Source organism: Sphaeramia orbicularis, chromosome 8 (assembly GCF_902148855.1).
Source record: "Sphaeramia orbicularis chromosome 8, fSphaOr1.1, whole genome shotgun sequence".
Classification (NCBI taxonomy): domain Eukaryota; kingdom Metazoa; phylum Chordata; class Actinopteri; order Kurtiformes; family Apogonidae; genus Sphaeramia; species Sphaeramia orbicularis.
The window spans coordinates 7,789,325-7,861,413 of record NC_043964.1 but is presented as its reverse complement, the minus strand read 5'-3'; the positions used below and the strand labels follow the sequence as shown (position 1 = coordinate 7,861,413).

Genomic DNA, 72,089 nt, shown 5'->3' with positions numbered 1-72,089 from the left:
TCACTGTGACGTGTCTGTGTATTTAAGGGGAAACCTCCAACCAAAAAGGCAAAAGTCCTGCAGAAACAGCCCCTGATGACCAAACTGGCAGCGTACGCCCAACACCAGGCCTCGCAGCAGAGCAGCACCAAGAAGAACCGTAAGTCCACCACCGAGGGGCATCTGGTTCAGATCTCAGTCTGATCACAGTTGTCGAAGGTCTGTTTATTGTGTGTTTCAGTTTCTGTGGAGGCCTTCGACTGGGGTCGGTACCTCGGAGATGGAGACGTGGCAGGAGCCCCCGTCAGCTGCTTCAAACATGTGAGACCACACCTTGTTTGGACATTAAATACAGACCAATGACACCTGAACGCAGATCCTGATGTTACGTCTGAGAGTTTGTGCTTGGAGTCCAGGTCCTGGTTTGATGTGTAGGATGAAGTTTTTTTTTTTTCTTTTACAAGAAATCTCAGGAAAGGTTTTAACTCATAAATCAGACGAAGCACAGGCAGGTCAGGTCTTCAGGTCAGGACATTTGATTCAGAAACAATACCAGACCGACCTTGATGACCACAACACACCTTAAAGTCCAAACATACAAAACACTGTGGTATTGATAATGATGTCGTTGTTGATGATGTTGTTGTTGTGGAGGTGCCAATGGGGAAGTCATGGGGCGACATCAGTGAAGGTGTCCGAGTCGAGGTCCCCAACACCGACTGCAGTCTACCCATTAAGGTCTACTGGATAGCTGGCGTCATCAAACTGGCCGGTAAAAACATCTGAACATTTCATAGACAAGATGTGTGTGATGTTCATGTCAGCCCTGATGGATTTGGTTCTGGGAACAGGTTTCAAGGCTCTTCTGAGGTACGAGGGCTTCGATGGCGACTCCGCCAGAGACTTCTGGTTAAACCTGTGCATCCCGGACATCCACCCGGTGGGGTGGTGTGCAGCCGGAGGAAAACCATTGGTCCCCCCACAGAGTAAGACACTTATGCCATGTTTCCACTATGTGGAACTGGTTCCACTCAACTCTGGTACCAGGTCCTATTCCTGGAGACCGTTTCCATTACAGGATACTACCGACTTTAGAGTACCTGGTTGTCATAGCGACACTGCACATAACTTCTGTGACAGCTGCTCAAAGAGTTGCTGATTAAGTCGTTTGTTGTGTGTTGTCCCGTCAAGCTCACGCTGAATTTTTTTCACCGTCCACCAAGGACAGAACTGTCTGAACCTCCTGGACCAACCACGGTGTGGTTCTGTAGGCGTTCATAATGGATGAACCTACTGATATGTTTACTGTCAACGTCAGAATCTGTTTTGTTTTAAAATGGCAGGCCAGGCATTGATGACACAATGATGCAGAGACAACTCTCTGACCAATTAGTGGTCTGCAGTGTTTACACGTCACATTTTAGTATCCCTTCCCCCATTTTGAAACCTCAGTGGAGCGGATACCAAAAACCTAGTACCAGGTACCAGATTCCAGGTTCTTTTACGTAATGGAAACGTTAACAGGTTGAGTCGAGTCGAGGTGGTACAACGTAGTGGAAACTTCAGCATTAGAACCTCCAGATTGTGGACTGTAGAGGTGCTGGGTCTTGTTCTCTGGTTGAACTTCTGTTTTCCATGAACCTGTGATGGTCTAACACAGATGAATGTGTGTCTTCAGCCATCCTGCACAGATTCACCAACTGGAAGAGTTTCCTGATTAAAAGACTGACTGGATCCAAGACGCTGCCGCCGGACTTCACCCTCAAGGTCCCCCCCCAAAACAGTAAAACTGTCAATCAGCCAGTAGGAACCAGTGGTGGAACCAGATGGAGGTAGAACCCAGGTTCTCTGGTCATCCTCCTTCTACATCCTCCTGTTTCCTACTGGACTGAAGTTTAAGGTTCACTATTTTCACGTGTTTAATCATCATCACATCACATTAATTTGACATGAGGTTTAGTTCAGAAATGTCCTTCCAACGCTGACCATCTGTAGAAGGTCGGTGCTGGTCCTCATCTCACAGTCTGCTATCTGTTCTTCCACTGGTCAACGCCAGACAACTCCTAACGTCCTCTGTCTTCGTCCCGGTCCAGGTTCAGGAGAGCATGCAGTTCCCGTTTAAGAAGCAGATGAGGGTGGAGGTGGTGGATAAGACTCACCTGTGTCGGACTCGTGTGGCGCTGGTTGAACAGGTCTCTGCCGCCGCCCCCCCTTTCCTGCGATGCGTTCGCTGTCGTTTAATGTGACTTCCTGATGGCGTTGCGTTTGCGTTTCCAGGTGATCGGCGGCCGGCTGCGACTCGTGTACGAGGAGTGCGAGGACGGGACGGATGACTTCTGGTGTCACATGTACAGCCCATTGATCCATAGCATCGGATGGTCCCGGTCCATCGGACACCGCTTCAAACGCTCAGGTGGGTCACCTCGGACCAGAACCAAGAGTACGACAACTTTAGAGTTCAGTGTAGAAGACGTGTCCATGTTAGGAACGGCAGAATCGGGTTTTTCAGGTTCCTTAAGTCTCACAATGACCCCGTTTACACTGATCCTCTGATCAATATCTGATTATTATTGTTCATGTAAACAGTCTAATCTGATCTGTTTGATCTGTAATCTGATTACAATCAATCAGGTGAACACCTCATGGGTTTGTCCCAGTCCTCCATGTCTTCACACATGTAAATAAGTTCATCTGAACATGTGGAAAAACTACTGAATCATAGAAAACACAAGTGACGTAGATGACAGGAACAGGAAGTTGGATTCTACATACAAACAAACTCTGACATAAATCCAATAATGGACTGAAACAATGGAACCAAGGTTTATGGATTATCCTATTTACAAAGTGACTGTAAATGCATCACATCTGATTATTCCAGTTATCAGGTTATTAACAGTTATTGAATTTATATCATCATGGAAACGGGTTCATTGATCCATGAGGGCGGAGCTGAAGACATTATGTCCGTGTGGATCTGAAGCTGCAGTGTTGATAATGCTCAGACCAATAAGTCGATCAGTTTTAATCACCTTCTGCTGATGAAGATGAAGATGATTGTCTTTGTTTCAGACGTGTCCAAGAAGATGGATGGACAAATGGACGCTCCAGGACAATTGTTCGCCAAGGTGAGAACATCAGTGCCGTCATGAGCGTCTCCTGCATCTGTAGAATTTAGGTGTCGCCACCAGATTTGGGGCGGGGGGGGTAGAAGCTTCTCCTTCTCCTCCTTCTTCCTCTTCTTCTCCTTCTTCTTCTCCTTCTTCTTCTTGGTCTCTTCTTCCTCTCCTTCTTCTCCTTCTTCCACGTCGTGTAACACCGTCGGTTTTGTTCTGTGTCCAGGTGAGGGAGGTGGACCAAACCGGGTCCTGGTTCCAGGATGGGATGAAACTGGAGGCCATCGACCCCCTCAACCTGTCAGCCATCTGCGTCGCCACGGTTCGAAAGGTGAGGGGTGGTGGGGGCGTGTCCTATGGGTCAGAGGTCGAAGGTTTACTGGGGAATCAATGTTGGAGAAGATGGCAGTGTTTCCGCGGTAACTACGGAGCCTCTGAATGTCCAAATATGGTCATATCTGATGACCATGAAAAGATGAAGAACTGTATTTGACACCAATTACTGACCTGTATTGACAGGATTAGTGGATCAGCCGGTATTAAACAGTTTAGATCAGTAGATGGTTTAGGTTAAAGGTGGACGTTTGGGTCTTTAAGGGTTAAAGGTGGACGTTTGGTTAACCCTGGTTAAAGCCTCGGTTCTCTCCGGTTCTGTCTGGTCCAGGTCCTGGCTGACGGGTACCTGATGATTGGCATTGACGGGTCGGAGGCAGCCGATGGGTCCGACTGGTTCTGTTACCACTCCACCTCCCCCTCCATCTTTCCCGCCGGCTTCTGTGAGATCAACCGCATCGAACTGACGCCACCTAGAGGTTTGACCTGGACCAGGATGAGTCCTATCCAAAACACATGTAGAAGGCTGGATATGGGATGTCTGAGTCTGACTGGTTCTGGTCGGGTTCTGTTTGTGTTCAGGTTACGTGAACCTTCCCTTCAGGTGGTTTGATTATCTGAAGGAGACCAGGTCTGTGGCAGCGCCGGTCCAGCTCTTCAACAAGGTGAAGGACAATAAAAAAACGAGAATTAGATGTTAAAAAAAAAAGGACAAAAAAACACATGATAAAACAAATAAAAACACATGATAAAACCTCCTCCTCCTCCTCCGCTTCAGGACGTCCCGAACCATGGGTTCCGTCCAGGTATGAAGCTGGAGGCCGTCGACCTCATGGAACCCAGGCTGGTCTGCGTTGCCACGGTAACCCGTGTCATCCATCGGTTGCTACGGATACATTTCGACGGCTGGGAGGACGAGTACGACCAGTGGGTGGACTGTGAGTCTCCAGACCTGTACCCGGTGGGATGGTGTCAGCTGACTGGGTACCAGCTGCAGCCGCCGGCCGTTGGAACAGGTTCAACTGCACCTGAACACCACCCCCCAGACCCAAACACAACCCCCCAGACCCAAACACCACCCACCAGACCCAAACACCACACCCCAGACCCAAACACCACCACCAGAACCAAACACCACCCATCAGACCCAAACACCACCCCCCAAACCCCACCCACCAGACCAAAACACCACCCACCAGAACCTTAACACCCACTAGATCCAATCACCAGAACCAAACCCCACCCACCAGATTGAAACACCACCCACAAGACCCAAACCCCACCCACCAGAAACAAACCCCACCCACCAGAACCTTAACACCACCCACCAGACCCTTAACACCACCCACCAGATTGTTTCTGGTCCAGATTGAACCGATCCAGTTGAATTGTGGACTTCAGTAACCTGTGATTGTCAGCGTTTGGAGTTTCATCACATGGTAGATGTTGTGTTTGTGTTCCAGGTTGCAGAGACCTGCAGGGGGCGGCGTCCAAACAGCGGAAGAAGTCTCAGCAGTACAAAGGCCAGAAGAAGAGTGAGTGTTGACATTTGATCAGATGTTCCTCAGATGTTCTTCAGATGTTCTTAAGATATTCCTCAGATGTTCTTCAGATATTCCTCAGATGTTCTTCAGATGTTTCTCAGAGGTTCTTAAGTTGTTCTTCAGGCTGGTCTCACCCTGATTCTAAACCTCTTTCCATCTGTCAGAGAGGAAGCTGCCCATCGCTAAGCGACCAGTCAGCCTGTCTGGCGCCATGGTAACCGGCGTACCCAGGAGTTTGTCAGGAGATGAGAATGAGACCCCGCCCGATTACCCATCACCCCCTCCTCCTGCATCAGCAGCCCAGCCCTCGTCTGCAGATCCAGGGAGTCCTGGACCGGAGCGGACAGCAGGTATTCAGGCCTCTTATTCCATACCATGGTCTCAGAGGTCACAGCGCCCTCCGGTGGTGTCGTCGTCATGAAGATAAATGAGTATTTGTACAGTTTTCATATGTGGTTCTGAAGTTTTCAGATACTTCTGAAGGTGTTGCTGGGTCCGTTCTGATGGGTTCTGTTTTCCTTCTAAGGCTTTTTCAGGTGTTTGGTTCTGATGGTTCTGATCTCTAGTCTGGACATTTAGAAGGTTTTTAGATGGTGTTGGTGTTGAACAAACCCAGCACAGTTCCACTCTTCCACCACCAGAGGGCAATGTTAACTCCTGAAACATCTGAGCATTTATGAAAGTCACAGAAAAATATTAAACACTGAACACAGACCAACCCGGATCCAAGATGAACGTCATATAGTCAGATATGTAGAACCTGGTGGAGATTAAAAAAAAAAAAACATCCAGAAACATTTGAGGGAAAATTTATCCCAAAACAATCAGAAAAACCCATGAAAGCTGAGCAGGTGAACTAATCCAACACGCCTCCGTCTGCTTCTGCAGCTTCAACCATCAAAGAGGAGACGAGCGAACAGACCGAGGCAACAACGGTAACCACGGAAACAGAAACCAACGGGTCCTCCTGAGGTCACGTGACCTTCAAAGCCTTCATTCATCAATGAACACGGACTGTTTCATCCAATGGAAAAAGAAAAAAAGACGATGGAGGAGGAGGACGACGACTCAAACGCTTCCTCTGAGGGGAAAAAAAAAAGCACTTTTTTTATGCTGATTATTTAAAGATGTTTGTTGTTTGTACGTGTTTGTGATGTGTTCAGGAGCTCAAACTGGACGTGAAAATATGGATTCTGATGCTGTATAATGTCATGTTGAGATTAACAGTCATTTAAAACCAGTGGTTCGGAAGAAAAACAGTCGACAAGAGCCACAAACGTTAATGCACTTACTTGTTTTTGTTTGTTTTGAGCCAAACTCGTTCCTTTCATTTGTTCAACACATCGGGAAGAAAAAAAAAAACAGCAAAATATAAAAGAAGTTTGGCGAAAGGTTTTATACAGTTTTTCTACGGAAAAGTCGTCTTCATCAAAAAGAAAAAAAAAAATTCTTTTTTTAGTTGCAGTTGTTAAAAAAAATATTGGAGCCACAGTTTATTATTAATTATTTTAACATCTTCACTTGAATTTAATAATTAAAAACTAAATAGATGATTAGAAAACAAGTGATATTTTAACAAAAACTCATATTTAGAGAGAAAAATCTGAATATTTCAAGGAAAAAGTAAAATATTGAGGCAATATTTTGGGATGAATAAAGTTGCGATATTTTGTGACAAATGAATTTGAAGGAAAAAAGTTGTAATGTTATGAAATAAATTAAATCGCAGTATTTCAAGATTAATGTATCTGCACGATTTTCAGGAAAAAAGTCACAGTATTTTGAAAAAACTACATCTGCAGTATTTCAAGGGAAAAAGTCTATGTTACAAGAAAATAAATTCCCAATATTTTGAGCAGAAGAGTCACAATATTACACGAAAAATCAAGTTTGGATGTTTCAAGAGAAAGTCGTAGTGTTTTCTCAAAACATGACACATTTCCTCTTAAATCCTCAGTTTGGCCTTAAAACGTCAAAGAAAAAGATTAAATTAGAATTTAAGAAAATGTTACAAGAACATTATTTTAAAAAAAAAACTTTAAGAAAAGTTTATTTAATGAATGTATTATCTAATAAATCTATCATCAACTATAGTTTAAAATAAAGGATCTTTTCTAAATTAAAACTATAGAGAAAAACTGGGAAATGAATGTTAAAAATAAACAGAAGTAAAATAAAAATGATAAAGTAAACATGAAATATCTATTTTAAGTTGGGGTTTAGACTTTGTTGAATATTTAGTTAATTTGTCGTGTTTTTCATCGGATGTTTCTTTAAACGCCGTCCGTTCCATGAGATTCTTGTTTTGTGGTCTAAATGAGCTTCCGTACATCTGATGACGGTTCCGACCTGTTGCTCATGCTGTAAATCGTAGTTTGTGTCGATGTTTCGTAGTGAATCTCGTGGTCGTTTTCTACGTCGACGCTGGTGTTTGCCGTCTTTTTGTATCTCAGTCGTCTTCTTCGTATCTGGTGCTATCAATCGGAGGAATCATCAGCTCGTTTATAGTGTTTTTACGGATCATTTTCACAAACTGTTGGTGACGAATGTCTTTCTAGTGTTTTCGTCGCAGTTGTTTGCGACGGGTTTGTACATGTTTACGTATGTTAAAAGGAGAAAACACCGGGTTTACCGACACAAAATGGGACATTAATGTGAATACGACCATTGTGTTTCCGTTAAATTCAGCGTTTTCTCCTTCAGTTTGCGATTAATGTTCAATATGTGAAACAAACGGACAGAAGTTTATCCTGTCGGGTTTTACTGAAAACGGAAATTAGACTCTGATGAATCCTGTAATTTGTAAAAACAGGACAACGCAGCTGTAATCATAGAACTGTTGGTCCAGGTGTCAGTCATTGTTGCATCACGTGAACATAAAAAATGTTGATAGTAAAATAGAACAAGTGGAAAAATAATCTAATCCGTTTTATATTTGTACAGTTTAGTTGGATTTGGATTCTCAAGGTCACATTAAAAACCTGAAAACAGCTAAAAATCATATTTGTCTTAATCAAATCAATTCAAATATTTCTTCGTTTATTTTAAGCCCCCATACAAACCCATTTTTCAAATTGTCAATAAATTCCATGCCATGTGACGTGACTGATGCTTCGACTCAAATTCTCTAATCATAACAAAGTGTCTAATTTCTTTTTTTTTTTTTTTAATTATATGTCTGTATTATGTGACCTGTTAATGGCAGAGTTTTAATTGACTACGACATGAGACACGGAGACGAAATAAAGTGTGAAAGTGTTTTTAACGAGTCGGGAATCAAACAGATGAGGTTATGAAGAAAACAAAGATGGTTTATTTAGGAATTAAACTAAGATCTAAGTTTGGTTTTCAGGGTAAATTTATTCTAAACTGTCAGAAAAAAGTTAATTTAGCACAAAATGTTCTATAATCCTGGGTCTAAATGTTGGATCATTTCTTTTCAAATGCTCCATTGTTTACACATAAACATTGAAAATCAGTGGAATCTGGAATCTGATGACACTTAAAATATGTGTGTGTCAGAAAGAATTCAGTTCAAGTCACTAAAACTGGACCAAAGCCTGGTCTAAACAAACGTCCCAGTGGATAGAAGCGTCTCTGCATCCTGATTGGTCGACGAACCTGCCCACCTCGTCCATGTCCGTTCATCCACATGTTTGTGTTGTGAACATGTTTAATGAGCTCTAAACCAGTCTATATATAGATACAGATCTACAAACTGTAGAAGTACAACACAGTAAATGTAGTTATGAACCCATGGACATTTCATGGAGCTTTTTTACTAAGTGCAGTTTCTGGCAGCATGATTGTACAGAAAAGAAGAAGGAAAAGGGTCCAATAAATGACTCCTTTTACACTTTTCATGCATTGTGTTTCCTGGTGTTATTTACTGGACTCTTAGAATTTGAGAATGTTTCAAACCTTTACTGGACTGGTCATCGGTGCCCCCCAGTGGCCCAGGAGGAAGGCGACCCCAGTGACCCTGGAGGAAGGCACCCCCCAAGTGGCCCTGGGGGAAGGTGCCCCCAAGTGGCCCAGCAGGAAGGCGCCCCCCCAGTGGTCCAGCAGGAAGGCGCCCCCCCAGTGGCCCTGGGGGAAGGCTGTACACTCCACAAATGATGTGAACTCATTTCATTAGAACTGGAGGGAAATTTGTCCTCGGCATCTGAATATACAAAGAGTACATAGCATTAGCATTGGCATTAGCATTGGTGTTAGCATGAGCATTGGTGTTAGCATTAGCATTAGCACACAGTAGTAGGTTCCAGTGATGGTGATGAAAGAAACGGAAAAGTCAACAAAAGACAGACTCCAGTCCAATGAGAACTATTGGTGCAACACGACTATAAGTACTCTAAATACTAGAAGTACTACAAGTACAATAAATACTATAAGTACTACAAGTACAGGGTGGGGAAGAAAAATTTACAATATTTTGAGGCAGGGATTGAAAGACAGTGTATGACCAATTAGTTTATTGAAAGTCATGAGAATTTATTTGCCACAAGAAAATTTACATAATAGAAAATGTTTTTATTCTATGTGTCCTCCTTCTTTCTCAATAACTGCCTTCACACGCTTCCTGAAACTTGCGCAAGTGTTCCTCAAATATTCGGGTGACAACTTCTCCCATTCTTCTTTAATAGTATCTTCCAGACTTTCTGGTAATAGTTTTGCTCATAGTCATTCTCTTCTTTCCATTCTAAACAGTCTTTATGGACACTCCAACTATTTTTGAAATCTCCTTTGGTGTGACGAGTGCATTCAGCAAATCACACACTCTTTGACATTTGCTTTCCTGATTACTCATATGGGCAAAAGTTTCTGAAAAGGTATGGATAATAGTGTTAGGTATGATTATGACATCAATATATGTTTGGTTTCAAAACAATTGACGTAGTGCCTGCTGAGAAAAAACAACTAAATGTTCATTGTAAATTTTGCTTCCCCACCCTGTTTTATAAATACTGTAAGTGCTATAAGTACTATAAATACTATAAGTAATATAAATACTGTAAGTACTATAAGTACTATACGTACTATAAATACTATAATTACTATAAATACTGTAAGTCCTATAAGTATTACAAATACTATAAATACGTCAGTCCAATAAGTTGATTTCTATTTGTAAAAGTCACATGTTCAGAATCATCACCAAAAGTAAAAGGCCGAAGGTAAAAACACTTAACTAATAAATACAAACATATCAACTCAAACATTCGGTCCAGCTGCACCGTTTGCTTGAACATGCTGCAGTTGTCATTTGATGGTGCATCTAAAACGGACCTTTTGGACATGTGTTCATCATTACTGTTCTAGAACTTGTTCCCTGACACATTCCAAACCATCTTCTATTGGTCTGGTTTGAAAACTGGACTAGTTTCACAGTGGTTCACCTGGTTTTTCGTCAGTCACCAGCACCCTCTAGTGGTGTCGTCAACAGGATAAATGTGGGTCAGTATTCGTGTACTTTAATCTAGTTTTCATATTCCATTGTGCAGTTTTTAGATCCTTGCGTCGGTTCTGATGGGCTCTGTTTTCCTTCTAAGGATTTTTCCGGTGTTTGATTCTGATGGTTCTGACCTGATCTGATGACATTTAGAACATTTTTAGAAAATGTTTGTCATTTGTTTGAAATGATCGTGCTGGTGTTGTACATAGTAGTTACACTCTTCCACCACCAGAGGGAGACATAATCGTCAGAAACAGCCTCAAACATCTGAGGATTTATGAACGTCACAGAAAAATATCAAACACTTAATACAGACCAACCCTGGTTTTAAATAATACACTTATTACTTTTTTACAGAAATAAGTTTAAATAAATAAATACATTTAATGTTGTGCATGATTATTCAGGTTATGAACATTTTTATAATGTAATTTTTATTTTTTTCTCACAAACTAAGAGAAAAAAACAACCACTAACTGAAGGTGATTGAGGTTTAAAGTCTGACGGCAAAGGTTTGATGGAGTTTTTGTAAACACATGATTTGTACCGAAATACGAAATATTATGTCAAATTCACTTGAATCTGTTCTCATTACCTCCGCCAAGGAGGTTATGTTTTTGCCAGGGTTTGTTTGTCTGTCTGTTTGTCTGTCCGTTAGTGTGCAACATAACTCAAAAAGTTATGGACAGATTTTGATGAAATTTTCAGGGTTTGTTGGAAATGGGATAAGGAAGAAATGATTAAATTTTGGTGGTGATCGGGGGGGGGGGGGGGGGCAGACCAGAAAATTTCATCAAAATCTGTCCATAACTTTTTGAGTTATGTTGCACACTAACGGACAGACAAACAAACAAACAGACAGACAGACAGACAGACAAACAAACCCTGGCAAAAACATAACCTCCTTGGCGTGGGGGGGCCCACGGGGGGGGGCCACTGATCAGCCTTGGCGGAGGTCTGCGCTCTCCGAGTGCTTCTAGTTCTATCTGTGTTCATTTTATCTGTTCTCATTCTTTTCCTAAAACTTCGGTGTTCTGGTACAAATAACGGTATCGTCCACGTTGTGAATCTGATCCAGATGTAGAAACCTGGAAAAACAATCTGAACCCCCCTCCAAGAACGCAGACCAGCACAGTCCCGGCCGGTGGCTCACAGCCCCTCAGACCTCGAATCCAGTTCTGAGTAAGGCTTTTCATCAGCTCTGTTATGTGTCTATATGTATCACTGTCTCTGTCTCTAATGTCACTCAGTACCATGTACAGCAGTACAGTGGTACAGTGGTACAACGGTACAGGGGTACAGCAGTACAGCAGTACAGTGGTACAGCGGTACAGGGGTACAGCAGTACAGCCGTACAGTGGTACAGCAGTACAGTGGTACAGCAGTACGGTGGTATGGTGGTACAGCAGTACAGTGGTACAGCAGTACAGCCGTACAGTGGTACAGCAGTACAGTGGTACAGCAGTACGGTGGTACAGTGGTACAGCAGTACGGTGGTACGGTGGTACAGCAGTATGGTGGTACAGTGGTACAGCAGTACGGTAGTACAGTGGTACAGCTAGGGCTGCTCAATTATAGAAAAAAATAACAATCACGATTATTTTAGCAATAATTGAAATCACGATTATTAAAAATGATTATTTGTTAACCTTAAAGTTGTTTGTTTTTTCTTGCAAAACAATGTAAAATATACTCTTTAAACATAAATAAAGCTTTTAAACACTAAAACAAAGTATGTTCACTTTTGTACAAAACAAAAAAATCTTTGAAATCAAATAAGTATACTGTAAATGCAAGTATGTTTCCTTTTGTAAACAAATAGTGCACTGGAATTAAACTGCTATAGACTTGCCATAGAACTGTAGCAATAAAAAAAAAAAACCTCACGTAAAGTGCAAATTATAAATTCAAGTATGTTCAGTGTAGTAGCAGCTCATGTAAAATGATATCTTGAAGGCAAAACCTAGCGTTTGTCCAGTGGATTCACCATTTGTCTGAAGCCCCAGTTGTCAGTGGTGTTAATGGAGCACATACCTTTAACCAGGTAATGGACAATGGAGTCTGTTTTCTTTTGGTGTCTCTCCAATGTTGATGTGTAGGGAATTGCTGCATAAAGAGATTCGGAGATTGAACATTGCATTGCGGATGAAGTTGTAGACGGAGTTGTTTTTTTTGTGTTTTGGTTTTCATCAGATTATCATAAAGGTGGCGGTGGTTCAACTTTAGATGGTTACAAAGGTTTGTTGTGTTAGCGGTCGACGCGGACACAACTACCAAACACTTTCTGCATGTGATGTGTTTTCGCTCTTCGTCTTCTTCATCAAACCCAAAGTGATTCCATACAATTGAATTTGACTTGTCTTTTTTGTTTACCAAGCGCTTCTGCTGTGATTCTCCTGCCATTTTTCCAGACCACTAGGTACAACTGTCCTGGTGGGGCGGACCTGCAGGCTAGCTGGCAGCTGGAGCTTAGAGGGGGGTGGGGCGGAGCAGTTCATGGTAGCTTGCGTGCGCATGAATTAAAACTCAAATTTAATAATCGTTTTTTCTCGATTACATAATTTTTGTAATCGTTGAGTGTAATAATCAAAATCATGATTGAATTTTGATTAATTGCACACCCCTAGGTACAGCAGTACAGTGGTACAGTGGTACAGCAGTACAGTAGTACAGTGGTACAGCAGTACGGTGGTACAGTGGTAAGGTGGTACAGCAGTACAGTGGTACAGCAGTATGGCGGTACAGTGGTACAGCAGTACGGTGGTACAGTGGTACGGTGGTACAGCAGTATGGTGGTATAGCAGTACGGTAGTACAGTGGTACAGTGGTACGGCAGTATGGTGGTATAGCAGTACGGTAGTACAATGGTACAGCAGTACAGTGGCACGGCATTATGCAGTACGGACGTTCAGCTGCAGGCGCCACTGACCTGGCGTTCACACTACACTGATAAACTGGACATTTCACACACTTTTGCGTGTCCATCTGTATGCAGATTTTCCCCCCAAAACACACGTCTAAAGGCGGAATTAGAAGTGAGAACACAACGCCACTTTAGTGTTTTCAGTTCAGATCGTTAAGGCCCCCACAGTCGGCTATACTTGACTCCGTGGACTCGGTGAACGCATACTCAGTGTCACACAACAGACTACTGGACGGGAAGTCTTTACATTGTGCGGGGTCTGCACTGCTCACAGTACACACACAGTACACACACAGTACACACACAGTACACACACAGTACGGCTGACTCTGTGGAGCCTTTACTATCTAAATGTAGCCTCAGTCATGTCACCTTCAGATGAACAGTTTAGATCCAGTTTGGCCGACAGAGGCCAAATACTGGCCCTGGTTAAACCAGACTGACCTGGGTAAGAAGGAAGACCCTAATCCTGGACCAACCAGACTGACCTGGGTAAGAAGGAAGAGGTAGAAAAGAAATACAGTAGACACAAACAGGCAGAGTCAGAGAGAGAACAGACAGATGGATGGAGACAACAGCTAGATAGCCAGCTGATAAATAAGAATGAATGAATGAATGAATGAATTAGTGGCCACATCACAACATAACCAAGCAACGCCCCCCCCCCCAAGGATGCAAGACTAGGGGAAACACTGATGTTGATCTGGTTTCATTTGAACTTTTGCTCCTTTTCCTCCATGCTCCTCCCGCTGTCTCCATCCTCCTGCTGAATGTCCTCCTCATGTCTTTGGGTCAGTGGGTCAAACCCAACAGAACCCACACTGTTCCTGTCATAGTCTGTAGATCAGTGTCAGTATTTCATATTTATTGTTAGTGTCATAGTCTGTAGATCAGTGTCAGTAGTTCATATTTATTGTTAGTGTCATAGTCTGTAGATCAGTGTCAGTAGTTCATATTTATTGTTAGTGTCATAGTCTGTAGATCAGTGTCAGTATTTCACACTCACTCTTTCAAAGGGCCTGATGTCTGTGTGTCCTTTCCTTTTCCTCGTAGTATCTCTGAGAATAAAATCAAATCTTAATTTCATTAAATAGTATCTGGACTCTCAGGTGAAGCCACAAATATCTAACTATAAATCAGACATTATGGGATGTAGAAACAATGCAAACTGATTTCCAATAATAGGTCTTACTGTTTAGCCTAGTCTACTAGCTGGTTATTTGAATGTTGGCCCAGAGGTTTCACTGATCGCTGTTGTACATGAACTAGTTCATTTATGGTTCTGTGAACTGAACTGAACATATGGGTCTGATCTGATGTAATCAGAGTAACTTATATGCATGTATTCTACATACTTGTGTAGGTATTTATAAGCACTTAAACATTATGTGTAACAAAATTTGGGGAGATTAAATTTTTAGCTGAAAATGAGAGGCACAGAAATACTGGGTTAAATGAACTGACCTTTGAACTGGTTCATGTTTAGTGTAAACTTCCACAACAGTGTCACTTACTGGACTTTATTATTCAGCATAAAATGAGAATCAAACAAATGGAGTTTGTGTCCTTGGACAATTATAATCGATTTGACCCCATTAACATGTACTAATCTGGGTTAAAATCCAGATTTAGCTTATCCTGCTAAGAAGTTAGCTAACGTTATCTTAGACTGGAGCAGCCTCAGTTGAACTATGATCAGTAACTGAACTGATAAAGTCGACAGTTTGGATCAATAAACCAACAAAACAGTCAAGTCAACTCCTCTTAGTGTAGGAACAGTTTACTGTAAACCATGTCAGATCCCCCTATTATGGACCGTACCATTTGGGCGGTGCCAAAACCAACTGAACCAACTGGAACTGGTTCATTTATTATGGACGGTAACTTCAGTGGGACTGTCCTGATCCAGATGGTTTTTACTGGTAAATGTTAGTATGGAACAGACTCAGTCTACCCTGCTGAACATGGATTCTTTTACCTCCTTATTTCAGTGTTTTGTTGGTTTATTGATCCAAACTGTCATCTTTATCACATTATATATATATATATATATATATATATATATATATATATATATATATATATATATATATATATATATATATATATATATATACACACACACACACAGGGTGGGGAAGCAAAATTTACAATGAACATTTAGTTGTTTTTTCTCAGCAGGCACTACGTCAATTGTTTTGAAACCAAACATATATTAATGTCATAATCATACCTAACACTATTATCCATACCTTTTCAGAAACTTTTGCCCATATGAGTAATCAGGAAAGCAAATGTCAAAGAGTGTGTGATTTGCTGAATGCACTCGTCACACCAAAGGAGATTTCAAAAATAGTTGGAGTGTCCATAAAGACTGTTTATAATGGAAAGAAGAGAATGACTATGAGCAAAACTATTACGAGAAAGTCTGGAAGATACTATTAAAGAAGAATGGGAGAAGTTGTCACCCAAATATTTGAGGAACACTTGCGCAAGTTTCAGGAAGCGTGTGAAGGCAGTTACTGAGAAAGAAGGAGGACACATACAATAAAAACATTTTCTATTATGTAAATTTTCTTGTGGCAAATAAATTCTCATGACTTTCAATAAACTAATTGGTCATACACTGTCTTTCAATCCCTGCCTCAAAATATTGTAAATTTTGCTTCCCCACCCTATATATATATATATATATATATATATATATATATAGTGGTGAAAAATGTGGACTTTATCTCCTGACACATGCTTAATGTTTGTCTTTAAGTGGTTGGTTGGTCTTAAAACAGTCCGGTCCGCCTGACACATGCTAATGTTGCTAATGTTTGTCTTTAAGTGGTGGTCTTAAAACACCTTTGCATCGTCAGCTCTGATTAAAAATACATAATGACATATTAGGTTCAGTTCAGCCGTGGATAAACATAGAGATGCTGCGTCTGTCTTCATGTTTCGCTGTCGTGGTGATGATGCGTTTTCCTCCTGGACGCCGCCCAGCAGATCCCAGGAGGTCAGGGGGGGGCACAGGCACATGAGCCATCAGCTGCTGGTGGGGGGGGTGGTGGATTGGCCTCTCTCTCCACCGTCTACATCTGTTACTTTTGGAAGATTTGATTTCTGATATTCAGCCCCACCCACTCATATATGGACATGTGACACCACCACCCCCTGACTGACCCAGCAGTAAACTGTGATACCCCCCCCCCCCCCCCCCCCCGACTCACAGGCTGATTAGGGTTGACTGAACGTTTATACCTGAAGCCAGAGATGAGCTTTAAATAGTGTGAACCTCTGACAGAACCACATATTGGATCAGAACAGCAGCAGAACTCTGTAGAACTCTGAACAACAGTAGAACATCAGCAGAACTCTGTAGAACTCTGAACAACAGTAGAACCACAGCAGAACTCTGTAGAACTCTGAACAACAGTAGAACATCAGCAGAACTCTGTAGAACTCTGAACAACAGTAGACCCACAGCAGAACTTTGTAGAACTCTGAACAACAGTAGAACAGCAGCAGAATTCTGAACAACAGTAGAACAGCAGCAGAACTCTGAACAACAGTAGAACATCAACGTGGACCATCATAGAACCCTTAAAGACAGAAACTATTTTTGGTGACTTTCAAATTTAACCTTGATCATGTGATTTATCTCCATTTCTCTGTATTTTTCATTTTTCAGTGTAAATCCTGTATTTTTACCTCCGCCAGGAGGTATTGGGATCACTTTGCTTTGTGTGTTTGCACGCTTGCATGTTTGCATGTTTGTTTGTTTGTTAGCAAGATAACTCAAAAAGTTATGGATGGATTTTCATGAACATTTCAGGAAATGTTGATACTGGCACAAGGAAGAAATGCTTAAATTTTGGTGATTGGGGGGGTGGCAGATCTGTCTTGGTGGAGGTCTGTGCTCTCCGAGTGTTTTTCTTGTTCTATATTTAATTCTCTGATCATGTAGATGTTCATTAAAGCTCAGATTAAAGTTGATGGTTACTTTATCACAAACAGATCCAACTGAATAAACAGTGTCTTTTTCTTTTCAGTCTGTCATTAACTGAACATAAACCCAGTGTGTCCATCCACTGTCATTGATCCAACTCCTCTGGTTTCACTGGGGAATCAGTGTTGGAGAAGATGGTGTTTCCACGGTAACTACGGAGCCTCTGAATGTCCAAATATGGTCATATCTGATGACCATGAAAAGATGAAGAACTGTATTTTATTATTGACATGGAATGATAGGATTAGTGGATCAACAGGTATTAAACAATTTAGATCAGTAAATGGCTCTGTATTTTTTTTTTTGGTCTTTGATGTTTTAACCCTTTCATCCCAATGTTGATCCAGTCGCCATTTTATATTAAATAAACAAAACCCATAAAACTTTAGTCAGTTTATTGATGTTAGACCTGGTTAGTCTAACAACCAGGATGGAACGGTCCGATGGACTATTAGGACCAGTTGGCCTCCGTCTGTCCATAAACAATTGTTTTAGAATCTTCTTCTCTGAAACCGTCAGAATGATTTGATATTTGTTGTGGAACATCTTTGGGGTAAGGTCTACCAAGTTTGTCCAAAGAACTGGGAAATATTGATTTTGAATTTTTATGAATTTTTGAACTTTTCCAAATCCCCACTGGTTTATAATGGGACACATTTCAAAGTGTTAGAACGTGAAAACAATTGAAGATATTGATATAGTAATTAGTATTGGTAATAGATAGGAAATCACATAAGGGCTATTCATTTGGTGCCATGACCTTTGACCTTAGGTGGCCTTGAAAGGTCAGACAAATGTCAATTAACGTCTTTAAATATGACGTTGGACTACAGGAGCCTTGGTCCTGTTTTATTAAAGTTTAGATTCTCCACAGTTGAGTTTCTACGTTTATTTTACAGAATTAATGAACAACAAAACATAGTCAGTGACAGAGTCCCCTGGATAATGATGGAGGATAATGGGACTTGTACCTGTTTGGTCACATGACCCGTTCATTCCATCAGTAATTATACTCAGATTAAAAATAAACAAATAAATAGAAAGATAAGAAGAAAAGACAACTGTTTCAGTTAAATGTCAGCTGAAGTAGATCAGGTTGTAAATGTTCTAAACCAGAGGTTTTTCCCTTTAAATGCGGAGTCATTGGTTCCTTTAGTCCTTGTGATTCTTCTGTTCTAAACTTTAGAACTTGGTAAATAAGAGAATATTAACACTATTTATGCAGAAGGAACAGGTTACATGAAATAATCTACCTCCTGTTCATATGCACATAGATGTAGATAAATATGTTTACGTATAAAATATACAGTTAAAGCTGATTTTATTCAACTTCATATGAACATGTGAAGTTTATCCATGAAGTTCATATCAGGAATATTTTTACCTGTTGAATTATGTACATCCAGTATCTATAAACTGGACCCATGTTGACCTGTTACCATGGAAACACTGGGATGACATGCCCCTTTTATTACAGTTTTAGCTCCATGTTTCCAGTATTTATAGAAACTTATATTTACCTATTGGTTACAGTGCCACCATGTGGTTAGTGATGGAATAAACCGAAGTCACATGACTGATGTTTTTTTTGTTTGTTTGTTTGTTTGTACGTCCGGATCCTAAAACTCAGAAATAATGGTTTTCAGTTACATAAAGTGGAATTTTAATGAGAAAGTCTGTGTTTTTACAAGGGGTGTGCAAAAAATCAATTCATATAAAAATCACTATTCTCATTTACTGCAATTCAGAATCAATTTAAAAGGTCCCAAAATGGATTTTAAAAAAATAACACGAATCCGCCGGCAGTCTGCCTCCGTTTTGTACACGGGACGTCCTGACGTCGTCACTCAGCCGGTTCTGGAACATACGCATGAGCAGTAAACACCAAAACAAAGAGGAAACTAATGGAAGAGGTAGAGTTAGCTATGGGGTTAGCAGTTAGCAATTAGTGGCTGGCGCAATTAGCGGTTAGTTCGATTAGTGGCTAGCGCACTGATATGCCATCAAATGGCATTAAATAACACGTGAAAGGATGAAAATGCGTACATATAGCACAGCAAATGCAATAAAGTGTGGTCTGATCCAACAGTATTTGATGAGCTCAGTCTGTCAGCTGCATTAGCCACAGTTTCAGGACACGGTGACACAGTCAGACACCAGAGGAAAACCAACACACACTACTGGACCTCAGCAAACGCCTGCCAAGCATGGATACATGTTTAAAACTGAATAAATGTGAAAAAGACATTTGAATGTGTGCATTTGTCATTCTGTCTTTAAAGCAGACTGGAGTAGATCATGAGGATCCTTTACACACCTATAGACTGAAGCACAAATCAGTAGGAATCAATTTGTTTTGAATCGAAAATTGATTTTGAATCAAACCGTAGCCCCGAAAATCGGACTTGAATCGAATCATGACGTAGTAAAAGATTCCCACCCCTAGTTTTTACAGATGCTGGATCAGTGTGTGGACTTAAATACTGGAGGTTTAAGTCTAGAGCTGATCTGTTTTTACTCTTCATGGACTTAAACGTTGTTGTTGTGTTTTATTTCTGACCTATTTCACCTGTTTCTGTGACACTTTATACTAATAGTTCATTATTTATGAAGTTTTATTTAAGGCAGTGAAACGTACGGAACCTCCACCCTAAGAGGAAACTCCTCAAACCCATGGACTTTACCTCATGAACATATTTTACACCATTTTATTCTATTTATTATTGCCTATTTATTGTATTTTCATAGCATTTTAGTGGATTATTTCGTTAATTATCACTGTTTACTGCGACTGCTGAAGAAAATGGATTTTCATTGTAAAATAACAAGAATAAAGTTCTATTCTATTCTGTTTTATTCTAGTCTATTTTGTTCTATTGTGTTCTATTCTATTCTAGATCTATCCACATCGTATAAATCCTCTCAAATGTAAAATGCGACCACAAAACTTCGTTAACATGACACTTTATTGATCAGTGCTGCATGTTTGTGATTGGACGATGAAAACCAAGTGGGTGGGTCAGCTGTAGAGAGTCGAGGTTTGTCGTAGGAGGGGATGGATGCGGGGACGGGTCCGGGGGCGGGTCGGGCGTGGTTTCTCGGTGTCTGATTGGGCGGTTTACTCGTAGAGGAAGGGCTGGTAGCAGGGGGTCCAGTTGACGAACTCCTCGGCCTTGAACCACAGGTCCACCTCTCTCTTGGCGTTCTCCAGGGTGTCGCTGCCGTGGATGATGTTCCTGAAGAACAAACGCCAGCAATCAGATTAGCAGTCTGACGTTTTCTAAAAGCACAAAGGACTAAATGATCCTAAATGACCAGGACGATCAGATGCTAATGAGGTTACAGGAGGCTGTGGACGATGCGTTCAAAGCTGTGGGATAAACCATGACTCCAGGGCTTGGTGTGTCTTTAACCTTTACCCACCTGCCGATGTTGATGCACAGGTCACCACGGATACTGCCGGGCTTGGAGTCAGCGGGGTTGGTCTCACCCAGCATCATCCTGACCAGCTTCACAATGTTCTGACCCTCCCACACCTAAAGGAAGGAGAGGAGGAAGAAGGAGAGGAAGGAGAGGAGGAAGGATGGAGAGGAAGAAGGAGAGGAGGAAGGAAGAATGAAGGATGGAGAGGAAGGAAGGAGATGAAGAAGGAAAGGAAGAAGGAGAGGAAATGACCAAATAGGAGTTGAAATGAGGACAAACTGCTCTGTAATTGGTCAGTTCTGGTCTGATCACATGACTGGTAAAAATAGCGAGGCCTTGAACATGAGAAGCTGAGGTGACAGCTGTGTGTTAGCGTGTTAGCGTGTTGTGGTGTGTCCGTTACCATGGCGAGGACGGGTCCAGAGGACATGTATTTGCAGAGACCAGCATAGAAGGGCATGTCCTTCAGGTCCAGGTAGTGGTTCTTCATGAAGTCCTCAGAGCCCTGAAGGACACAAGGACAAAGGTCAGGGACACGTCCAAGACCGGATGGACCAGTTAGCATCACACAGCCACAAACTGGACCATTGATTATGACCCGGTTCAACGTCTGGGACCCGGTCACGTGACCCGGTGAGCGTATACCTGCATGAACTTAGCGGCGCACAGCCTGAATCCTCTTGTCTCAAGACGCTTGATGATCTCACCACACAGTCCCCTCTGGACGCCATCGGGCTTCACGGCAATGAAGGTACGCTCCATGTCTACAGCACCAATGAAGAAGAACACACAGGTTAGGGTTCATTTCTACAGCACCAACAAAGAACAACACACGGGTTAGGATTCATGTCTACGGCACCAACGAAGAAGAACACAACCACAGATGCAGTTAATGACAGGAATGTCATCGCTTTCATATCAGAATGGGTCAGCACAGAACCTGGACCTGGACCAGAACCTGAACCAGAAACATATGTTCTCTTTTTCTACAGATGTTTGCTGTAAAGTCGTATCGTTTCATTGATGCGTTTCAGAACCAACAGTTTTTTAACGTCTTCGTCCAGTTTTAAACTTTCAGCCTCATGAGGTCGGACCGGGATGGACCAGAATCAGTAGAACCACGGATCAGGTCCTGAACCAGAATCAGTAGAACCGCGGATCAGGTCCTGAACCAGGGTCAGTAGAACCAGATCAGGTCCATGTTGGTTTGAAAATGAGATCATCGTCAATAAAAATAAACAGAAATGAGTCATTTTATGTCATTTTAACGTATCATGACTCTGTGTGAGGAGAAGAATTAGGAATCAAACATCAAATCTGTTTAACCTAAAAATAAATAAACACACGGAAATCAAACTCTGATTGATGTGACTGATCCAAAAACAAAAACACACATCTATTTGTATGAATCAAACAAATACTGGGACATAGAATTGGATCATTTGTTCTTCATTTCCAGCCAGTGGATTTAAGCCATTACATTTAACCTGGATCCAAATCCAGATCCAGATCTAATTTTACTGAATCCGTGATCTGAGGAGGAGCAGGTGTTTCTGGGACAAAACCCTTGACAGCGGTTGGACCTGCCCCCTGGATACGCCATCGATACGGTGTCAGGGTTAACTGAAGTCAGATGTTTGTGTTTGAAGCAGAAAAAAACTGAACTGAACTACAAAGACTGGATTTATAGGACCAGAACCAAGACTAAAACCAGGACCCATACTGGGACTAAGACCAGGACGAAGACCCGGACTAAGACAAAAAGCAGGACTAAAATTAGAACTAGAACCAGAACCAAAACAAAATCTAAGAAGAGAACCAAAACTAGAACCAAGACCGGAACTAAAACCAGAACTAGAATAAACCGACTCCATAAATAAAATCTAAGAGACAGGTTTAACCTTGGGTTTAATATCGGGTTTTAGATTAATTTGAGTTTAAGTTTTTATAAATTAAATATATTTAGGACTCGGTGTTTGTTCCTCATGTTCCATCAGATGCTTTCAGGTTCTCCTCGTTCTCCATCTACATATAAACGGTTCATTATCTCCAACAACAAACGGAGACAGTCTCGAACACGACACCAAATTCCTCCAGTGACCTTTGACCCCCCCCCTCCACTGCCTCGCCCCGCCCACCCTGGCCCCACCCCCAGAATGAAGGAGGTGTCCAAAACATACAGTCGATAAAAATAATACTCTTCGTGTTACTGTAGAAACAGATTCTGATCAGAAATTGTATTCATTCACAGGCGACCAATCAGGACTCAGCTCTGACCGGGGTGGGGGTGGGGGGACCAATCAGGACTCAGCTCTGACCGGGGGGGGAGGGAGGGGGGGGGGACCAATCAGGACTCAGCTCTGACCGGGGGGGGGGAGGTCTAACAGCTGTTATGGAGCACATGGTGAGTCTATGGTGTGTCAGATTCAACTGTTCAACAAAGTCAGAATGAAACACTGACGTTTTCAACAATCAGATTCATGACGAGTCGAGGACACAGCGGTGACGAGTTTTGAACGCGTTTTAATGTGTTTAACATGTTTAATGTGTTTTAAAGCTTTTTAACACGTTCTGTTTGACTTCAGACACAACTTTAATGAAGAACAGACACAGTTTGGTTCAGATTTACAGATTTTTGACTGTTACGGAATGATTTTACAATAAGGAAACAATTTTAAAAATACATATTAGTTAAAAATAAACCTATAAACTTTATGAAAATACACTTAATTAATTTATTTTCACAAAAATAAACCGTAATCATAGAAGTACAGTTATAATAAAATAAATAACATTACAAACATGTAATTAACTGTATAGTGCAGTGATATAAGGTTAAGTCACACAGTAATAAACATTAAGTAACATTAATTAACAGTTAATTACTGTGTTTAGGAGTGAACAAAGTTAAAACTGTTAATTAGCTCATTAATGTTAGCAATTGTTAGTAAGTCCTTATTAAAACATTAACTAAGATTAACTGTCGTATTCTTATGTAAAGTGTGTCTGTGTGTGTAGTTGTGTGTGTCTTTGTGTAGTTGTGTGTGTTTGTGTAGTTGTGTGTATCTATGTAGTTGTGTGTGTCTATTTGTAGTTGTGTGTGTCTGTGTGTGTGTATAGTTTTGTGTCCATGTGTAATTTTGTCTGTGTGTAGTTGTATGTGTGTGTATGTGTGTGTGTGTGTGTGTGTGTGTGTGTGCATGTATGAATAATTGTGTGTGTGTGTGTGTGTGTGTGTGTGTGTGTAGTTGTGTGTAGTATCTACCTTCAGTTCTGGGAGTTCCGTTGAACTTGTGAAGTTGGGTCCGGCGGTAGAATTTGCGATCACCGAGGCCGAGCAGACAGAGCCCAAAGTATTTAAAGGGTCTGGGGGGGTGTGGTCTGAGGGGGGTGGGTGTGGGGGGGGGTGTGGGGTGTGGGGTGGGCAAAGGGGGTGAGGGTGCATTTGTGTGCCGTGTTGCCAGTTGTCAGATCTTCTGCTGTTCCTCATATGAACCAGTTTCAGCCACAGAACAAAACCAACAGATTTAACAGGAAATGAAAACGTCCAGGTTACTTTGACCTCTGACCCCATGGGTTTGACCTCAGACCCCATGGGTTTAGTCTCATATCATGAGTCTATATTGATTTGACATTCACATTCAGATTGATGGCCAAGGTCGGGGACTACGGTAGCGGTTTTTGCTGGTTTTCGCCAGTTTTGGCTGGTTTTGGTCAGTATTGGCTGGTTTTGGCTAGTTTTGGTCGGTTTTGGCCCATGGGCCGAATATTTGACACCCCTGGGTTAAACAGAAAAGAAAAACTTCTGTTTCCAGTGAAATCATTATGCACTCACACAAGTTTGGGAGATTTTTCTTATCAACGCTGGACTTTATTGATGGATTCTTTTACAAACTGATGACGTTCAAGTAGAAAAAACTGCAGGACATGAAAATCAGATTGAATCTCTTTAAACAGTGATGATTCTGGATAAATGAGGGAAATGAGTCAGATTTATTTTTATGTGAGTTGACGTTTCAGCTGATGAACATTTACAGGTTGAAACAGTGGCTTTAAGTACATAAGAACAGGTTTACAGACATTATTATGAGTGTTACTATTATTATTGTGTTTTGTCCTTTTTACAGTCTTTCAAACCTCAAAATAACAAGATAGTTATTCTAAATAATGAAAAGTTACCTTAAAATAATGAGAAACTTCAAGAAAATAATGAAAAATGATCTACAATGAGAAATTTACTGAAAGTAATGAAAAATAATACGTTAAACGTGAGTTTTGAGACATATAATGTATATTCTGCTGAGTGAAACCAACTGAAGTTCATTAAAATGATGATTATATGAATGAAATAATAATAATAATAATAATAATAATAATAATAATAATGATAATGATAATAATAATAATAATAATAATAATAATGAAGTTAAACAGTGTCGTTCATGGTCTCAGTTCATTGTAGGGTTTTTTTTCTGATGTAAAACCAGGTGTTTTTATGTCATTTGATGACTTTTAAGGTGAATTTGAACTCAAATATCTGTGGTTTGTACTCGTCTCCTTTAGATTTAATTCATCTCTTAGTTTTATTTTGCATCGTCCATCTGTTGGTGAATGTTTCCTTACATCTACATTCTTTTTCTGACTCTACCTAGTGTTTTTTCTATGGTATAAATAACGTGGTGTTCTGGTGGGGGTTCTTCAGCGTGGGTTCTGCACCGGCTGAATCACCAGGTGTGATTTAAATTAAGCTGAAACGTCGACAGCTGATCCTGTTGTGACTGAGTGAAGCAGCAGGTGAATGGATGAGTGTTGGAGTCAGTGAGTCCAGAAGGTCTAAGTTTACCCGGAGCCTCGTCAGCCGCCCACATCTGTCTTATTCTGCTGCTCTTATATAACAAAGTCCTGGAAACAGTCGCCGTCGCCGTCGAATGCCTTTAATCGTCCAACCTTCACCCTTCGCCCAGATTTCAGCCTGAATATTTGACCTAAATATAAACCGTGTCCTAATCAGGGATGGAAAGCTCTGTCCTCGAGGTGACGCCGGCCTGGACTCTTCAGTCCTGGGGGGGAACCAGGGCCCTAAAGCACCCCCCCCACACACACCACTCACCACACTTTTAGACCTGGTACAGTGTGATGCACTTAGACCAGAACCCTGAAGTGCTACCACCATCGCCATCGAGCTGCGTCTGCAGTTACTTATCCTCTGGTCCTTGATGTCCATCACAGATCATCCTGTCCAACCATCAGACTTCCCACCTGGACTGGATAGAGGTTCAGGAGAACAACCTGTGACATTATTAAGGTTTGGTTAGGGTCGAGGTAAGACATATCACCATGGTTACGATGAAATCAACACAATAACTCTGTGGATGATAACTATGGCTGACACTCAGAGGCAACGTTAACGCACCTTCAACCTGGATCCAAACACTGGAAACATCAGATCCATCTGAATCCGAAACCCATGAATCCGACCTGGACCTTCAGGACACATGATGTTCCTCGTACTGTCCAAACCATGTCCCTGACAGACCCACAGCTGATGACTGTGAGGGCACAACGCTGTCAGGGGCCCCCCAGGGCCAACAAACACTACCCCCAAATAGTGGTAGTGATCAGAACCCCTTGAACAAACACAATTAGCATCCACATCCCAGTGGTAACCCCCCGAAAGGGGCCCCTCTGATAAGCATCGACATCCCAGTAGTAAACCCCCCTAAATCAGCCCCTTTGGCGTGTTTAATGTTTTCTGTCAGTTTGTGTAATTCAGTTTATTGTTCTTTATTTCTTTACTTGGTGAAAATTCTGGTAATTTGAACAATTTAAAAAAAATAATTTAAAAAAAGATTTCAATTTCTTCATGGCACCATGACATAATACATTTTTTTTTAAATTTTCTGTTAATTTTTAATTAAATTCTATTTAATTAAAATCTAAAATATTCAATATGATTTTGTTTTATTTTTTCTGAAGTTAAAACTTGACTCTTTTAAAAAGTCAGTAATTAAATGTTATTTCTTTGTATAATTGTACTTTTTATCCGACAGTAAAATCCTTTTATTTTGTTGTTTTCATGAGCGTCCAAACACGTTAATTTCACATGGATTAAAAGTTGAATTAAAATATCAAACAGACACAAACACATCGTTTGTCCAGAGAGTTTTATTTCAGCGTCAGATTGACAGACGGAGCAGAAAACCTGCAGGAGGCAACGATCCAGTCTGATCCAGATCCAGGACCCTGGATCCTCAGTTTTAGTCCAGTTTAAACTGATTTGTGTTTTTTTTTTTTATTGTTAAAACCTCGTCTCATTAAAGATCATGTTTTTTTTTCTAATCGACTGATTGATTTTACAGTAAATAAGTTTAATAAAGTGCATTAATGAGAAAGTTTCTTATATTTATGATGATTTTTAGGGAAAATAAATAATTGTAAAACTGAAGATTTTAACACAAAAAGAAAAAAATGTTTCATGATGGAAAAAAAAACCAAATATACTAAATTTCACTAATTTTTTGTAGGAAACAGAACTGAACTATTAGTAAAACTGCAAATTTAATACAACTGTTTCACTAATGTTTTAATTATGTCAAAAACTGATTAAAATGTAAACTTTAATCTCAAAAATTTTAGTTTTTGTCTTGAAAAGGAAAACTATTAAATCTTTCAGGAAAAATAACTATCTTTTTAACATTGCGGTTAAATCTAATACTGACTCTTGATAAAATCTAAATGATGTTTCATTACAACATTTGTAACTTCATGTAAATATTTAACTTTTGACTCATTTTATTACAGATATTTCTGTAAAGTTACACAAAGGCTTTTATAATTAGTATAATTCAGACATTTTTGCAGTTATTCCCCAAATATTTAAATATAATGAACCTTCTGATTTGATTTTTATTTCATCGGTTAAAGATAAAAGTATAAATATTAAGCCTTTTTTGCACATTTTTAGTTGATAATTTAAAAACTCACAGCTTTATACTGAAAGTAAACTCAAACATGATGTAACTTTATCTTTAGGGTCACTGCATTATATTACTTTTATGTTTTTCTGATTGTAAATTTTCTCACACTATTGCCGTTTACCCATAATCCCGTCTGTGTAAGCCCCGCCCCCTGCAGGCCTCTGCTCCAATCACAGAAGTCAGGACTTGTATTGATGTAAACAACCACTTCTGTACAAAAAAAACAAACAGAAACCGAAACAACCAAAGCTGCAGATAAAAAAGAACCAAAGCATCAACTGAAGTTTCACTGTACAATCACAAACTCGCCACCGCTGTACACGTTCTCGCACAAATTAAGAAACGAAAAACACCAAATCAAATATTTCTCCTTGAGTTGTCGTCGTTCTCTGCTCATACGTAAAATAGAGTCTCCATTAGTTTTTGTATTTACAGGTTGAATATGTACACGTCACTTTTTTTTTTTTAATGTTTTCGTGAAGGCGTCGTTTGACCACGTGGGCGGGGCCGGTTCCAGGCAGAGGCCACGATTGGCTGTTTCTGTTTGACCTTTAACCAGGTTTCGCTCCGGAATAAATGTGACCTCGGCCCGGAACGGCACCGGGATCCACGTGAACGCCGCCACCGCCGCCACCCAGGAAGTGGTCCTGAGAGATGGTGTCTTCGCTGGGCTTCACACGTTATACGACGAACTGCTGCTGCCTCCAACCAGACCCAGACCCTGGAGACACGCCTCCAACCAGACCCAGACCCTGGAGACACGCCTCCAACCAGACCCAGACCCTGGAGACACGCTTCCAACCAGACCCAGACCCAGACCCTGGAGACACGCCTCCACCCGACGGACAGAGGGAAGACCAGACGCAGACTGGACGTTTCTACGGATCCACAGATGAAGTCAAACATGTTTTTTTGGCTCAGATTCATGGTTTTCAACGAGTCTAAGTTTGGTGTTGTTCAAACTTCTGCCAAAGCTGTTGGAGTAGGGAGTGTTTTTAAGGATCAAGTGTCATTTTTGGGAGTTTAAACCTAAATTTGGGGGGATTTTAAGTGGGTTTTCTGAGTCTAAACTGGAGTTTGTGAGTTTTTTTTGCTTCAGACTCAGGTTTGTGTCAAGTTGGATTCCTCTTGCTGGACTGTGGCTCAACCGTTGGATTCTGGGACTCGGACTTGTTTTGAGTTCAGGCTGGTCTTTAGAGGGTTTGACCACCGCTGTTACAGTCCTGGATCTGGATTTTTGAAAACCTGACTTCATTTGATCAAACGTCTCCATTTTCTCCTGAAAACCTGAATCTCAGACCTGAGTTCTTGAACTTTTAAGTGTTTTTAAGGGTCTAAACTGGCATTTTTGGGAGTTTAAACCAAAGTTTGGGGGAGTTCAAGTGGGTTTTCTGAGTCTAAATTGGAGTTTGTGTTTTTTGCTTCAGACTCAGATTTGTGTTGAGTTGGATTCCTCTTGTTGGACTGTGACTCGACTGTTGGATTCTGGGACTTTTTGGGAGTTCAGACCTGTGTTTTTGGGAGTTTGGACTGACTTTAGAGCCTTTGATCTTCTGCTGTTACAGTTCTGCTTTGGATTCTTGGAAAACTTTATCTAACGTCTCCACCTTCTCCTGAAAACCTGAATCTTAGACCTGACTTTGTGGACTCTGAAGTGGTTTTAAGGTTTTGTTAAAAATTCTACAAAAGTTGTTGGCGTCTAGTGTTGTTAAGGATCTAAAGTTGTTGAAATTTAAACTTCAAGGTTTAAAATGTGTTTTCAGAGACAATTTCTTTGCTTCTGGCTTGGATTCCTCTTGTTGGACTGTGGCTCAACTGTTGGATTCTGGGACTTGGACTTGTTTTTAGTTCAGGCTGGTCTTTAGAGGGTTTGACCACCTGCTGTTACAGTCCTGGATCTGGATTCTTGGGAAAACCTGTCTTTATTTGATCTAACGTCTCCATTTTCTCCTGAAAACCTGAATCTCAGACCTGAGTTCTTGGACTTTGAAGTGGCTTTTAAGGGTCTAAAGATTCCGTTTTGAGGGTTTGAAGTTGAACCTGTGGTCCTCATAAGTGTTTTATGTTCAGAACTTTAACCTCTGACCTCAGGCGTGTAAATGACTGTTTTTCAGAGTTGGATGGAGTTTTTATGTTGGTTTCTAACAAACCAACCACAGCTCATTCTGGACTGTCCTATCCTGACCTTCGGGGGGTTTCAGGGGTTTTTGGGGTCTGGTTGAACTCCAGAGGTTTCGTAGTTTGCATTGTGTCCCGAGTCAAACTAATCGGATGATGTTTCGGATCCGAGTCATGCGACGAAGGAGGCGTTAAATGAAGTCCGTCCTCCGGGTGTTTCCAGTCTAAGGACGTGGACTTCGTCTCTGGACAGACTCGTCCTCACTGAGCTTTTACAAACAGGATGTTATGGTACAGATGGAGGATGAAGTCTCACTGACTGCCGGGTCTAAGCTCCGCCCACTGGACCACTGAACACCAACCCTGAAGGGTTTCATCAACACCTGAAGTTCAATCAAACCAGGACCATGAGTCCAACATGTCCAACAGTTCAACAAAATAAATCCCCTCGTTACAGTTTCAAACAAACCACAACTGAAACATAAAACACACTCTGAAACATCATGAAGAGAAGTGATGATCAAACACTTCAGAGCTAAAAAAAAAAAAAAAATCTCTATTTGTGTTCGTCTCCATTTGCTTTTTTGTCAATTCGATAAATAAACAGGATAACAACGGTTCATTTAGGAACATTTTGCTCTAATGGATCAAAAATGTCCTGTCTTCTGCCTCCGTTAAGGGACGCCTCAGTTTGTCCAGAGGTTCATTGGTTCAGGTTTTTTGGGTCAAACTATAGGAACTGGACCTTTAACGTGTTTATCTGAACCAAACAGAACCTGGGTTTAGATTCTAGTGACAAATCTGACATTAACTAGGAACATCTGGAAAAAAACCTCTGGAAACGATGAAAATGGAGCCAAAGTGTCTGATTGAACCCAATATGGATGACTTCCTTTTGGGTTCAGGAGGTTTTTAGTCCATCTGGGTCAAACTACAGAGACTGGACCTTTGACAGATTTCTCTTTGGAACCATTGGATCAACCAGAACCTCATTAGGGTTTAGATGAACCTAAATCCCAGGTTTTCAGACTGAGTCAGGTTCATTGGTAAAAATGGAACCAAAGTGTCAGATTCAATCCGATATAGACGACTTCCTGTTGGGTTTTCTGTAGTTCTGGATCTGATCCATGCTTCTACCAAACTCGGTTCATCTGGATCAAACGTCCTCATGAAGGCATTGAGTTCTGGACATTTTGTGTTGGATGGTTTTGATCCATAAACAGTGACCTCAGTTGATTCATTAAACAAAGAGACGAGTTCAAACAGAGATTGTTTTTGGGCGTAAACGGTTCTGACTGTGGACTTGGACCCGGCGGAGATCATAGCATAAAACAACACCTGTTAATAGATTATTATATCATTAATGAAGGTGATGGTCTGTACAAACACTGAACCGATCGGTCGCATTACGATGAACTGAACTCTACCAAACATGAGAATAAAGAGTAAACAAAACCTCTCAGTGTCTCTGAGCCCTGAGGTTTGGCAAAGTGCTTCGTTGACGCTGCCGTCGACCAATCAGCTTCACTTCCCGTCTTATTGCGTCGGCCGCCCGCCGCCGATCCTGGAGGTGGATCCTGAAAGCCGATTGGCCGTTCACATGGTCTGAATCCCAAACAAAAGAAAGTAAAATAAGCAGAAACAGCTTCCTGTAGAACCCATCTGATTGGCCGATTTCCGTCCAATCAGATTCACTGTCTCCTCCTTAAAGGAACATTCCATATTTTAACCAAACTGTGACATCAGAGCGATAGCAGGTGATTCTGCTGGCGTTCGATGGTTTCAGTTCATTCAGTTTCATTAAGGAACATTTATCAGGTAAATGTTCCTTTAACCAATAAAACCTTTATGTGTTTCAACGTGTCTGAATGTAGGTTTTAGTGTCAGTTTGTTTTTCGTTTCAGGATATTGCTCCGTTTGGTTCAGGTCTTATTGGGTTAAACATGTCTCATGAAACTGTTTCATCGTCCAATCACTGCGTTTGTTTCTAAACTTTTGTTGAATAAACTGACACCATCGTGGTTTTCTTTTTTTTCGTGTAACCCTAAACCAACCGTTAACAGATAAAACAGTGGAATGAGCCTTTAAACGAAGCAGGTTTTAAAGACCTGGATCTAAAAGTTCAGTCTCAGATCATGTCCCTGAACGCCACGTGATCCGTGTCACAGCGTGCAGTCAGTGAACGTATCATCACTGTTGGGTTCGATCACAGAGGGAAAGTGTAGGTATCTGGAGCTTCAGCAGAGGGGTCAGAGGTCAGGGGTCAAAGGTCATGTAAACATCTGTCCGTTTATCGACTGATGAAAAAATAGACTCAGTATGAAGTCGTTTCCATGAGTTCCATCAGTTTGTTCCAGATCTGAGACAAAGAAAATGTTTACATCAGTGTCGTCTCCGCAGGCGACAGGTTTGAGACATCCCTGTCTCCGATGAGCGGAGTCAGATTACCTGTTGTCTGATTGGTCCGTTGCAGTAGGTGGGGGAGGAGCCTGCAGAGTGACGGACCAATGGGATGAAGCGGCCGACGATGAAACAATGTCCAGAAGACGCAGGAAAACCTGATGATGTCATCAGCATAACCTGATGACGTCATCAGCATAACCTGATGGCGTCATCAGCATAACCTGATGATGTCATCATCTTAACTTCAACCTGATGATGTCATCAGCGTTGCTTTTGGAAACGCTGGTTTTTATCGATACAATCAGATAAAACCAGGTTTGTCACTCATTTGTATTTATCTTCATTAATTTCATTGTGTTTTAATTGTTTATTTTAAATTCATGTCAAAGTGTTTAAAGGACAAATGATATCAATAAATTGTGGTTTATTTTGGTTCATTGTTGTGTATAAACGAAATAAACTTCCTCCCTCTTCGGTTGTCATTTGTTTTTTTTACTTTTACTTTAATCAACTGTTTTTAAGTGAAACTGATGAAGAAATGATGACGTTTGATCAGAATAAACAGAAAAAACTTATTTCACCTCCACCGTGGACTGTGGACCCTGAACGCCTGATTTCACGATGCTTCCAGACCTGAAAATGACTTTTTACTCTGTTGTCACGACGTCTGTATTTGGTTTGTTAAACATCTTTATGATGAATCTGTGTCAAGGTTACTTTTGATGTGATGCGTTCAGGGACCAACTGCGGGTCGAAAAAAAAGTTTTCTGATGTTTTCTGATTATTTGAACATCAGATCTTTGTGCGTCTTCATGACATTATTACATTCGTCGATGCTACAATGGACTGTCGTCTTGTTCTTCGTCCTGCTTTGTCGCAGATGAACAGTGGTGCATTCAGGGACACACGGTTTTAATGTCTTCACTGATTCGCAAATGTCTCCTGAAAAATTAAAAAGACTGAATTTGTTGTTTGTTTTTTTGTTGGTTCGTATTCAGATGATGAAGACGAAGAAGAAGAGGAGGAGGGTTCTGGCCCAGATTCTGGTCCCGGTCCAGGTGCAGGTCCTGGTCCTGGTCTTCATGTGTCTTTGGGCTCCAGTTTGCAGGACATCTCAAACAGCAGGTTCTGGTTGTCGATGACCTGGAGCTGGCGGACGTAGGCCTTGGTCTGCAGGTGGGATGGTGAGGTCTCCGTATCCATGGCTACAACAAACGCAAACACAGGTTAAAGTCTGAGGGTGTGTGTGGGCGTCGGCATTGTCGGGGGGGGGGGGGGGGGGGGGGCTTACCGAGTTGAGAGCTCCTGTAGCGTCGGATCGTTCTCACCATCTCAGCCACTTTATGCTGAAGGAGAAACAGACAAAGACTACATTACCCCCCAGTCACAACACAGGAAACAGTAACCCGGTTCATTCATATTTAATCCACATTTATTTGGATGATGGGAAAGATTTACAGGAAAAACATTTACATTTATTGGAATTTGTTTATAAAGAAACTGTAGAAACATGAACTATATCAATTGGATCAATTTGACGTTAATAAAACACAGAAAAAAAAAAGTGTGAATTTATCATAAGTTTTTATTATTAATCTGTGACAAATATTCAACATGGTCACAAAAAATAAAACAAGGAGGAAAAATAAAATCAGTTGTGTTTGAGTTTTATGATCAGATTTTATTCTAATGGTGTGTTCAGGGTCCACTCACCATCTTCTCAAAGTTGACGAGTTCCCCGTGGAACGTTTTACAGCTTTCATGAAGGAACGTCAGGTCTGAAAGAACAAACACCAGATCTGTGTTAGAGACGAGGAACCCGAGGGAACACAAGAACCTCAGCCTTTAACGGGTTCGAGAACATTTACAGAACCAGTGAAACTAGGATTAAAGAAGGTTATTCAAGAACATCACAGTCAACACGAGAACCTGGAAATAAACTAAAGAAGAAGAGGGAGACCTCAAAGACCTGAAAAAAATGAACAACCCGAAAAAATACAAACCAAAATGAAAAAATTAAAAAATAATTAAAAAAAAAAAAAAAACAGAAAAATGAAAAACCTGAATAAAATGAAATAACTGAAAAACCCAAAAAAAAAGAAAAATCAAAAAGAAAAAGTGAAAAAAAAATTTAAAAAGAAAAACCCGGAAAAAAAAGAAAAAAAAAGAAAAAAAAAAACCCAAAAAAAGAGAAGCCAAAAAGAATTTTTTTAAAAAAATTTTTAAAAATGAAAAAAAAAAAAAAAAAAAAACCTCATAAAGATGAAAAACCCAGACAAAATTTTTTAAAAACCCTGACAAAATTAAAAACCCAGGAAAAAAAAGAAAAACCTGAGAAAACTGAAAAAACTGAAGAGCTTGAAAGAATGAAAAAATGTGAAAAAAAAAATGAAACCCCCCCCAAAAATTTAAAGAATGAAAAATGACAAACCTGAAAAACCTGAAAAAAGAAAAACCTGAAACCCCTCAAAAAATGAAAAAACTGAAAAAAAAAAAAACCAAATAAACTGAAAAGCCAGAAAAGCTAAAAAAACAAACAAACAAACAAACGAACAATAAAACCTCCATAAAATGAGAAGTGACAGTAAATCCACCACCACCAGGATCAAACAGAGATAAAGACGAAGAGAACGACAAAATAAAAGCAGAGGAAGAGGAGGGTGAAGGTCTGGTTCTGGTTCTACCTTTGAGCAGCAGAGGAGTGAAGGGGATCAGTGGAGGTCTGAGACCGGTGATCAGGTCCCTGTAGGACTTATGGTTCCTGGATGGATCCTAGAACCACAAAGAACCAGCATCACAGGGAGTCTGATCCAGATCAAAGAACCAGGTCTAAACATGTGGATCAGGTCTTGACATGTGGATCAGGTCTGAACATGTGAATCAGGTCTAAGCATGTGGATCAGGTCTGGACATGTGGATCAGGTCTGGATATGTGGGTCAGGTCTGAACATGTAGATCAGGTCTGGACATGTGGATCAGATCTAAACATGTGGATCAGGTCTAAACAAGTGGATCAGGTCTGGACATGTGGATCAGGTCCTTACCGCAATGCTCTCGAACTGCTGGAACTGCTTCCGGAACTTCCCAGGCAGACCCTAAACGCATCACAGACAGAAGAAGATTAACATTCAACACAGTTTACATTCAACAGGATCAGGATCTGAACCAGGATCAGGACCTGAACCAGGAACAGGATCTGAACCAGGATCAGGTGTAAGATGTTAAACTGATCCTGATTGGATGAAGTGATCATTAAAAACCAGCTGTGGCCCCGCCCTGTCATTGCTATGGTTACATGTGCCCTCCTGTTGTGTGGGAGCTGTGGTGCGTTCAGGGGTGTCCGTACCTCCCAGGTGAGCCGTAGTCTGCTGACAGCCGGGTTGTCCAGACCCAGGACCACGGCCAGGAAGGACAGCAGGTCCTGCTGCTGCTTACACCTGCAAACACAGGGACCGTCAGTTCAACGGAGCTGCTTGATTGGACCACGGCGGCTCAGTGCATGCTGGGAGCGGTAGTGTGGCGTGGACTCACAGAGCGGCGATCTTGATGAACTTGCGCAGCAGCTGGACCCTCTTGGGCAGAGACTGACACTGCAGGATCTCGGTGGCGACCCAGTGTTGGACCTCACTGCAGCGCTGCAGAACCAGCTCCAGGTTCAAAGGTCGCCAACGGGACTGTTCCCCGTGGAAGACGTAGCACACGAACTCCACCTGCAGCACCACCACGCACACGACCATGTATACGACCACATACACGACCACGCACACGACCACGGCAACGCATACGACCGTGCATACGACCACGCATATGACCAAAACCACGCACACGACAACGAACACGACGATGCACATGAACACACAGAAGAACCTGTTAACCCTTTCAGGACTGCCCTAGAACAGGACATCTACGTATATTTATGTTGATTTTACAATGAAAGTGTCTGAAAATGTCATTTTTTTTCTCTGATTCTTTTGAACCTTTTTTCAGGAAGAACTTAATTTTCAATATCTGTCCATTAATTAACATTATTATATGTAATAAATGATTAAAACTGTAAGTTAGAATAAAAACTAATGATCATATTTATTATGAAAAAGAGCTGTAAATGTTGAATCTTTCTGAGTTTATATAAATAACCGTTTATCTATTTTCCGTGTGTTGATCCATTATAGTTGTTCTAGATCATTGTGTCCATGTTCTTCTTTTAACAAAGCTGAACAAAAATTGAGTAAAATAATGAAAAAAACATTAAGAAAACTAAACTACATGTACAAAAAACAAGAGAAAAGCAGTGAAAAAAGGAAAAAAAAAAAGCAAAACTTGACAAAAACACATTAAAACTCACTGGTAGAACAGCACTATCACTATTATATCCAATTATTGACCAGAATCCACCACTAAAACTCTGACTAAAGTAATAAAAATCTTCCATGTGTCTCTCGACTGATCTCTGCTGCTCTAAGCCCCGCCCACTTCCATTCCTCCCTCTCAGCCAATCAGACCTCTACCCTAATGTATTCTAGTCCAATAGAAAGAACCCGATCTCAGATAAAGATGACATTTGGATTCTGACAGTAGCTTAGTGGTGTCTGACTCAGTGGGCGTGGCCCCGGCGCTGACCTCGTGGACGCAGCTGAACAGCTCCCAGTCGAACGCCACCAGCTGATTGGCCACCTCCTCCGCTGACATGTCATGGAGTTTACTATCTCCGGGTGTCCAGTGGATCTCCTCCGGCAGAGGAAGCTGAGGGCGGGAAACGTCACAACGAAGTCAAACTCAATGATCTGAAAAACTTGGAGTCACTTTCAATGTGAGGACGCTGTGAACATGGCCACACCCACTGTGGGCGGAGCCTCATGACGTTACCACCTGGATGAACCTCTGAACGGGTCCGGTGTCAATGACACCAGCTCTGCTTTAGACTTTTTCATCCGTTCAGTTTCATCTTGGCTCCTCCTCCACCTGCTTTAAAGCCCCGCCCCACCCCTGCACAGCCTGGACCAATCAGGTACGAGGCAGCGGCGCTCACCAGTGAGTCCAGTTCGGAGGGTTCACATGCGAACAGGTGTGTGTTGACGCCCAGCGTGGTGAACACAGCCTCATCACTGGGTCGGAACACGGCCTTTTCTGAAACAGAACCAGAGTTAGGGTTGGGTTCAACAGGTCCACGTGGGCATTAACGGACGAAGGACAAACGTGGCCCCACCCCCTGCTGATGTCACGGCAACCAGGATCAGGTGACCCGGCAGAACCGGCTGGTCTTCGCTGTACTGCAGCTTCTCCCGAACCAGCGCCAAAATCTCGCCAACCCGGCAGGAGAGGCGGCTCCGGATGGTGACGTAGGAGTGGTCGGGGGTGTAGACCCTGCAGAAGACTGGAGGGGAAGTGGGGTTAGGGGCGGGGTCAGCGGCCTGGACTCATGTCTGCTTTAATGATTTCAATCTGGTTTTAATTAAAGAAAATGATCCAGAATTTTACTTAATATGATGAAAACTATGTGAAAATGAAATCTGAGGTTTAAAACTTTACTTAAAAAACAGTTAATTCATTAATATTATGGACTATTCGTTAACTTAACTAATAAATAATAATTCAATGTGTTTCTACTTTTACAGGTCTCTCAGTTTTGACAGACACGTCTGCATCTGTTCCATCGTTATTACCTCCATCAAGGAGGTTGTGTTTTTGCCAGTGCTGGTTTGTTTGTCTGTTTGTCTGTCTGTCCGTGTGCAAGATAACTCAAAAAGTTATGGAAGGATTTGGATGAAAATTTCAGGAAATGTTGATACTGGCACAAGGACCAAATGATTAAATTTTGGTGGTGATCGGGGAAGGGCCGACTGATGTGCCTTGGTGTAGGTCTGCACTGTCTGAGTGCTTTTCTAGTTTGATTTATTTTAATATCGAACTTCTTTAACTCTTTAAATTAAATACTTGTTTGTTCTTATTTCTGTTTTTAATCCAGTTTTATTGATAAAAACAGGACATATCCTTCATATTATTATTTTAATGAAACTTTTTTTTTGTTGCTGATGTGAATATTTACAGTCTATAAATTTAATAGACTGTGGTGCATTCACAGGTCATAGCTTTTCTGCTTCAGTAAATGAAGCCTTAATGTGTCTGAACCAAACCTGTCTATATTTAAAGCTTGTGGTGCCCCCCTGTGACCATTTACAGGTTTGACTGGATGATGAAGTGTGTTTCTGCCTGTGACCGTGTTCAGTTTGTCCTACTCTTGTCAGAGCCCCTAAATGCCTCTCACAGCTGCAGACAGGTGTGTCAGTGTAGAGGTGTGTTCAGGTGCATCAGTGTGTGTTGGAGTTTTGTGCTGTGTTGCATTCTGTTGTTGTGAGTTGCAGTTCAGTGTCAGTTTGTCCTACTCTCATCTGAGCCCCTGAACGCCTTGCACAGCTGTAGACAGATGTGTTGTTACACCATGAAGATGCATTCAGGTGTTCAGCATGTGTAGTCCCATTGTGTTGTGTTACACATTCAGCGTGTCCTGCTCTTGTTGGAGCCCCTGAATGCCTCACGTAGCTGCAGACAGATGTGTTAATGTGGAGGTGCATTCAAGTGCTCAGTGTGTGTGTAGGAGTGTTGTGGTGTGTCGTTGTGTGTTGCAGTGTGTGGGGAGCGTGTCCTACTCTCGTCGGAGCCCCTGAACGCCTCTCGCGGCTGCAGACAGGCATCGATGCGTCTGAAGTGTCTGAACAGAGGTCGGACCTGCTTCTTCCTGCTCTCCTTCTCCTCCTCGGACCTGAAACCACACACACACACACACACACAGACAAAAACACACAGATGGACACACACACACACACACAGACAAAAAAACACACACAAACACACACAGACACACACACACTGTTATGCTGCTGCTGTTGTGTTGTCATGTTGCACGGTGGTCGTGGTGCGTTCACTGACTTACGGGCAGTGCAGGATCTCTGTCCATCGCTGCAGTTTGAGGACGTCCTCCACCAGCTCCGGGAACCGACTCAGCTCCTGGACCGCACACAGATACAGCTCCTACACAAACACACACACAAACAAACACACACACACACCAGTGGGTCAGAGTGGGTGGAGCCTGGTCGTCATGGTGACCCTAGGAGGCGGCGTCATCATGTGTAGGTCAGGTTTCATCTACCTGTGACACTGACAGGTCAAGTCCATGTCCACGGTTTCACTTTCACTGTGACTCATTGGGCGTCGCCGTCAGTAACAGGAGGTTATGTGACCGTCGTAACCAGGGTTGAATGAAACTCCCAAACAAACCACATCTGGTTTTAACGGTTCCCAAACATGAGCCATGTTTTCCTTTAAGATACGGTTCAATCCCATTGTTCCACTGGTTCATACTGGTTCATACTGGTTCACACTGGTTCATACTGGTCAATACTGGCTCATACTGGTTCAGACTGGTTCATACTGGTCAATACTGGTTCATACTGGTCAATACTGGTTCAGGACTAGTTAAGCCAGTGCTGCTTGGTTAATAATCCCCATTAAGCAGACTAACCCTACTGACACCGATTCGCAGACACAGTGTGGGTTCTGTTGTGTTTATATTGTTTGTGTACTTGTGTGTGTGTGTGTGTGTGTGTGTGTGTGTGTGTGTGTGTGTGTGTATATATATATATATATATATATATATATATATACATAGTATTTTGTACATATTTATGTAGTATTGTGTGCATATTATGTGTATTTTTGTGCAGTTTTTGTGTATATTGTGTGTAGTACTGTGCGTAGTACTGTGTGTATTTTGTGTGTAGTATCTGTGTCTATTTGTGTGTAGTATTTGTGTGTAGTATTTGGCGGTTACCTTGGGGAAGTTGTTGCTGCGTTCTCCTTCCTCCTGCAGTAATTCCCGATATGTGTCCAGGTACCTGAACGCCACGTTGAGCACCGCCTGCTTCCTCTCCACCCCGTCCATCGCCGCTTCTGTCTCCGCCTCCTCTTCATCCTCCTCCTTCTCATCTCGCTCTGGCCCCTCCCCACTTCCCCTCTCGTCCTTCCCCTCCCCCTCCAGACTGAATCTGAGGACAGCGTTAAGGATGACAACAATTTCACAGATGCACGAGGACGTACGAGGATGCACGCAAACCAGACCATCAGTGACTGATCCATGTGCTGATCAGTGATCGATGAGCCCCACTGTGGCCCACGGGCATGCTGGGAAATGTAGTCTGTATGTGGACATAAGTGTTAATATTAAGTAAGAATCAGCCGGCAGTCATTGGACACATGGTCCTTCTGCACATGCTCAGTTCCATCCAGGTCCTAACAGGATGTTTCAGATACTGAAACATGTCTACGACACGATGGAACGTAAACGTTTACGGGTTTAGTTTGTGTCAGATTCAGTCACAGTTTTAAAAACAAAACCATTTATACTTCAATTTTTCCTGACCGGATTTAAGGTTTGGTTTGAGTTTGAGTCAAAGGGTTTAAAGGGTCAAAGGGTTTTAAAGGGTAAACCCATGTTCTGGTCCAGTTTGACCCGTTCCTGTCTCAGATATTGGTTCCATTTTCTTCTTTGGAACTGGCTCACCCCTTAAACCCGGCCCTGGCCCTGGCCCATCTACAGTTGGTCCAGAACTCTGCTGCCAGGCTTCTGACCCGCACAAACAGGAGAACCCACACCACTCCCATTCTTAAATCTCTCCACTGGCTCCCTGTTTTATGTCGTTTTCATTTCAAAATTCTGGTGCTAACTAAGGCTGCACGATTAATCGATTTTAAATCGAAATCGGATTTTTTAATTAGGACGATTTTTAAAAAAGGGAAATCGTAAAATCGATTTCATCTCTCTCGTGCCAGCGGGCCGTGCGCTTGCGGGCTCCCGTAGGCTCCTCCTCCTATCAGTGACAGCGGTCTGTCACAGAAGTCCGTGTAATGACCGGACTTTAAATGTGTTCATGAGCCTGCAGTACTTACAGCAATGTAGGCCGTGGCTTCACGCACGGATCCCGCAACTGAAATAGAACTGCATGCGGATCACTCATCTTCCGTTGTCCCGGATCCGTACCGTACTGTCTTCTTCCGATCCGGGTCCGGGTCTCGGGGTCATCAGCCTCAGCAGAGGAGCCCACACAGCCCTGTGCCCACACACATCCACCCGCTCCAGGATAGAATCCCTCCAGCGTGTCCTGGGTCAGTCTATTCCACGCACGGACCCCTCAGTTTAAACAGAACCGCATGTGGATCACTCATATTAACCTGGTCCACGCACGCACGACTGATGCCTGTCACTGACTTACATTGGTATCACTTCTGTGGGCCCAGATACCCAGGAAAAAATAAATAAATAAATAAAATTTAAAAAAAACAACAACACACACGCACGCACGCACGCACACACACACACACACACACATAAAAAAAAAAATTAATAATTAATTTAGTCCTCTTACTTGCTAAATTTTTCATTCACAAATGTAAGTTCTGTAACACAAAAACAAATATTATTTATTTTTTGAAAGATGTTGAACTTTATTTGAAGCTGTTAGATAAATCTGGAAACAAAAAGGCTATAAAAAACATAAGTATTTGCTCTGATTTGGACATTGTATTATAGTGTATTCCCCCTGGCAAACTTATGTTATTTTCTTGTTGTATACATTGTTTGTATACTCTATTTCATTCAATAAAGATTTAATTAAGAAAAAATAACCTTCTGGGGGTTCATCACGTGATACCATCACAGATTTGAGGTCAGAGCAGTGCCTTGCATTGTGGGCTGCTCACGAAAACGACATGCTGACTTCTGTTGTCTTTTGTAGTTTTACCCAAAAATCGAAATCAAAATCGAAAATCGAGTTTTTAGAGGAAAAAAATCGGGATTTTTTTTTTTTGCCAAAATCGTGCAGCCCTAGTGCTAACTTTCCAGGCTCTACATGGCCAGGCCCCTGCATACATTGCTTCCCTGATCCAGCCCTACAGCTCGACTCGTAGCTTGAGGTCTTCAGGACAGCACCTGCTGATGGTTCCACGCACCTGTTTTAGCACACGCGGTGACAGGTCTCTAAAGCTGTGGCACCACGTCTATGGAATGACCTGCCTCTACACCTACGGTCCATGGACTCTGTAGAGAGCTTTAAGAAACACCTCAAAACCCTCCTGTTCAAAACGTCTTTTCAGTTTCCCACCTGACCCAGGGCCACCACAAACTGATTACACATTATGTAGTCATCATAAAGTACTACATGTTGTCGTCCCCCCCCCCCCCAGTCTCTCTATATCCCTATCGCTCTCTCTTTTCTCCTCCTTTACTCTCTCTCTTTAACCCCAACTGGTCAAGGCAGACGGCCATCCTTCAGGAGTCTGGGTCTGCTCCAGGTTTCTGCTGTTAAAGGGATGTTTTTCCTCGCCACTGTCTCCAATCACAAGTGTTTGCTCCTGGAGGATTCTGTTGGGTCTCTGTAAACTTGATTTGATTCTGATGTTAATTGATAAAGCACTTTGTGACTGTCTGTGAAAAGTGCTCTATAAATAAAATTTACTTACTAACTTACTTAAACCACATCAGTCTGGACCATCTGAAAACCACGTTTCCCATAATGCTCTTGTTGTGGGTCAACTCTGGACCTGGTCTGGTTGAACCAACCTTCAACTTTTTTACACTATTTCAATATATGACATCAACCCAGTTAGACAGGTCCAGATCCAGGTCCAGATCCAGGTCTCAGAAGAACCCAGGTCCATTACCTTCATCTGGTCCAGGTGGACCCGTGATCCAGAACTTCACTGAACCAAGCTCTGGTTCCATCATGAACCCAGTCAGGAACCACACCTGGACCTGATCCCAACCTGGACCAGATATTCCATCAAGAACCCACTGAGAACCAGGATTCAGACCTGAACTTGGACCTGATCTGACTCCAGATCAGTTTATTATTGATCCAAGTTCTTCTTCTTCTCCTCCTCCTTCTCTTCCTCCCTCTCCTCCTCTTCCTTCTTCTCTCTAACTGGACGCCATGATGACCCACATTCCAGTGTGTCCCTGAAGGCAGCACCTCCCCTGTCGGCCTGAGGAGGGCGCCAACGTGTTTGTGTGAAACTCATGTTAAGTTCAGGTTCCACATTCAGACCAACTGGATGGAAAATACAACAGAGTAAGTATATATGAGAATATATGAGAAAGAATCCAAACACACTTTTATTTGTGTTTGAGTCTAAAAAAATACAATTATATTATTATTATTATTATGATGATGATGATGATGACACTGGTCTATGTGAATAAACGTCAGGTTCATCTTTATTTAAAGACAGTTTTCGGACGTCAACATGTTCTTTTGGTTTTTTTTTTTCTCTGTTATTCTTTGACTTTACATCCTCTTGGTCTGAATGAACCTGAACTCAAACCAGCTGAAGGTCTGGGTTCTATGTGGACTTGGACTGGTTTTGGTTCTGGTCCATATTTAAGGACCAGACTGGTATGGACCCACATCAGCTGAACACCACCATCGTCCTTCTGTCCTTTGGTCTGAAAGCATCAGATGGACTGGACTGTCCCTCCCACTCCTCCTCGTCCTCCTCCTCCTCCCACTTATCCTCCTTCTCCTTGTCCTCCTTTCACTCGTCTTCGTCCTCCTTCTCCTCCACTCGTCCTCCTTCTCCTTGTCCTCCTCCCACTCATCCTCCTTCTCCTTGTCCTCCTCCCACTCATCCTCCTCCTCCTTGCCCCCCTCCTCCCACTTATCCTCCTTCTCCTTGTCCTCCTTTCACTCGTCTTCGTCCTCCTTCTCCTCCACTCGTCCTCCTTCTCCTTGTCCTCCTCCCACTCCTCCTCCTCGTCCTCCTCCCACTCATCCTCCTTCTCCTTGTCCTCCTCCCACTCATCCTCCTCCTCCTTGCCCCCCTTGTCCTCTTCCCACTCCTCCTCCTCGTCCTCCTCCCACTCGTCCTCCTTCTCCTTGTCCTCCTCCCACTCGTCCTCCTTCTCCTTGTCCTCTTCCCACTCATCCTCCTCCCACTCATCCTCCTCCTCCTCCACTCGTCCTCCTTCTCCTTGTCCTCCTCCCACTCGGTGGTTAGTATGTGTTTTTGTTTGTGAGTGGGTGAGTGTTGAAGTGTTGAATTGGACGGAAAAGGAAAAGACTCTGCATTTTAACACCATCTGATGACAAACAAACGGCTGCTTTTCCTTCAAATAAAGGACGTTCATCAGATTCAGGAGACGATGACCGTTTCAACTGTTTTATGGAATAAAACTGCGTCTTTATGAACAATGACTTTATTTCACTATTTGACTTTTCTGAATTTTTTATTATATCTTCTATTTCAACATTTACCAGTGAAGAATTCTATCTGTAGTCTCTTTTCCATGGTCCATCTGAGCTAAACTGTCCCCATATTTATATAAATGTGTTCCAAACAGAAGTGTGTCATGTCGGTTTTTCCATTCGATCCCAAATGTGCTGATTAATTTCTTTCTTCTGGTAGATGTCAGTAGAAATCATTCCATAGACACAAACATAAATCTGTGTTGTTTTGAATCTAGTGATGGTGCTTAAAGGATTTCTAAGGACCATCCATCAGAACCAACCAATCAACAACCGGCAACACAGTTTAGACCAGAACAAGCCCCGCCCCCTTTTACATCGTAACGAAAATCTGATCTAATGGACGGAAAATGAGAATAAAGTCAAACTATTATATGAAAATAAAAGTCGCAATTACAGAAGAAATAAGGAAATATTTAAAGAAACAAGTTGAATTCAAAGAAAAATGAGCAATTTATGAATAAACTCCAGTTTCCATGACGATTTTCATTCAATAACTGTAATAATGAGATGATGATGCGTTTACTGTCACTTCAGAAATAGGATAATCCATAAACCCTGGTTTAGTCGTTTCAGTCCATTACTGGATTTATTTCAGAGTTTGTTCGTACGTAGAGTCCCACTTCTGTTACTGTCGTCAACTCATGATGTTTAATTTGGTTCATTTTTTTCATTAATTTATTTAATTAATGTTTGGTTTTGTTCATTTTTTCACTAAATTTTTGTCCAATTTTGTTCATTTTATCATTATTTTATTACATTTTTTTTCAGTTTTGCTCATTTTTATTTTATTCGACTTTAGTTTGACTCTAGTGACGTAGAATCCAACTTCCTGTTCTTGCTGTCTACATTCTTTTTCATAGTTTTTGCACATGTTCAGATGGAACTGAACTGAATCCGTCAGATGAACCTGTTTACATAAAGACATGGAGGACTGGGACAAACCCAGGGGTGTTCATCTGATTGTAATCAGATTACTGCCATTCATACGAGTTTCCGCGTACACGCCGCTGTTCTGCGCTCACGTCTGTTCAGGGGAATTAAACCTGGATCCGTCTAAACCCGGTACACGCCTGACACTGTCTCCACGTGGTCCTCGTGGTCCTTCTACCAGTTTGGACACGCATCTTAACGCCGCTGTCATTACGGTCTTAAACGTCTGTGTGGAACCTGTTGGATCCTGCTGAAGCTGTTCCACCAAACATGTGATCAGGCAGAACACCAGCGCATACCTGGACGCCCGTGTTTACCTGCGTTCTGTTCAGAGGAGGATACTGCTGCAGCAGAACCTGCTGGAACCTGTCGGCCGTCAGGAAGATGGGATGTGTCAACATGAAGTCATCCAGCAGCGTCTCTGCACACAAACACACATAGGGCATTAGAGTCGGACAGTTTACCGTTTACGGCAGAGGTGTCACACATGTGACAGTCCAGCCCAGTTGAGCTCACACTGGGTTTAATGTGACCCCTGAACCTGAATGAGTTTGACACCCCCCCCAGGTTTAGGGTCAAAGGAAACACCTGAGAGTAAAACAGAACAGAAAGGAGAACCAGCCGGTTTAGAAAAACATACAGAAAACAGCTATGATGCAGCTGGACTACAGCTCCCAGCATGCACCTCAGCAGTCCCACTGTCTTGGTTCATAACAATGACAGCTGAGCATCATGGGTAGTGTACTATCTAAAGAGAGCTTCCAGTTTAAGATGACATGAGATGATTCCACTCTGCAGAGACACTCTGGAGGTTCATCGGCAGCTGAAAAGCAGCTGAGGATCATGGGTATTGTAGTGTTTGACTTTAGTTTGAGATGGAAATATGATGTTAAAACCAGACAAAACATGGCAAAAATAAGGGAAAGACACAAGATGAAACTGAACTAAAAGTAGCAGCGAATCAAAGACAAGACTGTTGTTGTTCACCATGACAACAGCAGCTGAGGATCATGGGTATTGTAGTATCTAGAGCCAACAAATGGTTTTAAAAGATGCTCCAGGATTACGTTCATTTTCATCATTTCATTTTTTTTATTGACATAAGAGAATATGACATCGCAAACTAAACCTGTGCAAGAATTAAAACTAAGTAAAAAGTCGCAAAAAAAAAAAAAAAGTGTAAAAGGTGCATAAAGACAAATATGACAAAATCTGATGAAAATAAAGTAAAATACAGAGAATGATTCCACTTTTTAGAAACACTGAGCAGGACCGCTGAGGATCATGGGTAATGTAGTGTTTATGTTCACAGACAGGAAGTGAAACCACAACGGCCATGTTTAATTCCAGGTTTGGACGTTTGTGTCAAAGGGTCAGAGGTCACGACCTTTGGATGCACAACAATGGAACATGACTCAGCTGATGTGGGCGGGGTCACGACGACAACACAGAGCAGTTGTGTAACACGACGACAAACCTGTTCCACTGGAGTCCACACATACTACACACACACACACACACACACACACACACACACACACAAATAGTACACACACACACAAATACTACACACACACTGACACACACCAATACTACACATACACACAAAAATACTACACGTACACACAAAAATACTACACACACACACACACACTAATACTACACACACACACTAATACTACACACACATACTACACACACACAAATAGTACACACACAGACACACACAAATACTACACACACACACTCACAAATACTACACAAACACACACACAAATACCACACACACAGACACACAAATACTACACAAAAGTACTACACACACACAAATACTACATACAGACACTCTGTGTGTAGTATTTTGTGTGTGTGTGTGTGTATGTGTGTTTGTGTGTGAGTCCGTGTGTGCGTGTGTGTGATGCATGCTGCAGTGGGTGTGTCTTGCCGGGACCCGCCTCTCTGCAGGCGTTACCATAGAGACGCCACGTTGGCGACAGTGAGAGGATGAAGAGGGAAAAGAGAGAAGAAACAGAGGAGAGAGAGAGAGAGAGAGTGTGTGTGTGTGTAGTATGTGTGTGTGTATATATGTGTGTGTGTAGTGTGTTGTATAGTATGTGTCTGTGTGCGTAGTATGTGTGTGTCTGCGTGTGTGTCTGTGTACGTGTAATGTGTGTGTGTAGTGTGTGTCTGTGTTTATGTGTGTGTGTCTGTGTAGTATATGTGTTTCATTTGTCATTGTGCAGCCTGAAGTGACCATATTTGGGAAAAAGGGGTGGGGCTGCATGAGGGGTCAAAAGTAATGCTAATGCTAAGTGCTAACAACGCAGTAAAACTTCATTCAATTTTCATGAAATAAACTGATTTTCCGTCTTGTTGAGAACACGGAGAACTAAAGGAACACGAAGAACAACATGGAGAACAAAAGGAACACGGAGAACAAGAGGTACATGGAGAACAAGAGGAACATGAGAACACGGAGAACAAGAGGACCACGGAGAACAAGAGGAACACGGAGAACAAGCAGAACATGGAGAACCGACACTCAACCAGAACATGGGTATAATCCGGTACCAAACACTGAGTCTAGTGTTCTTCAGTGTTCCTCAGTGTTCTTTCATGTTCCTCAGTGTTCCTCAGTGTCTGTAAAGGCTCTAATCTGAGGCTCTTTGTGTTTCCAACTCCTACTCATTTTCTCCAAATGTCGGGTTAACACTGGTTGCTATGAGAACAGGTGTTAAAGAGACACTGATGGAGGAGAACGGGAACAGAGAACCACTGACACATGAGGAGGAGGAGGAAGGAGAACTGGAACAGAGAACCACCGACACATGAGGAGGAGGAGGAGGAGAACTGGAACAGAGAACCACCAACACATGAGGAGGAGGAGGAGGAAGGAGGTGGAGGAGAACGGGAACAGAGAACCACCGACACATGAGGAGGAGGAGGAGGAGGAGGAGGAAGGAGAACTGGAACAGAGAACCACCGACACATGAGGAGGAGGAGGAGGAAGGAGGTGGAGGAGAACGGGAACAGAGAACCACCGACACATGAGGAGGAGGAGGAGGAGGAGGAGGAGGAAGGAGAACTGGAACAGAGAACCACCGACACATGAGGAGGAGGAGGAGGAGGAGGAAGGAGGAGGAGGAGAACGGGAACAGAGAACCACCGACACATGAGGAGGAGGAGGAGGAGGAGGAAGGAGGAGGAGGAGAACGGGAACAGAGAACCACCGACACATGAGGAGGAGGAGGAGGAAGGAGAACTGGAACAGAGAACCACCAACACATGAGGAGGAGGAGGAGGAGGAGGAGGAAGAGGAGGAAGGAGGAGGACAACTGGCACAGAGAACCACCAATACATGAGGAGAAGGAGGAGGAGGAGGAGGAAGGAGGTGAGCATCCTCAGCAGCAACAACAACAATAGTAACAACACCCCTTCAGAAAGTCAGACCTGGTCCAGTTCCACTTAGACCTGGTCCAGTTCCACTCAGACCCGGTCCAGATCCACTCAGACCCGGTCCAGATCCACTCAGACCTGGACCAGGTCCACTCCATCAGTTAAATGAGTTTCATTTATTAAATTAAACCAGATGAAGGTTTTCATCAGTTAAACCAGTCTGACACAGGCTACGCCCACAACATCACACAGCACTACCTGATTGGACAGGGCACCACCTTGACACGCCTGCACCCGCCTCCGCACTCATTTGTGTGTTGTGTGTATTACTGTGTGTTGTGTGTGTTGCGTTGTCGTAGTTATGTAACAGGCTTTGTCTCCTCCCGTCTTTGTGGACCTGCAGCAGCTGTTCACACACAGGTGTTCACATCATATTATGGGGTGTGGACGAAGGCGTTGTTGTAGTAACCGCTCAGTGGTTGTTCGTGTTTTTCCGGAAGCGTCTGCGTTCAACTGTCGGCATCTGAAACCGGTTTGTTTCATACGAGTATTTTTATGTTGATTCTTCAGCCTCAGGACAATCAGAAATGAGAGACAAGGGTAGTTCACAGACCTGGACCTGGTATGGGTGGTCCATAGACCTGGACCTGGTCTGGGTGGGTTAAAGACATGGACCTTGTCTGGGCAGTCCACAGACCTGGACCTGGTCTGGGTGGTCCACAGACCTCCAGGATCTCTGTAGTTCACTGTAGTCCACCTTAGAAGCCCCACCCCCGTCCTCCACACAGCGGCCAATCAGAGGCTGACGGTGTGTTCAGGTTCATAACGTTCAAGATCAACAACGGCTGAATGTCTAAGTTTGTTTATTTCAGTGACAAAACGAAGACGAAGGAAAAATAGAATGAATTAAACAGATGAAATTTACACACGGACACAGGACTAGTGTTTACACACAAACAAACACACACACAGAAAAAACACACACTTCAGCTGTAATAAGCACATTCAGAAAGAGGACACAGCGATTATGTAACCGCACACAAACACACAACAGACACACACAGACACACAAAAGACACACAACAGACACACAAAAGTACATGATGAAGAGTAAATGTCTTTAAACACGTCTTTGTTCTAGAAGCATCATCATCATCATCATCATCATCATCTGAGTACCAGAAAACCCAGTACGAGGAGTCAGTAAACGCATCACAACAACAACGCATTAGAGGACACATGGACAGAGACCAGTTCAGTCCAGTGGATGGATGCCCACACACACACACACCCGTCCTCACCTGTACAGTGTCCGTAGCGTTTTCCCGCCACACTGTCCAACACGGCCAGTGTCACGTTGTCGGGGGTGTCGGCGTGGAGCGGCGTGGCCCCGCCCCCTCCGCTGCTGCTGCTCTCTGTGATCAGACTGGCCTCAGAGCTCTGCTCGTCACTGGACAGGGACGGACTGCGCACGTCTCCGCCCCCAGATCCAGAACCCGACCCCGAGCCGTTGGCATTGGCGTGTGCCGTCACCACACAAGGACCCGCGGACGACGGCCAGGAGGGCGGGTCCTCGCTGTCAGGGCTGCAGGGGTCAAAGGTCAAACAGGTTACCTGACCAATGAAACAAACAGGTTCACTTCCTGTTTAATAACAAATGTTTCCAAATGTTTTTAAATGTTTCCAAATGTTTTTAAATGTTTCCAAATGTTTTTAAATGTTTAAATGTTTTTTAAATGCTTCTAAATGTTTCCAAATGTTTTTAAATGTTCCTAAATGTTTCAAAATGTTCCTAAATGTTTCCGAATGTTTTTAAATGTTTCCAAATGTTTCTCTTGGTTGTATGAAGGCTGTGGGGTGGGTGTGTCCACAGGTGTGGCTGTGGGCGTGGCCTTGCTCCAGACTCACCTGAACACCTCCCGGGCCTGGCCGCTCTCAGGTGACGTCTCCCTGAAGAAGGGGACAACCCGGGACAGACTAGCCCGGCGCCGCGACGCCCCAGTGCCGCCGCTAGCTTTGTCCCCGACGCCACCGAAGCCGCCGGCACGAGTTAGCGCCGTCGTCTGCTTCTTCAGGAACTTCTCCAGAGGTTTCATACCTGCCGGCATGATGGGACACTGGGGGCGGAGACACAGGGCAGAGGTGATAAATGGCACCGTTGAACAACATACGATAAACTACTGTAAGACAATATATGATAAACTAGGACAACATACAATAAACTATGACATATGATAAACTACAATATACGATAAACTACAACAAAATACGATAAACTATGACAATATACGATAAACGATAACAAAATACGATAAACTATGACAACGTGATAAAATACGACAACATAGGATAAACTATGACAACATGCAATAAACTACGACACCATACGATAAACTACAACAACAAACAATAAACTACGGCAACATACGATAAACTACAGCAACATGCGATAAAGTACGACAACATACGATAAACTATGGCAACATGTTATAAACTACGACAACATGCGATAAACTACAACAACGTACGACAAACTACGACAGGTTTTCCACCAAAACAGACGATGGTTTTTAAATTATTTATTAATTTAATTCTGTCAAAGTCAGAGACGTCGTCTTTTGTCAGAAACAGGTTTTTAATTTGAAAAAACTATCAAACCAATTATTGATCATAGAATTATTCAAATCTTTTAAAGTTGTTAAAACAAAACCTTTCAACAAAAGCAGCAAAACTGGACTTAAATCTAGAAGAAAACAGATCCAACCTTATGTCCTGATGTAATAATTATAATATAATGTAATAATTATGAGATGAGACTTAATTCAGTTCATTTAGTTTAATTATAATTTAAATTCCAACCATTAAAACAGATAAAAGCAGCAGATTAACGTCTACATTTTTAACTTATTTAACTTCATTTCTCTGACATTATTACTGTTTTGGATACGAATGTTTTTATTATTTCAGTCACATATTAGTAAAAAAGTCTAATTTCTGCTGTTTTTATTCTTCTTCTTCTTCTTATTATTATTATTATTATTCTGCTTCAGTTTTGATTCTTTACTATGACGGCATATTAGGGCCACATACAAAATAAAAACATTTAGTCGTCCACGTAAAATAGTCGTACAAAATTGAGATAAAACCTGAAATTTTATGAAAATAAAGCCGCAGTTTAAAAAAAAAAAACTAACTCATAATTTAATGAAAATAATGTATTTTAATGAGATTAAAGTTGTAATATTTTGAAAATTAATTTGCAATTGTGTGATAAAAAGTCATAATTTAGACATCAGTAGCATCAACTTGTACTTCTGTTGGCGTGGACAACTAATGCGAATGTGTAGATGGTGGGCGGGGCTAATAGTCTCAGTATTTGGTGGGCGGGGCTAATAGTCTCAGTATTGGTCATTTGTGGGTAAACCCAAAATGAAAGCAGAACCTCCCAGAATGTTCCAGTTCGCCATTATCAGATCAGTTGGTACGACTGTATTCTGGAAATGAGGATATTTATACACCTGTTTTTAAGTTACGACATTATTCTCGAAAAATTGCATTTATTCTCCAAATAAGACAATATTATTCTCACAAAAGTACAACATTATTTTCATTAAATTATGAAGTGTTTTTTTTTTTTTTTAAACTATGACTTTATTCTCATAAATTTATGGGTTTTATCGAGATATTTTATGACTGTATTCTGTAAATTATGGTATTTTTCCACCTGTTTTTAAACTATGACTTTATTCTCATAATATTACAACTTCGTTTTCATAAAATTACAACTTTATTTTCATATTATGACTTTATTTTCATAATATTTTGACTTTATTTTCATAATATTTTTGACTTTATTTTCATAATATTCTGACTTTATTTCCATAATATTTTGACTTCATTTTCATAATATTCTGACTATTTTCATAATATTCTGACTATTTTCATAATATTTTGACTTTATTTTTATAATATTCTGACTTGATTCTCGTAGTGACAGTGTTTGTATTTTCTTGCTAATTCGCCATCGTACGTTACAGATAAAATCACACATTTATAAATTAACACACTGTGTGTTTGTCATGTTTTAATTACGACTTTCAATTAACATTTGATGCCTTTTTGACATTTTATTTTGGATATTCTTCTCAAACCAATTATCAGTTAATGCATTTATACATTTGTTCCTGTTTCTGCGTTAAATCCCACTAATCCTCCAGATGTGAACGAACCCACAGCGTCTCCTGGTTATGTAATAAACTGGATTATTAAAGACACACACACTCACACAGACACAGAGGCACGCACACACACACACACGGAACATTCACATCATTTACATATTTCTCTTTCATATCAACTTCTTAAACTCATTAACATTAAAAAAACTGGTTCGTTACTGTCATTAAATTCTAAATTAAAGACTCGACTTTTACTTTCTGTTATTTTTGTCCAACATTCAACTGAACTACAACCACAGACACGGGAACCTTTAACATCGACCATCAAAGTTTGCGAAATTAACTCAAACACATAAAAATTTGTCTAATGGAAAAACAACATTTTCACCCAAACTCTGTTTTTTTCTCTGAATAATTGTTGTTGTTGTTCAAGGTGTTTTTTTGTAGTTAAATTGGTATATGGCACAAAACTGTAATGAAAAGACTTTTGAGTCTAACTAGAGTCACATGACCAAAACAGATAGATGTTGATGGATGTTATACAACATAATACAACATAAGTCCTGTTAACTCGGAAATTGGTGAATGCTAACATTAGCTGTAGTCGAAAATGTGTTTAATATCCCTTCAGATTTACATCAGTCCACTGGCGTTTCAGTTTCTGATCAATAATGAAGCAGTAGTACCTTTTCCAGTGACCATCAAATAACTTGTTCATAAAAATTTGTCCAATGGAAAAACGACAATTTCACCAAAACTCACAAAAAATATGTTTTTGCGCCTGCTAGAGGTGGTTTTTGGTATATCGCACAAAACTGCAATGAAAAGACCTTTTTGTGAAACTAGTCACATGACCAAAAAAAAAGTTTAAAAAAAATAAATAAATAAAATGATTTAAAAATGTGACAAAATTCAACAAATAATTGAGTAAAGAAGTCACAAAACAGTGTAAACGTAACAGAAACATGATGAATGTATCATTAGTCTCTTTTCCATTGATCCTTAAACTGTGTGAATTTAACTTGTTCATAAAAATGTGTTAAATGGAAAAACAATTTCACCCAAACTCTCATTTTTCGATTTAATGTAGTTGTTGTTCGAGGTGTTTTTTTGTAGTTAAATTGGTATATGACACAAAACTGTAACGGAAAGACCTTTGAGTCCAACTAGAGTCACATGACCAAAACAAACAGATGTTGATGGATGTTAGAACAAGAGAAGAGTTGAACCCAAACATGGGTGTATGTTTGGACACACCAGGAAACCACATCAGTTTAGAATTTAGTAGCAGATAGAGGAACCAGCATTCTAGATTCAAAACAACACAGATTTCTGTTCATGTTTATGGAAGGACTGACACTGACATCTACCAGAAGAAAGAAACTAATCAGCACATTTGGGATTGAATGGAAAAACCAACATGACACACTTCTGTTTGGAACACATTTATATAAATATGGGGACAGTTTAGCTCAGATGGACCATGGAAAAGAGACTAATGTCAGCTCCTAACCCCCCACCCCCCACCCCACCCCCCTTAAAAAAACAAACTCCTCCACACATTCTTTAAACCTGGCCTGGAAGCAAAACACAACCTGAGACCGACACACTTTGTCCGGTGACCCACCTGTGGGCCACGACCCGGTGTTTGGGAACGGATGCTTGACGGATGGAGATGGGGATGCGGACGGAGCAGAGGGGGGGCAGGGGGGCTACATGGTACGGCCGCTGCAGGTCGCGTCGCGGCGGGCAGGTGTGAGCAGGTGTGCACGGCTCCGAGGCTCCGGAGCTCCTACCCCATGTGTGGAGGCGGACTGGCGGGTGGAGGTGGGCGTCAGGCCGGGGGTGTGTGTGTGGGTGTGGGGGTGTGTGGGGGTGCTCCCTCTGCTGCTGCTTCTGATCCCCCCGAAAGAAATAAAAAAAATCACCCAGTAGAAAAAAGCCCCGCTCCTCCGTGGGCCCGGCTGCTCCCGCTCCTCCTCACCGGCAGCGGAGGCTCCAACACGGACCAGGTCGTGGGCGGAAAAAGCCGACGCGTTGATCCGCGGACGGAGCTCTGCCGCTCGGCTTCGCGGCTCCTCGGTGCTCAGAGCCGGGTTCGTCCGGGATATCTCCGACACAAACGGCGGATGGATGACGGAAGGAGGCGGCGGTCGGTGCACTGCTCCCTCCGCGGCTCTCCTCCCCCCCTCCTCTTCTCACACCTGGGGGAGAACGGCCCCCGCTGGGTTTCCGGGCAGCGGAGGACGGAGCGGTGTGTGTCCGGAACTCGGTGTCCGTTTCTCGGCTCGGGTTGCGCGGAGGCTCCGTCGGTCCCCTCCGGTTCCAGATCTCCGACACACCGCCGCCACCGCTCTCTCCTCCCCCTCCGCTGAATTAGTGGGATGAGAAGCCTCACACCCCCCCGCGCCCCCTCCCGCTCTGATCTGCTGCAGTTGCGCGCTCCCGATGGGCCGTCGGGGGCGCGCTGGTGCGTTCACATCCACAGTCTGTAAAATTAATGGGAACGAAAAAAACCCCGACGACAAGAACCGAGAGCGGACCCACGAGATATCGCGAGATTTCATCAGCAGCGGGAGTCAGTGAGCAGCGATGCGTTCAGGTGCTTTTATTTAGGTCAATGATGGACGGTTTCAGATTTAACCCTTTAAAATCAAACACTTAAAAACCTTTGCACTGAAATAAGATTATTTAGACACATTCCACTGAGTTTAAAGCTTTTACTTTTGGATAAAAACCACAAATATGGACTTAAATATATAATAAACCTGCACCTTATGTCCTTCAAACATGAAATTAGGACTAATTATGACTGTAATTATTCTAAGATTAGGTTTTATTTTACTACATTTTTTATTTAACCGTTTAAAACCATGAAGCAGTTGCACGTTTTAATAATGAACGTTTTTCTCATTTAATGTACTAATGAAAGTTAAAAACTTTCCATGTCATTTTACTGATTAATATTATTGACAAGAAAACTCCTGTTTTCACCTGTTTTTTCCGTTTTCGTCGTTACAAATATTAGTTTGAATTTAACTCTTTACAGACAAACCGACCGTCTGTCCCTGAGGTTTTAGTTTTTACCACTTTAATGTATTCATATTTGAAGACTTTTTAACATTTATTTGGGTTTTTTTCTGTAAAATTCATTTTAATGTCATAAGTGTCTCAGTTATTATTCATTCATGTTTGTGCATTAGACGTAATTCTCTTAAAGTGGAAATAAGAGGTGTAAATGATGAGTTTAACTGATATAAGGTGTGTTCGGCCAGTCAAACAGACTCTGTGTTAAAGTCGTGGGTTTTATTTCACTGATTCGGTTCCGATTCTGCTCAAATGGGTCCATTTGTCCAGTTTTCAGTGAAATATCTTTTTTTTTCTCTTTGTGGATGAAGACGTTCACACTGGTCAAGGATCAGCTGAGGGTTCTGACCTGGGTTTGAGGGTTTGGACTGGGTCTGAGGGTTTTGATCTGGGTCTGAGGGTTCTGACCCGGATCTGAGGGTTTGGACTGGGTCTGAAGGGTTCTGACCGGGGTCAGAGGGTCGACTCCAGGATCTCAGAGCATGTTGAAGTGACTGAAATTGATGATGATGATGAAGATGAGGTGTTGTGTCACAGCTTCATCAGTCGACTGGAACTGGACTCTGTTTACAATCTGTCACTGTAACCCGACACCGGCTTCATTGCCTGCGATCTGAGACGTAACCTGAGTCCAACTACAAAATCCACAATGCATCTGGGAGACCATCCTTCAACATGAGGAATAGTCTACACCAGGACCACGTTTTAAAACCTGAACGAGGCTTCATGTTCTTCTGCATCTGGTACAGTTGAGGCCACTTTAAACCTCATGTTGGACCTGGTTCTGGTCCTGGTTCCTCAGTGATCTGCATCTGACGTCCACATGCAATTAATTAAAGTCATTTAACGTCATCAGTTTGTTTTTCGTCTTGAAGTTTTGACTTAACGTTCAGTATTTGATCCAAACCATTTGATGCCTTTTCATTAGTCAGAAGGAACTCCACAGGGTCCAGTGCTGGGTCAGGGAGAACTCCACAGGGTCCAGTACTGGGTCAGGAGGAACTCCACAGGGTCCAGTGCTGGGTCAAGGGGAACTCCACAGGGTCCATTACTGGGTCAGGAGGAACTCCACAGGGTCCAGTACTGGGTCAGGGGGAACTACACAGGGTTCAGTACTGGGTGAAGGGGAACTCCACAGGGTCCAGTGCTGGGTCATGGGGAACTCCACAGGGTTCAGTACACGGTCAAGGGGAACTCCACAGGGTCCATTACTGGGTCAGGACAAACTCCACAGGGTCCAGTACTGGGTCAGGGGGAACTCCACAGGGTCCAGTACAGGGTCAAGGGGAACTCCACAGGGTCCAGTACTGGGTCAGGGGGAACTGCACAGGGTCCAATACAGGGTCAAGGGGAACTCCACAGGGTCCAGTACTGGGTCAGGGGGAACTCCACAGGGTCCAGTACAGGGTCAGGAGGAACTCCACAGGGTCCAGTACGGGGTCAACGGGAACTCCACAGGGTCCAGTACAGGGTCAGGAGGAACTCCACAGGGTTCTGTACAGGGTCAAGGGGAACTCCATAGGGTCCAGTACTGGGTCAGGGGGAACTCCACAGGGTTCAGTACAGGGTTAAGGGGAACTCCAGAGGGTCCAGTACTGGGTCAGGGGGAACTCCACAGTGTTCAGTACAGGGTCAAGGGGAACTCTACAGGGTCCATTACTGGGTCAGGAGGAACTCCACAGGGTCCATTACTGGGTCAGGAGGAACTCCACAGGGTCCAGTACTGGGTCAGGGGGAACTCCACAGGGTTCAGTACAGCGTCAAGGGGAACTCCACAGGGTCCAGGACTGGGTAAGGGGTCCTACAGGTTTTGAATGTCCAAATAAAAAGGTTTTAAATGTGACTTTGTTTGAAAACATTTCTTTGTCCTGTTTCTTCATTTTTTCCAGATCTTTTCCCTTTTTTTTCTTCATCTTTGTCCAACCTTTTCCTCCTGGTTTTGGTTCTTTTTTCCATTTCCCTTCTGTTCTGTTTTTCTTTCATTGGGTCAAACTCTGTAAATGCAGGTTCATGTTCTATTTGTTTCGTTAAACATCTAATTCTGTTCTTTCTCTTTCACTTTCATCCGTTGACGTCTTTCTTATTTAAGTCACAGCTGCTGGTTTTTCTTTCCGTTTCTTCATGAATATTCATGAGCAGGAGGATGCTTATGTAAAGTGTGACTGACAGGTTGGACGGTCCAATCAGGATGCAGACCAGCTGGTGAATATTCAGCAGCAGCTGTTCGACACAAAGGCCGACAGAGCAGGATCTGAATCCAGTCCTCATGTCTGAGACACCTTAAAGACACACGCGTCCAACACTGGGACACTTTGATCGTCTTTAACTCGTTTTCTTTAATATTCTGGAGTGTTTCCGTTTAAAGTGGTACATTCCTTTTGTTCACCTTTAGGTTTTATTTCTACTTCTGCTCAAAATAAACAGGGTTCGTACACTTTTAAAAGGTCATTTTACAGTTTTTCTAGCCCCGCCCCCTTAATGCTGGGGTCAAACATCTACAGCACAGCCTAATCTGATCTAAAGTGGGCCAGACCAAGGTTATTATCGTTAGCGAAAACTAACGAAATGAGGAAAACTAGAACTGAAAAAACATTTTCGTTAACTGAAATAAATAAAAACTATAATTAAAAGAAAAAACAACTGAAATTGTATTGTGTGCTTACAAAACTAAAACCAAAATTATGGATAAAATTCCCTTTGTTTTCGTCTTTGTCAATGTCAGAATGATACAAAATCGATTTATTTTACTCTAGTAATTTTAGCTAGCGGCACCATATGGCACTTCACGGTCTGTCACTTGTGGTTTCTTGTCATCTTCTGGTCCCCACTCCACCTGGAAACATGGAGACTAAAGTGGGGAGAAAGCAGCAGAGTCCTGTCTGGGATTTATTTGAACATGATGGCGAAGAAGATAAAAGATATGAAAAACTACAACTAATACTAAAACTAAGCACTGACAAAAAAAAAAGAAAACTAATAAAAACTAGCAAACCTAGTCTAAAAACTAATTAAAACTAACTGAATTAGAGAAAAAAAGTCAAAACTAAATAAAACTAAACTATAATGAAAAATCCAAAACTATTATAACCTTAGGCCGGACCAGTAAAATAATATAAACAATAGGATAAGAACTTATAAATAATGTCAACTCCAAAGTATTCTGTTTTTGAGTAAAAAAAAAAAAAAAGTCAAATTCCAAAATGAAAATGTTTACATCTACAAACTGTACTCAAACATGAACAAATATGAACAACCTGAAAATTCTAAAGAAAAATAAGTACAATTTTAACAATACTCTGCCTCAGTTTATCATTTACGCATGTACATTATAACGTACAAATCACAGTGGATCTACAAATACACAAAAACATTTAACAGGTAGAATATTATTAAAATTCCACAGACTTCTCTTAAGACATTTCAGGTTGTTCATATTTGTTCACATTCTTTGTAAAAGGGCTAGTTGAAATTTAAACGTTTTTGTGTATTTGACTTTTACACTAAAACAAAGTGGAAAATTTGTGGGGTTTTTTCCCCATTATTTATCGGTTATTCTGATAGTATTTTACTGGTCTGACCCACTTTAGGTTGAATTGACCTAAAATGACTTACATCCTTGATTGTTTAATATATTCAGCATAATGTTTGCATTTCATTCATCTAATGCTCTTTCTGACTCCACCCTCCCTGTCAACCCAACTCCCACAGACCTCGTCAACATCTACAATAACACACTGTCCACTTCCCTCAACCAACTGGCCCCCAGGAAAACAAAAACTGTTACTTTCACTCACTCAGCCCCCTGGTACACCACAGAACTTCACAAACTCAAAAAACAACTCAGACAGCTTGAACGCCTTCACAACAAAACAGGACTAACCGTACACACCCTCGCCTACAAAGAACACATGTACATGTACCAAACCTCACTTAACAAAGCCCGCTCCGCCTATTACTCCAGCATCATTCACACTGGATCCTCCAACCCCCGCTCTGTTTTCCACCATCAACAAACTCCTCAAACCTCATGACAACATCCCATCATCTTTCACCCCTGAAAAATGCAATAACTTTCTATCATTTTTTCACTCCAAAATTGACAATATTCACGACCAGCTTGCCTCTTCCTCCGCCATCACCTCTGACCCAGAACCCATTCTTCCCCCACCCACAGACAAACGGCTCTCCCTCTTCTCAACCATAACTTCTGACGAACTCCCTGAATTACTCTCCAGCATGAAATCACCCACTTGCCCTCTGGATCCCATCCCCTCCCCCCTTATCAAAGCCTGTCTCACCCCTCTCGCCCCACTCATCACTGAGACCATCAACTCTTCCTTAACCACTGGTACAGTCCCCCTACCTCTCAAGACTGCTGCAATCACTCCCCTCCTTAAGAAACCTAGCCTAGATTCCAATGACCCCAATAACTTCAGACCAATCTCCAACCTCCCATTTCTGTCAAAAATACTGGAAAGAGTTGTCGCAGCTCAACTCAAATAATATCTCCTCTCCAACAAACCGTACGAAACATTTCAATCTGGTTTCCGTTCACATCACAGCACTGAAACCGCCCTTCTTAAAGTTACCAATGACATCTTACTCTCCTCTGACTCCGGTTCCCTCACCATCCTCCTTCTCCTCGACCTCAGTGCAGCTTTCGACACCATCAATCACTCAATCCTCCTCCGCCGTCTGCACTCCATTGGAATCACTGACTCTGCCCTTTCCTGGTTCACCTCTTACCTGTCCGACAGATTTCACTTCATCTCCATCAACAACCACAAATCGCACACCACCCCAGTATCACATGGTGTCCCTCAAGGCTCTGTGCTTGGCCCCATACTCTTCATCTTGTACATACTTCCGCTCGGTCATATCATCCGTCACCATGGTCTCCACTTTCACTGTTATGCTGACGACACCCAGCTATACATCTCCACTAAAGCCATCACCCCTGCCATTCTCTCCACCATCACCAACTGCCTCACTGACATTAAAACCTGGATGACAAACAACTTTCTCAAACTCAACAGCAATAAAACTGAAATCATCATTTTTGGACCAAAATCTCTTCTCCCCTCCTCCCAGAATTTCTCACTCTCCATCGATGGTCACTCAGTCACCCCCTTTGCCCTGGCCAGAAACCTCGGCATCATTATGGACCCCACCCTTTCCTTCAAATCACACATCAATCATGTCACCAAAACTTCCTTCCTTCATCTTCGCAACATCGCACGCCTCTGCCCCACCCTCTCCCCCTCAGCTGCCCAAACACTCATCCATGCCTTCATCACCTCCAGACTAGATTATTGTAATAGCATTCTTTATGGCCTTCCTTCCACTGCCCTCCAAAAATTACAGTATGTTCAGAACTCAGCTGCCCGGTTATTCACCCACTCCCGCTCCAGAAATCACATCACACCCATCCTCCGTCAACTTCATTGGCTCCCTGTTCAACAACGCATTAACTTCAAGATCCTCCTCATCACCTACAAAGCCCTACACAACCTTGCCCCCCCTTACCTGACTGATTTACTTCACCGCCACTCCCCTACTCGCCGCCTCCGCTCTGCAGGTGCTAACCTTCTCACCCCCATCACCAAGACTAAGTTCCGTACCCTGGGTGACAGGGCTTTTTCCACCCTCTGGAACTCTCTACCCATTCACATCCAGAACTCTGACACAGTCACCTCATTCAAAAGCCAACTCAAATCCCACCTCTTCAGATCATCATTCGAAAACTGACCACCCGCTCAACCTCCTCCACTCTCACATACCTTCTTTTGTGTGTTTTTCTTTAATCAGTATTTGTCTCTGTATTTGTTCTTCGATTACCATTTAGCATTAACTTTGTATCTGTTAACCCGTTGGATGTATGTTTGTCCCTTGGTTGTTTTTTGTAAAGCGTCTTTGAGTACTTAGAAAAGCGCTATATAAAACTGATGTATTATTATTATTATTATTATCCCACGGGCTGGATTGGACCCTTCGGTGGGCCAGTTTTGGCCCCCGGGCCACATGTTTGACACCTGTGAGTACAAGTTCAATTTAAGACTTTTATGACACTTTCAACTGAATTTAACATATATTTCAGTCATTTCATAAATTATCGGGTTGGAACGAGTGGGACAGAGTTGACATTTATGGAAACAGAACTGAAGACCGACCAGATGGAATTAAAAACCCTTCAAAGACTTTAAGGCAGGGGTCTCAAACATGCGTCCCGCCAAAGGTTTCAATCTGGCCCATGGGATGAATTTGCAAAGTGCAAAAATTCCACAGTCAAGGCTGTGGAACTCATTTTAGTTCAGGTTCCACATACAGACCAATATGACCTTGTCAAATAATAACAGCAGAATAACCTACAGAATATAATGACTCCAGACTTTCTTGGTTTGATGTAGAAAAATTACACTATGCCTGTAAATAATCACAACTTCAAATTTTTTACCTTTGTTTTAGTGCAAAAAAAATAAAAAATTATGAAAATATTTACATTTACAAATTATCCTGAAACAAAATGTGAGTAATCTGAACAAATATGAACAACCTGAAATGTCTAAAGAAAATTAAGCACAATAATAATAGCGTAATAAAAGCGTAATATGGAACCTGAAAGAAAATGAATTTGAGAGCCTTGTTTCAGGGTAAAGGACAGATGTGTACATTCTAGACTTTTCCGGAATTTTTCGGACGCTGCAGTTAAACCATAAATCAGTCACAGCCTGTTTGTGTGAAGGTCTTTTTTATTTTATTCAATTTTATTTGACATCAAACAATGAGCAGAAAAGTAACTGATGGAAGAAAAGTGAAAAAGACGCTTTCTTTAATGGTGAAGGACATGAAAACGCCGTCTCCTCGGGTTATTAACGCGTGAAAAAAACAAACTCTGTCCTCCAGCCTTCGATTAAACCATTAAAAAAAAAAAAAAAAAAAAACTTAAACTGAGTGATGCCTCAGAAGGAAAACGTACGAAAAACAAAATCAAAGCTACGTCTGCGGTCGCTACGTCTCTATGTTCAACCGTCCGTCGCTAGCGTTCGATCCCTGCCGATGCCTTAGTCCTTTATTATTAGACTCTGTTTATCGTCATATTTACACAATAGACTCTATTTACACCGACGACAGCAGCGGCTTCGTGCAAAACGTCGGGAAAAACTGAAAAACAAACCCGCCGATCCCCAACGGACCCACAAAACAAACGCAGCCGAGGTTTTTTCGAAACCACGAAATCCGTTCAGTCCGATTAAAGCCGACACTTCAGGCCCAAAACTAAACGGGTTTTCCGAAAAATAAACCGACGATCGTGTTTTTAATGACAAAACAGCAAAAGAAACATTTGCGTAAAAGAAATGTATCTATTAAAGGCTGTAACTAATAAACAAACACGACTCATATTTCTATTGTTAAAGCGTCGACTTTAGGCTCTGACGTCGGAAAAGAATCTGAAAAATGACATGAAAACCATAGATTAGGCGTTCGGGTTCATTTAATCATGTGGGACGTTTTAACTCCGATGATGACGTCTGGTTCCAGATAAAGGATGCTGAATCATTCTCCTTGTATTCATATTTAACTGGTCCATGTGTGTCCATCAGTCTGTGGGCCCGTTGAATTCAGGTGTTTCTTTTCTAACAGGGGTCTGGGATCCAAAATGATAATGACCAATATCAGAATAGAGCTTTATATTATGGGATAGATATCCTATTGATTATTAATATTGATGTTTCTGTGTCCAATCCTCATGAACAGGACATCTGACAGCTGGAGACATGTGTCCACATATTTATGTCCATTTAGTTTAGAAACATCAATATTTCAATGTAGTTTAATGGGAGTGAAAAATTATAATCAGTAAAATGAAAATAAGCCTCAAAATGAACAAAAGAGCATCATAATGAGCAAAATACACCAGAAAATTTACAATAAACGCAACAAAATGAACAAAATACACGACAAAATAAACAACTGTGGGCAAAAAAAATGTGTAAGATGAACAAAATAAGCAACAAAACTAATAAAAAAACAATCAAATGGAACAAAATGAAAAATATTTTAGAAATTAAGTAACAACTAGCTAATGCTATTTTCAATGCTAGCTGGTTTCAAGCTAACGAAAAAGTTTTGTCGACATCCAACTATGCTGTTTCTAATTTTAAGTTGAAGTAAAATCATCTTAATTTTCTGATTTTGTAACAGTTCATGTGTAGGTTTTCTTTTTTTCAGTCAAATCTGTGTGAATGTTTGAGACAAAATAAACAAAAAGCTAAATTAGCTAATGTTAGCTGATATTAGCGAATGTGAGTAGATGGTTCGATGTGGTACAAAATTATTTACAGTCAGAAAAATATTTGATAAATTTAGGGGAAGAACATTTAAAATCAGTTGTGGATAAAATAAGAATGTTGATATAAATTCAGTCCAAACCATCTGAGTCATTTTAGAAACAAAGGTAAGAATTCAACCCAAACGAACCAATGCACTGGTATCTATCCCATAATATAAAACTCTATTCTGACATTAGTCATTATTGTTTTGGATCCCAGACCCATTAGAAAAGAAACACCTGGATTCAACGGGTCCACAGACTGATGAACACATATGGACCAGTTAAATATGAATATGAGGAGAACGATGTGTGTTTGTGATGCTTTCATTTTATTCTTGGTTGTGTTCATTTTCTTCATTTCCTCTAATAGTTTTTCTGTAAAACTGCAGCTGTATTTTTTATTCAGTGTCAGTTTTTCTTCGACTGATTCTTTTTAAACTGGTCGACGTCAGCGAAGCCTCGATAAACTCGACTCCAACGGATACGAATGCTTCGCGACTTTATTCAAAGTGTTGAACGTGAATAAATCCACCTGGAACAAAACAACGGCTCCATCAGAAACAGGGGGGTCAAGCCCCGCCCCCAGAGTCCAGCCCCGTCCATGAGGACACGGACCATCAGTTCAGTTCAGGGTCCACATTCAGACCAAAATGATCTAAAGGACAAGAACCACCATAACCTCCAAAAAAAAAAAAAAAATTTAAAAATTAAAATAAAAAATAAAAAAATCACACACTTTTACTGTTTTAGTGGGAAAAAAAAGTCCAATTACATGAAAATATTTACATTTATAAACTATCCTTTAACAAACGTGAAGAATCTGAACAAATATGAACAACATTTGTAGAACTCAGTGGAACTGGACTGATACAGTTCTAATATTCTGTAAATAATGCACTGGTTCTTCTTTTTAAAGGACGTGTGGTAGATGTTTCCATTGTGTAACTGGACTTTTCCTCCTGAACTCACAGAACCGTTTGGACCGGTCCTTATTTCATACTAACAGAACCGTTTGTGTTCCTTCTTATTTCTAGATTCTTCTGTTCCTTTTGATCCTTTTGGCTGAATGTGAAACCTGAACGTACTGGGGTCACAGGTCAGGTGACTGTCTGCGTCCCGCTCCTCTGTTCATAAGCTGGTCTGTGTTTGTCTCCAGTGTGATGCGTTCACTGTCAATTCAACGTGCCGCTGCTTTTGCCAGTTTTAATTAGCGATCTGGAAAAAACGAGGCGTTTAGAGTTTGAAGGACGAACCGATTTGATAATAAACAACGTTAAAGTAGTTGAGTCTGAACTAAAGCTGTGATTTAGTGAAAACCCGTCGGAGCAGAACTCAGCGCCGACGCCGTTTCCGTCTCTACCTACGATGGAAGGTCAGTTTGCGGCGACGCGTTAACGCTCTGAACACGACGAACATAAACCGTTAGCGTTGCCCGGGTAACGCCTCCTGGGATTCAGTCCCGCTTCTCCAAGCCGAAGCTTTGTCCCGACGCCTTAAATGCTTCCAACGTGGCTCTAAAGGGTTTGATGTGTTCGGGCAGAACCGGGGATCCAACCTGTGACGGACCAATCAGAGCCTGAGGGCCACCTGTAGGACCGCCCCCTCCTCCAGGCGCCGTCTGTCCATCTGCTCCTCACCGACCCTCCCACCCGCTCCTGAAAACAAAAACAGCAGAGTCAGGTCCAGGTGCATTATGGGCTGTTACGGTCACCGTGGTTACGTCTGGTTCTGGTGTGGTACCGCTGACCACAACTAGATGGTACTGGGTCCAGTAGATTTAAACCAAACCATCAGGACCAGGTACAGCATTTATAATCAGCTCTGAATATTCACTGTTTACTGGTGGACATCTGGACCAGGACCTGGATCGTCCTAGACCTGGACTGTCCTAGACCTGGAGCAGGACCAGATTACTTTAACCACAATAGACCTTTGTTTTTTTTAACTGAACCAATAATTAAGTATGTGAACCAATGTTGGCGTTAATCACTGACATATGATGGGAGCAAAAAAAAAAACTAATACAGTTTATATGTCGAATATTGGAAAAAAAGACAGTTTTTTGCATCAAAAATCATGGTTATAATCTAACTTTTACCAACAGGAAGTGGAAAGTGTGTTTAATATGTTCACCTGTACAATGGGGGGGTTAAAGTGTGTTTAATATGTTCACCTGGACACCAGAGGGTCAATGCTGCCCACTCACCTGTAGTTTTGGGTTCAGGCCACGGCTGAGACTGGGTGGCGGGGAGGGATGAGGGGCGGGGTCACTCTGAGGCAAAGGGAACCTCCGGAGGGGGGGGTTTGACGGTGACGGGCTGGGACGTCCGGCGGGGGGGTGACGGCTTGGGCTGGGCCTGCTGCTGGACCGTGTCGTAGTAGGTCACGCCCCCGTAGGTCACCTGGGACTGACCCTGGACCTACACAGACCAGACCCATCAGAACCGGCCCAAGACCAGACCTGGACCCACAGTCGGTCACAGACCAGAACCATCAGAACCGGCCCAGGACCAGACCTGGACCCACAGTCTGAAACACCCTCAGAGGCTGAAGCCAATGTCTCAGATTCTGTTTCCATCTCATTACATCTTTAAATTAAAACCAGTCACTTTGAAAAAAATCCAACTAATGCTGCCTTCAGATGCCATGGGAATTACAGGAAATACTAGTTACAACCTGAAAAATTGCACTTGAATGCCCTCTCATAACATATTTTCCACTGGAGAACTGGGAGAAGAATTAGATCCATGAGATGAAAATGACCTTTGACCTTTTCAACATGGCAAAGAGCAACGATGCATTAAAGGCCAATGATAAATAATGGATTTATCAATGTTCTGCTGCTGTTAACGGTTCATTTAGCACATTTAGAGTACACACAATTATAAAAAACAAAACAAAAAATACTGTATCAGATAAATTCACCATAAATTGTGTTTCAGACATTTTTCATTTCATTAGGGCAATAAAAGCACTTGAACACAACACAATGGTAATTCAGAATTCCCTCATGGAAAGGCTCATCTTTCCGACAGCACCTGAAGGCAGCATGAATGAATGAGACCCTACCTGTGGGTTGGGGTACATGGCCGGGTAGGGGAAGGTCATGACCCCTGGAGGAGGGTAGAATGGGGGTGGCAGCAGCTGCTGGGGTTGCCCTGGTGACAGGGAGACGGGCGGGCCTCCGTACAGGGCGGGGTTAGTGATGGGGGCACCCGATTGGTGAGGGTGGAGACCTGGGGAGACGTCAGAGACAAATAAACAAACAGGGTGGGGTTTGCAGATGTTTACAAATGTTCTGGACACAACGGGCTGGTTCCGTTCAGGAACCGAACAGAACCGGTCCAGGTTTGATCAAACCCACTGTAAGTGGAAATAAACACATGTAAGACATTTTAAAGGCTTCATCCACTGACCAGGGTGTGGGATGTGCATCTCCGGCTGGACCAGCATGCCTTGGGGTGGGATGGGGGCGGGGCCATCCCCATGGGTGTAGATTGGTCCCTGATACGACACTGGGACAGAGACAGAGCTGTTAACAGAGGATCTGAGGAGTCAGGATTCATTTAGTGAGTTTAACAGAGGGTTCCTTCAGTGACAGGGACCCCTGGTGGTCAACATAGGAAGTACAACAGGTCACAGGTTGGACTGGGCGCCGTTTCCATGTCATCGACTGTTTAATGGATCAGATTCTGTTTTAATAATGACTTCAATACCAGACAGGACCTGTGGATAAACCCGGGCTCTTACTGGGTTCGTAGTAGTGTCCCTCCATCACCCCCAGGTGCATGGGTGGAGCCGGCTCAGGGACCGCCCTCTGCCGCTGGGACGAGTAGCGTTTGGCCCGGTTGGAGCCGACGCCCATCTCGTCCATACTGGAGAACTGTGGCGGTCCTCCAGGGATGTGCATGGTGTTGGTGAGGCCTGTGGACACACAAACCACAGGACATTTAGAACAGTTCCACAGCCCGCTACAGCGCCGCCACAGCCCGCTACAGCGCCACGACCACCACAAAATATCCAACACATCTAAACCAATACCGGTATTTCAATGTGAGTTGATGTGTTTATCAATAAAAATGCACAGGTTCCACATTTAGAAATGAGTGTTTTCCACCTTAAACATACAAACATTATTCTTCTACTGTGTCAAATATAACACATCATAGACGTTGAGTTCATTCATCTTCGGTTCCTGCATTAGATCAAATTAAATCCTCATGAATGCGGTTCTTCTTCAAATGAAAACTACTGTTCTGGAAAAATCTGTTCATGTACAACCAGAACCTATCAAATGGTCCCTGATAATACGTGATCTGGTCTTTGTTCTGGTCTTCGATCTGGTCCAAGGTTTCAGGTCCAGACTGTGGACCTGTACTCACCTCTGATCTCAGACCGGATGTACGAGGTCGGGTTCTGGTTCCAGTTCTGCCCTGACAGACTGAGTCGAGCCAGGTCCTGGTCCATATCCGACAGCGCCGCCCCTCCTCCTCCAGTCTGACTCGGTCCGTCTCCTCCACCGGTCCAGCCCTTACCCCCCACGCCCCCAGGAGATGAGGCCCCGCCCCCAGCCCCTCCCTCCTCCACCGATGGCTGTTTGCTGCCCAAGTCCGCGGGCCGAGAGCGAGTCCTGCGAACCAGAGAGTACGACTTACGCTCCACTGGTCGCTCTGTGGGCGGGGACACTTCTCGATTGTACACCGCTGATGACTGCGGGGTGGGGTCGGAGGGGGAGCCAGACACCGGTCTGTCCACGCTCCCTTTGTGTTCCTGCTGCTGCCGCCGTGGCGACACAGACTGATACCCTGCCGGCTGCGGAGACACCGCCACTGCCGCCAACCCCAGCTCCTGGTCTCCGGCGCCACCCGGGTGGACCAGGGTATCCTCAGAGACCGCAGAGGGAGCTCCACGCCCCCCACCACGCCCACCTCTGCTGACCACGCCCCTGTCTCCGGGTGGCTCCGGTGGAGCCTTCGGACCCGGCTGCCGCTCTCTGGGATGGACATGGGTCGGGTTGGGTTCGCTACTGCGGAACTGGGTCTGAGGTGGGAGGTGGGTGTGGTTCTGGTGGGACGGTCGACTGCGGGACGGGGGCGGGTCTGGAGGGGGTGGTACCACGCTGAGCAGAGGGGAGGGGGACGGAGGACGGGGACGAGGAAGAGGGGTGGATGGATGAAGGAGGTGGAGCTCCAGATCGGTTCAGCCCGCCCCCTCCGCTCTGCCAGGATCGAAGCGGGCGCTCTCCTCCATCCCTCCAGCGTTTGTCTCGGCTTGGAGACACATTTTGTCTAAAAAGAAAAGACAACAGTTACCGTCACGTCCATGTTCAGTTTGAAGTGGTTATTTGATAAAAGTCGAACCGCGGCAGCTCAGTCCTCGTCATAACTGACTGATTTAATCAGATTTCCTATCGGTTCTTTAACTGATTTCCCTGCGTTTTCCGAGCGGTCAGTGAACTCACCGTGGCCTCCTCTGTCTGAACGGCCGTTCTCCGTGACCGCCGCCGTTGCGGATGTCGTAGCCGTAGATGGCGATCAGCTCCTCACGGCTCTTGGGGGCCTGTTCTTCTTCTCTGAACTTGTCATGTTCCCAGCGTCCTTCGTCCTTCCACAGCTTCCTGTTCCGTCCTTTCGGTCTGACAGATGCCAACACAGAGAAGACACCAGGTTATCGTCGGCTCTGGTTGTGATGATGTAACTGATATAAACAATGGTTTTCGGATCTGGTGTGTGGTGATGCATACCTCTCCTCCTCCTGGGCGTGGCCTCTCACGTCATGTTCAAAGAACAGACCTTTTCTGGGAATGTAGGCAGGGTTTTTTCGGTCCTCATCATCGTCCAGCTGTTGACCCGGTTTCCCTCCCGCCTTGGTCTCCGGGTCATCGGTCGACTCCTGTATGAGATCAGAATCTGCTCAGTGTCTGTACTTTACTTGTTACATCTCACAGATTCATCTCCAAACAGCTGATCTGATGATGTCGCTTCCTGTCTCACCTGTCCGTCTCCACTCTGTCTCTCTCCTGCTGAGTTACCCTTCTCCTCAGGTTTACTCTCGTCTTTACTTCGTCGTCCTACGTCTGCCGCCTCCTCTTCCTCTTCTTCATCCTCCTCCTCTCCCTGTGTCGGCCCGCCAGCTGCGGTGGGTTTGGCGTCGCCGGCGGCTGCAGGAGTATCTTCGTTATTGTACGGCTCCGCCTCCTCCTCCTCTACTCCCTGATGGAACAAACACAGTTTAACAGCAGATCCAACAGAAACCCTGGTCCTGGACCCACCAGGACCTGAAACTCCCACAACCTTAAAGCTACAAACACAGATATATGTGGTCAAACAGACGAAGATTAAATAAAGATACAAAGACATTAGTGGTGATGACGTCATGACAACCAGATAAATGTGAAACGACAGAAAATCACACAGAAATATGATATAATAGGAAATAACTGTCAGTATTTCTGTGCTTTCTGGATTGTGATCAGGGGCCTCATGCACAAAGGTTGTGTACCCACAAAAACGTGGCGTACGCCCTTTTCCACACTCACGTTCAGATGTACAGAGTGACATGACCGTGGAAATGTGTGGTGCTCCACTCCAATTTCATAGCTGGCGTACGCACGTTTCTAGTGCTTCTGAACCACTGGCGACACTTAAGAGTTGATACTGAGAAACTGATAATGTGACAAAGGTCATTCCTCCGATTGATGTGCACATCAGAGATACACAGATGAACAATGGACACACCGGCACGTCATCCTACTGCCAGAGCAGCACACCCCCCCCCACCAGAACCAGACCCTGGACCTATCAAAGCCAATCCTGCCATCCAAACAGGATGTCATTTCAACCACATGAGAGAAGGACAAAGAATTCACTTGTTGATAAATGCATTTAATGTAGTATTAATGTCTGTGGGAACATTTATAAATGCGTCCAGGCGCTCATTGACGCCGCAGATTGTTGTCACGATGTTCTCTTGTGATGTCGATCAGCAAGGGTGAGGACACGGCCGAGGATGGGCATCAGCAGCTGGCTGTTGGACCCATGGTCTGTGACACGAGGCTGGGACTGGTTCTCATCGTCTTCTGTCTCATTGTCTTTTGGGAAATAATAAATTGAGTGATTAAACACAAGTCAAAGTCTTTGATTTCCTCTTTGATATCATGGCATGATTACACATGAACCTTTATCTTGTCTGGCTGTGATCAGACTATTGTATGATCCGTAGAATGAACTAATGTGTGAGTTACACAAATACTAAATATATATTTACCTTGGGGGGTGATCCGCGTTGCCCGGTGAGACTAGTGTCACCCACAGTATCGTCGACTCTGCTCAAATGGGCTGAGTTCATCCTCTTTTCTCCTTCCACCTGTTTTGGCCTCCGCTTTGCGTCCACCCTGACGTCCTCATCTGATCATGCAGAGTGGGGAATCCCACCTGCAGACCCTGTTTATACTAATTTGCATATTTAAATGTGGGCGTGGAGAGGGAGGAGTCAGGTACTCCACAATATGCGGTCAATTCCGCGCTGATTGGGATGTATAAAGGAAATGTGCTTGGATTCAGGCGTACGCACAGTTTTGTTCATCTGGAGTTTTTG

At 42.7% G+C, this 72,089-nt stretch overlaps 4 protein-coding genes across 4 annotated transcripts in view; 1 reads left to right on the top strand and 3 right to left on the bottom strand.

The window, feature by feature from the left end:
* LOC115423757 (MBT domain-containing protein 1-like) overlaps nt 1-8,831 on the top strand; it is a 10,864-nt gene extending 2,033 nt beyond the window's left edge. Inside the window, exons 4-18 of the mRNA XM_030140795.1 lie at nt 28-139; nt 221-300; nt 634-751; nt 831-965; nt 1,658-1,746; nt 2,073-2,171; nt 2,257-2,392; nt 3,052-3,107; nt 3,322-3,426; nt 3,760-3,907; nt 4,011-4,093; nt 4,207-4,444; nt 4,892-4,963; nt 5,137-5,322; nt 5,861-8,831. Of these exons, the coding sequence (XP_029996655.1) occupies nt 28-139; nt 221-300; nt 634-751; nt 831-965; nt 1,658-1,746; nt 2,073-2,171; nt 2,257-2,392; nt 3,052-3,107; nt 3,322-3,426; nt 3,760-3,907; nt 4,011-4,093; nt 4,207-4,444; nt 4,892-4,963; nt 5,137-5,322; nt 5,861-5,943 (1,740 nt within the window). The 3' untranslated portion in view covers nt 5,944-8,831. The remainder of the gene's footprint in view (nt 1-27; nt 140-220; nt 301-633; nt 752-830; nt 966-1,657; nt 1,747-2,072; nt 2,172-2,256; nt 2,393-3,051; nt 3,108-3,321; nt 3,427-3,759; nt 3,908-4,010; nt 4,094-4,206; nt 4,445-4,891; nt 4,964-5,136; nt 5,323-5,860) is intronic.
* Nucleotides 8,832-20,298: 11,467 nt separating this feature from the next.
* On the bottom strand, nt 20,299-24,139 carry LOC115423821 (nucleoside diphosphate kinase A 2-like). The gene is made up of 5 exons (XM_030140877.1): nt 24,039-24,139; nt 21,419-21,537; nt 21,177-21,278; nt 20,774-20,886; nt 20,299-20,586 (listed from the first exon to the last, which is right to left on the bottom strand). The coding sequence occupies exons 2-5, from the start codon at nt 21,533-21,535 to the stop codon at nt 20,469-20,471; spliced, it is 450 nt and encodes a 149-aa protein (XP_029996737.1). The 5' UTR covers nt 21,536-21,537; nt 24,039-24,139; the 3' UTR covers nt 20,299-20,468.
* Nucleotides 24,140-27,034: 2,895 nt separating this feature from the next.
* Nucleotides 27,035-55,420, bottom strand: rapgefl1 (Rap guanine nucleotide exchange factor (GEF)-like 1). The gene is given in 18 exon segments (XM_030140890.1): nt 27,035-33,476; nt 33,563-33,617; nt 33,985-34,049; nt 34,956-35,043; nt 35,316-35,366; nt 35,618-35,708; nt 35,803-35,981; nt 36,892-37,014; nt 37,301-37,398; nt 37,478-37,645; nt 38,919-39,031; nt 39,203-39,300; nt 40,103-40,236; nt 40,824-40,846; nt 45,843-45,921; nt 50,198-50,481; nt 50,805-51,013; nt 54,702-55,420. Coding segments are annotated over 17 exon segments (1,974 nt in total). The 5' UTR covers nt 51,005-51,013; nt 54,702-55,420; the 3' UTR covers nt 27,035-33,351.
* A 9,234-nt stretch (nt 55,421-64,654) lies between these two features.
* Nucleotides 64,655-72,089, bottom strand: part of casc3 (casc3 exon junction complex subunit) — a 13,658-nt gene continuing 6,223 nt past the window's right edge. Inside the window, 10 exon segments of the mRNA XM_030140793.1 lie at nt 64,655-66,148; nt 66,700-66,913; nt 67,563-67,729; nt 67,910-68,008; nt 68,244-68,417; nt 68,876-69,590; nt 69,592-69,781; nt 69,955-70,128; nt 70,237-70,385; nt 70,487-70,705. Of these exon segments, the coding sequence (XP_029996653.1) occupies nt 66,761-66,913; nt 67,563-67,729; nt 67,910-68,008; nt 68,244-68,417; nt 68,876-69,590; nt 69,592-69,781; nt 69,955-70,128; nt 70,237-70,385; nt 70,487-70,705 (2,040 nt within the window). The 3' untranslated portion in view covers nt 64,655-66,148; nt 66,700-66,760.

Bases quoted from the DNA above. Each gene is read 5' to 3' on its own strand.
- LOC115423821 (XM_030140877.1), bottom strand. From the start codon at position 21,535: ATGGAGCGTACCTTCATTGCCGTGAAGCCCGATGGCGTCCAGAGGGGA. The intron at 20,887-21,176 runs GTAACGGACACA...TCCTTCCTTTAG, and splicing joins CTGGACCCGTCCTCGCCATG to GTGTGGGAGGGTCAGAACAT. The intron at 20,587-20,773 runs GTGGGTAAAGGT...TTTGTTCTTCAG, and splicing joins CTGTGCATCAACATCGGCAG to GAACATCATCCACGGCAGCG.